Source organism: Triticum urartu, chromosome 5A, assembly GCF_056163025.1.
Source record: "Triticum urartu cultivar PI428250 chromosome 5A, HENAU_Tu73, whole genome shotgun sequence".
Classification (NCBI taxonomy): domain Eukaryota; kingdom Viridiplantae; phylum Streptophyta; class Magnoliopsida; order Poales; family Poaceae; genus Triticum; species Triticum urartu.
This window is the reverse complement of record NC_141877.1, coordinates 445252373-445324461: the sequence shown is the minus strand read 5'-3', so window position 1 is coordinate 445324461 and position 72089 is coordinate 445252373. Positions and strand designations below refer to the sequence as shown.

At 42.3% G+C, this 72089-nt stretch overlaps 1 pseudogene; it reads right to left on the bottom strand.

Moving 5' to 3' along the window:
* Positions 1-38670: 38670 nt before the first annotated feature.
* LOC125556171 (2-hydroxyisoflavanone dehydratase pseudogene) lies at positions 38671-40224 on the bottom strand (annotated as a pseudogene).
* Positions 40225-72089: the final 31865 nt, after the last annotated feature.

The window sequence follows — 72089 nt, the reverse complement described above, 5'->3', positions numbered from 1 at the left end:
CTTCTTCATCAGGCAGTTGGCTGCGTCTGGCTTCGACGTCTTTGGGTTGAAATTCTATGCTCCATGGGTCATGCGTCTGATCAAGCGTCACTCAGCCTTCAACTATCAACCGTCTGCGCGCAATCATCTTATATTCTTGCCCGAGGTTGATCTGTCAGTTGAAGCCATTTACCCAAAGCCTGCTAAGGATCCCATTTACCTTCACAATGTTGACCACCAAAGCTTCACCCAGCCCATTGAAGGAGTTCCAGCAGTCTCTCGTGTTTATCCCCTTGCTGGAAACACACGTGCCCCTCGTGCTCAAACTGATGCCACTGGTAGCACCATTGCGCAAAGGCCTCGACGACGATCTCGTGTCCTAAATGACCGAGAGCTTCTCGTCGCGCTGCATCAGAAACAGGACAAACATCACGACTGGCTTAAGCGTCAGATGCAAAGCCTCTTGGTGGATGTCAACCGCATTCGCAATCTTGCCACCAAGAATGCCTTTGTCACTTATGAAACCTGTCGAAGGTCGTGGAAGAGTTTGACCCTACTTAGTGTTGAAGCTGATCTGCACGACGGTGGCTCCACCGAACGCTTCAAGTTTGACTCAACTCCTCCCAGAAATGCTCACTTGCGTCAGACTCCCTCACTTGAAGACTCTGAATACTCGTCCTCAGCTGCGACCGTAAATGCCAGAGTCATCGATGACCAAGATGATGCAACTTCACCTCCTCCAACTTCAGCGCGTGTCGACACTGCACCAAGTTCCTCTGCACCACCGGATCTCAACGACGACCCTGCTGCCTCGCCTGCACCTCATGGGAATGAGTAGGCGCTCTATGTCTTCAAACCTTTTTGGTCCTCATTGACAAAAGGGGGAGAAGCATATGAGTTGATAGTCTTCAAGCGGGTCCATATGGGTGGTTGCTTTACTTTTTGCTACTTTTGCCAAGTGCTTACAACTCTCGTTTTCGATACATTTGGTTCTTTGAGTTGTAACACTTAAACTCGATGGTCGTCTGCTACTTATTTGCTATTCTGTGATGCGATGATAAATTCCGCATGTGCGACGATAAATTCCGCACTTAGATCATTTTGCAGACGTCCATTTTTCATTATGCATGTCATTATCTTCGTTACATCATATCTTGCATAATGACTTGTCATCATAGGTTGAAGAGGATCTCCACAAGTACAACCTGTCATGTGCATTTGCATTCCAAAAGCAAATTACTTATATGCACATCTTCAGGGGGAGCCCTTGCAACTTATGAAGACAATACCCTATCCTTTACAATTTCACATATTTTATTCCCCATTGAAAACTTCAACCAGTTTGTCATCAATCACCAAAAAGGGGGAGATTGTAAGTGCATCTAGTGCCACCCCTAGTTGGTTTTGGAGTATTGACGACAAACCTGGTTGAGGGACTAATGTGTTTGTGAGAATTGCAGGATAACACAGGTAGAAGTCCCTCATTGATTCGGTTTTCCTACCAAAGATGACCCCTAAAAATGTATGAAGACATTGAAGTCAAATGTGGTATGTGAAGACATTCACATTGAAGACTATGACAAGAGAAGACATCGCGTGAAGACTATGGAGCACGAAGACTTAGCAGTTTCGTCGTTCTTTGTTTTTTCTTTGATGAGTCATAGGAACCACCATACTGTTAAGTGGGGTCCAAGAGAACCAGTCAGAATGACTGAAGTGATGCTTAACCAAAATCCTATGTCTTCGAGTGAAGACTATGAGAGGAAATCTTATTCAGAGTTGGATAAGTCAGCTTTGCTTGTAGCCCAAGTAAAGTTACCGTGTGTGTTTGAAATCTGACCGTTGGAACACGTGTCAGTTCCTTAGTGACCCAGGGTCATTTCGGACAAATCAGGTCGGGTTGCCTAGTGGCTATAAATAGCCCACCCCCTACAACCATAAACGGTTGGCTGCTCAGAGTTAGTGCACGGCTTTTGTTGTTTGAGAGCAACCCACCTCGAAGCCTTTGGGAGAGAATTCCTTACGAGGATAAAGCCCTAAACACCCATAGCCAAAGAGTGTTAGGCATCACTTAAGTCTTCCTGTCTGTGTGATCTGAAGACTTATTACACTTGAGGACTGTGAATCCTCCAGCCGGTTAGGCGTCGCGTTCTGAGCATCCAAGAGTCATTGTGGATCGCCGGTGAACGAAGTCTGTGAAGGTTTGGAAGTCTACCTTGAAGACTTACCAGAGTGATTGGGCGAGGACTGGGTGTCCTTAGCTCAAGGGGAATAAGGTGAAGACGCGGTCTTCTGAGTTGAATCTCAGCCTCCCTAACCAGACGTACAGTTGTCACAACAACTGGAACTGATCCAACAAATCATTGTCTTCAACGAGTCACTGGTTTCATCCTTCCCTTTCCTTTACTTACTGTTGGCCTGGTGAAGTCATTGTATGATTGCATTATCTTTTGTCTTCACTGAGTGACTGCTTGTTCTGATTGGCTTCACACTATCTTCCTACCTGATCTATACTGCCTAGCTGCTATTAGTCATTGTGCTTTCACTTCATTGAATACTTGACTATGGCTTGCTTAGTGTAGTCTACCTTCCGCTGCATGGCAATGGGTTTATTTCTATCGTTTGTCTTCGAAACTTCCATGTTTTGAAGACTTTCATAAAAATTGCCTATTCACCCCCCCTCTAGTCGATCACTAGCACTTTCAACAACAATCTTCGAGAGCCTTCCCTTCATACGCAATGGGCAGCTTCGATGGCCCACTGGTGAACCGACATGGAGTCCTCAACTCAGCCCATCAAGCCGGGAGACGACGTTTTGAGAGACCCTCCAGCCAAGACACCGTCAGTAACCCCTCCACCAGTCTTCAAGTCTAGACACACCTCGGTCCATCCTAACTGTTCTCCTTCTTGGGTCATCGGACTTAAACAGGTGCACCTAGCTCCATTCTAACTGTTCTCCTCCTTGGGTCATCGGACTTAAACAGGTTCAACGAACCTTTCGTTCGAAGACCCCCTCGAAGACATTCCCTAGCCGAGAAACATACCGAGGAAAGCAACCAATGCAATATGAAATCTGATGACTACTATATGGTGAAATCAGCAAAAGGCCAAGGCCGATCCAATTCTAGGGTCTGGGACACACTGAGGAATGGGGAAACATATTTTTGGATCGAAGACACCACCAAAACATCGCATGCGAACCAAATCGTCTACAGAAAGATATGTCACCGATAAAAAAGAACGCGTGAGCTTCCCGAGATCTGAACTGGGAGTTGTTTTGATTTGATTGCCATAGAAAACAGAAAGGATCTTTCGGGGTGTTTAGAGTCGATGCAAACTGAATGCAGTGCAAAAGAATTCTCAGGATGGAATCCAATGAAATGCAATCCTGACATAAAATTATTCAACGGGCCATTTCTCAATCGAAAATCTTTTGAATCGGAGGGCCCAAAGATGGCCAGGACAGAGGAAGGAGAGGAGATCTTCAGTGGCGGAGACAGGGGGACGAGCAGCGGGCAATTCCTATTTAGCGTTGCATGCGTCGGTTTGTACTATTTTTGCTAACCGGCGCCTGCAGCTGCTACTCGCGGGCCAGCCCATATTTAATCTTTCTTCTGTTTCTTGAACTCTACAAGAAAACTGCAAAAAATACGCTCAAGATAGGATTCAAACTCCGCATCGTGGGTTACAAGCGATCGACATCTACCTCACTAGATGCGATGACTTACACGTTTCTCATCCATTTCTTCATTTCTCTTTTCCCTTTTTCCTTTTTCATTTTATACATTCCTTTTCTTTTTTCTTTTTCCAAATTCATAATTGTTTTCTTCAAATAGATGAACTTCTTTTCAAAATACATGAACTTATTTTTTGAAACTTGTGAACGTTTTTTTAAATTGATGAACCTTTTTCAAAATCGATTAACTTATTTTTCAAAATTTATGAACTTTTTCTCAAAATCGTAAACTTGATGAACTTTTTTCAAAATCGATTGACTTTTTTTCAAAATTGATGAACTATTTCCAAATCTGATGAACTCTTTTTCAGATTTGATGAACTTTTTTCAGATCGATGAACTTTTTTTGAAATGGATGAACTTTTTTCAGAATATTCGGTGAACCTTTTTCAAATTCGGTGAACTTTTTCAAATTTGGTGAACGTTTTTCAAATTCACTGAACTTTTTCATTTTTTGCGAACATTTTCAATTGGTACAAACCTTTTCAAAATTTGTATTTCTATCAATTCGTGGTTTTGGTGAATGCCTTTTCAAATTTATATTTTCTTTATTCAATAATTTATAGCGGATATATAATAGTACTATATGTTTAATGTTTATGGTGACAGAGGTCAAATGGAGCTATCTTCTTTTGAAGTCAACAAACCGTGCTTGGTCGAGTCGTTTGGCGCGTGTGTCATTGAATCATGCGTCAGGAGTTCGACTGGTCCCATACGGAAAGAAGGCCCATGTGAAAAGCCCACCAGCAGCGCTGACTGGGGATATCGGCTAGTCCACCGTAATTAGCGTGGGATTAGTCGCAGGAATTTATTGTTAATCAAAAAAAGAAGTCGCAGAAATTTGGTCGCCACGACGCCGCAACCTGCTGCACTCGTCAATTCTTCCGGCTCCAACCAACGAACCAGGCAACCAGGGATGGTTAAACACATCAGGCTATCTACTAATCTCTCTCAAATTCTCATTTTATGGCAGTGTTGAATTGATACATCGGATTTTTGTTGTTTTGGTTGTCACACTATTATTCTATGAAAAGTTCCTATTCTGTTCAGTACGTGCCCTAGAAATTATCATGATCGTGATGCAAATGTACTAGTTCCTATCTTTGATGCAATTTTTCTGATGTCGAAATTATACGGTCTATCCTTGCTGCACTTCTCAATCCTTCGAGACGGCCAATGAAATAAAAAGGTTTTCCATAGCACTATTGATTACATTATTATCTCTTTTAGTTCCCGTCTTGTAAAATTATAGATCAGATTTTAGCTCTTTTGGTTGTGTGATATGTGATGTGACATATTATTGATCATATAGTTGAATCTAAATTACTACAAATATAACCATATTTTTATAGTGTCTAAGTGACATATTATTATAGTATTACGATAGTTAGCAAAAATCCGACTTGGCTTAGCCTCCATGTCGAAATCCTACATTCGCCATTGGACATGCCCCCCCTCCCCTATGCTCAAATCCTGGATCCGCCCTTGGAGACCTTACCGCCATTGCTGATCTAAGAAGATGCGCCCCTTCTGCCCCCCCCCTCTCTCTGCGGTAAAGAGGAAGAGAAGGAAGTGAGCCCGAGTAAGAGCGGAGGTGTGGGCGGAGCCGTAGAGGGGAGCGCGACGGTGACGACAACAGCGGAAGAGCGGGAAAGCACACTATGACAAGTGGAGGTGCTACCTCTTGAGCACTGCGTTGGTTTTCCCTTGAAGAGGAAAAGGTGATGCAGCAAATTAGCGTAAGTATTTCTCTCAGTTTTTGAGAACTAAGGTATCAATTCAGTAGGAGGCTACGCGCGAGTCCCTCGCACCTACACAAAACAAATAAATTCTTGCAACCAACGCGATAAGGGGTTGTCAATCCCTATACGGTCACTTACAAGAGTGATATCTGATAGATATGATAAGATAATATTTTTGGTGTTTTTATGATAAAGATGCAAATTAAATAAAAGCAAAGTAAAAGGCAAAGGAAATAACTAAGTGTTGGAAGATTAATATGATGAAGATAGATCCGGGGGACATAGGTTTCACTAGTGGCTTCTCTCAAGAGCATACATATTTTACGGTGGGTGAATAAATTACTGTTGAGCAATTGATAGAATTGAGCATAGTTATGAGAATATCTAGGTATGATCATGTATATAGGCATCATGTCCGAGACAAGTAGACCGACTCCTGCCTGCATCTACTACTATTACCCCACACATCGACCGTTATCCAGCATGCATCTAGAGTATTAAGTTCATAAGAACAGAGTAACGCTTTAAGCAAGATGACATGATGTAGAGGGATAAATTCATACAATATGATAAAAACCCCATCTTGTTATCCTCGATGGCAACAATACAATATGTGTCTTGCTGCCCCTACTGTCACTGGGAAAGGACACCGCAAGATTGAATCCAAATCTAAGCACTTCTCCCATTGCAAGAAATATCAATCTAGTAGGCCAAACCAAACTGATAATTCGAAGAGACTTGCAAAGATAACCAATCATACATAAAAGAATTCAGAGAAGATTCAAATATTGTTCATAGATAAACTTGATCATAAACCCACAATTCATCGGTCTCAACAAACACACCGCAAAAGAAGATTACATCGAATAGATCTCCACGAGAGAGGGGGGAGAACTTTGTATTGAGATCCAAAAAGAGAGAAGAAGCCATCTAGCTAATAACTATGGACCCGAAGGTCTGAGGTAAACTACTCACACATCATCGGAGAGGCTATGGTGTTGATGTAGAAGCCCTCCGTGATCGATGCCCCCTCCGGCGGAGCTCCGGAATAGGCCCCAAGATGGGATCTCGTGGATACAGAAAGTTATGGCGGTGGAATTAGGGTTTTGGCTCCGTATTTGATTGTTTGGGGGTATGTAGGTATATATAGGAGGAAGGAGTACGTCAGTGGACCAACAGGGGGCCCACGAGGGTGGAGGGCGCGCCTGGGGGGGGGGGGGTAGGCGCTACCTCGTGGCCTCCCTGTTGGTTGCTTGACATAGGGTCCAAGTCTCCTGGATCTTGTTCGTTCCAAAAATCACGTTCTCGAAGGTTTCATTCCGTTTGGACTCCGTTTGATATTCTTTTTCCGCGAAACTCTAAAATAGGCAAAAAACAGCAATTCTGGGTTGGGCCTCCGGTTAATAGGTTAGTCCCAAAAATAATATAAAAGTGAATAATAAAGCCCAATAATGTCCAAAACAGAAGATAATATAGCATGGAGCAATCACAAATTATAGATACGTTGGAGACGTATCAAGCATCCCCAAGCTTAATTCCTGCTCGTCCTCGAATAGGTAAATGATAAACACAGAATTTTTGATGTGGAATGCTACTAGGCATAATTTCAATGTAATTCTTCTTAATTGTGGTATGAATATTCAGATCCGAAAGATTCTAGACAAAAGTTTAATATTGACATAAAAATAATAATACTTCAAGCATACTAACTAAGCAATTATGTCTTCTCAAAATAACATGGCCAAAGAAAGTTATCCCTACAAAATCATATAGTCTGGCTATGCTCTATCTTCACCACACAAAGTATTTAAATCATGCACAACCCCGATGACAAGCCAAGTAGTTGTTTCATACTTTTGACATTCTCAAACTTTTTCAATCTTCACGCAATACATGAGCGTGAGCCATGGACATAGCACTATAGGTGGAATAGAATGGTGGTTATGGAGAAGACAAAAGGGAGAAGATAGTCTCACATCAACTAGGCGTATCAACGGGCTATGAAGATGCCCATCAATAGATATCAATGTGAGTGAGTAGGGATTGCCATGCAACGGATGCACTAGAGCTATAAGTATATGAAAGCTCAAAAAGAAACTAAGTGGGTGTGCATCCAACTCGCTTGCTCACGAAGACCTAGGGCATTTTGAGGAAGCCCATCATTGGAATATGCAAGCCAAGTTCTATAATGAAAAATTCCCACTAGTATATGAAAGTGATATCATAGGAGACTCTCTATCATGAAGATCATGGTGCTACTTTGAAGCACAAGTGTGCTAAAAGGATAGTAGCACTGTCCCTTCTCTCTTTTTCTCTCATTTTTCATTTTTTTATTTGGGTCTTTTCTCTTTTTTTATGGCCTCTTTTTTTTGTCTGGAGTCTCATCCCAACTTGTGGAGGAATCATAGTCTTCATCATCACTTCCTCACTGGGACAATGCTCTAATAATGATGATCATCACACTTTTATTTTCTTACAACTCAAGAATTACAACTCAATACTTAGAACAAGATATGACTCTATATGAATGCCTCCAGAGGTGTACCAGGATATGCAATGACTCATGAGTGACATGTATGAATGAATTATGAACGGTGGCTTTGCCACAAATACAATGTCAACTACATGATCATGCAAAGTAATATGACAATGATGAAGTGTGTCATAATAAACGGAACAGTGGTAAGTTGCATGGCAATATATCTTGGAATGGCTATGGAAATGCCATGATAGGTAGGTATGGTGGCTGTTTTGAGGAAGGTATATGGTGGGTGTTTGATACCGGTGAAAGGTGTGCGGTATTAGAGAGGCTAGCAATGGTGGAAGGGTGAGAGTGCGTATGATCCATGGACTGAACATTAGTCATAAAGAACTCATATACTTATTGCAAAAATCTACAAGTTATCAAAGCAAAATATTACGCGCATGCTCCTAGTGGATAGATTGGTAGGAAAAGACCATCGCTCGTCCCCTACCGCCACTCATAAGGAAGACAATCAATAAATAAATTATGCTCCGACTTTATCACATAACGGTTCACCATACTTGCATGCTACGGGAATCACAAACTTTAACACAAGTATTTCTCAAATTCAGAACTACTCAACTAACATGACTCTAATATCACCATCTCCATATCTCAAAACAATTATCAAGTATCAAACTTCTCTTAGTATTCAACACACTCATTAGGAAGTTTTTACTAATTTTGTATACCTGGCATATTAGGATTTTTTAAGCAAATTACCATGCTATTTAAGACTCTCAAAATAATCTAAGTGAAGCATGAGAGATAAATATTTTCTATAAAACAAATCCACCACCGCTCTCTAAAAGATATAAATGAAGTACTAGAGCAAAACTATATAACTCAAAAGATATAAGTGAAGCACATGGAGTATTCTAATAATTTCCGAATCATGTGTGTCTCTCTCAAAAGGTGTGTACAGCAAAGATGATTGTGGTAAACTAAAAAGCAAAGACTCAAATCATACAAGACGCTCCAAGCAAAACACATATCATGTGGTGAATAAAAATATAGCTCCAAGTAAAGTTACCGATAGAAGTAGACGAAAGAGGGGATGCCTTCCGGGGCATCCCCAAGCTGTGGCTTTTAGGTATCCTTAGATTATCTTGGGGTGCCATGGGCATCCCCAAGCTTAGTCTCTTGCCACTCCTTGTTCCATAATCCATCAAATACTTACCTAAAACTTGAAAACTTCACAACACAAAACTTAAAGTAGAAAATCTCGTGAGCTCCGTTAGCGAAAGAAAACAAAAGACCACTTCAAGGTACTGTAATGAACTCATTCTTTATTTATATTTGTGTTAAACCTACTGTATTCCAACTTCTCTATGGTTTATAAACTATTTTACTAGCCATAGATTCATCAAAATAAGCAAACAACACACGGAAAACAGGATCTGTCAAAAATAGAACAGTCTGTAGTAATCTGTAGATAACGCAAGATCTGGAACCCCAGAAATTCTAAAATAAATTGCTGGACGTGAGGAATTTATCTATTAATCATCTGCAAAAATAATTAACTAAATAGCACTTTCCAAATAAAAATGGCAGCAGTTCTCATGAGCGCTAAAGTTTCTATTTTTTTTACAGCAAGATTAACAAGACTTTCCCCAAGTCTTCCCAACGGTTCTACCTGGCACAAACACTAATTAAACACAAAAAACACAACCAAAACAGAGGCTAGATAAATTATTTATTACTAAACAGGAGCAAAAAGCAAGGAATAAAAATAAAATTGGGTTGCCTCCTGTCACATCCCTAGTTATGGTATGACCTAGGCTAGCCCTTCATGTTTGCATCATGTTTAAATTCCATTTAAATTTGAAATGCGGATTTGTGAAACCCTCAGAATCATTTCTGAAAATAATCCAGATAAAAATTGCTCCAAAAAAGGTCCAAGAAAATGTTCATGTTACTCTCTGAAAATATTGTTGAGAGGTAAAAATCTAACCAATATTTTAGGAGCTCATAAATATTTATTTTGGCCATTTGGAATTAATCCAGTAATTATTTGCGTTGGATAAATATTTATATATATATATAATATTGTCCAATAATTCTGAATTTTGGTGAGGGGCTTTGGATTAATCCCTTAGGTCCCTACAAAATTTGACAGAATTAAATAAGTTGATTTAGTATTCTACTAAATCAGGAAACAAATGACAGAAAATAGAAAAAAGAAACAAAAGGGAAAAACCTCACCTGGCTTACCTGGCCCAGGAGAGAAGCCGGCCCAGCTGGCTGGCCAGCCCAGCAGCCTCCCCCTGTCGTCTTCCTCCTCTGCCAGGAGGACGAGGGCGTGTGCCCGGCGCCTGCGGCCACACGCCGTGGCCACCTCCTGCTTCCGCCGACGCGGGAGAGGCTCCTGGAGCCGCCACGCACCACCCCGACCTCCTTCACTCTTTCCCTGTGCCCTCCCCTTTTCTCTGTCTCTCTTCCTCGCTCTCCCCCTCACGCGCCTGATCACGCCGCCGTGAGCCGCTGCGCCCACCGCCGTCGCCTTGCCTCCCCGAGCTGTCCAGAGCCTCCGCCACCTCTCGCTTCACCTCTGCACCGAAGGAAGGAAGCACATAGGCCCCGAGAAGCCGCCATCATCATCGTCTTCAATCTTCGGCTCCGGCGCCTTCTTCATTGATCCGGCCACTCCGGCGCGTCCCCGAGCCCGCTTACCATCCCTGCAGCTCCGCGGTGAGCCGTTGACCCGGTTCCCCCTTGCCCCGTCGTCCCTCGCGTCCTCTAGCGCTAGCGCCGCCGTGACCGAAGCTCGCCCCCGCACAGAAATGTCGCCGTCGTCGTCTCGGCCCGCCTCCGCCCAAACCGAGCACCCCATCGTGCTCCTAGTGCCACGAGGGTGCCGCGGAACCCCTTGGGTGGCCTCCCCGTGCCCCGCAGCCCGCTTTCGCCTAGAGCCGAACTCCGGCCGCCGCCTCGAGCTTGATTCCGGTGAGCTCCGGCCGTCCCTGCCTCTCCCACTTGCCCCAGAAGACGCGGACGAGCTCTGGCTCCTCGCTCGTGGCCTCCGCCGCCCAAATGGTCACCGGAGGACCAAATCCGAGGCCTCCGCCGCGTCCTGCCTCGCCGGCGGCTAAACGCCGGCGGGCTGACCGTGTTTGACCCCTTTGTCCTTGCGGGCCCGTCAGGTGGGCCCCATGGGTCAGGTGATTAGCTTAAGGCTAATCACCATTTAACTAAACCTGACACTGATAGTGGGCTCAACGCCACTAATTTTAATTAGATTAGTATAATAACCCCCTGTTAACTAACCGGTCACTGACGTGTGGACCCCACACGTTAGGTTTGACCTGGTCAGCTCCGTTGACTTGCTGACGCAGGCATGATGCTGTGCTGACGCAATATATCATTTTCTGGTATTAAAGTAAATCAGGAAATTCCAGAAAATGTTCTAAACTTCAAAAATTCATAGAAATTCAACCGTAGCTCAGATTGAAATAATTTATATATGAAAAATGATCAGAAAAATTCAATCTATCCATCTGTACCATTTTCATGCATGAAAAACCAACCTATACATGCTGTACATATGAAAACACGTGAATGGCATTTTTAAGAGCTTAATTTGGAGTTGTATTTGAACCCTTGTCTCAAATGGACTTCAACCAAATAATTGCTAGATGCTTTAACTCAAACAATATCACATATTCATGCCATGATCATGCATCATATTGTTGCATATACTTGTGTTTGATTTTCGACACCGTTCCTTCTCGATAGGTTCTACTCCGGAGATCGATCCAGAGTACCTGTTAGAGGAGCAGTGCCCCCCTGTTGATCTACCAGGCAAGCAACCCCCCTTGTTCATTCCGATACAATCCCACTCTCTCGTTCTTGCTCTCCTGTACTGCATTAGGACAACAACGATTCAACTGCTACTTTATGTTGCGGTAGTTGAACCCATCCCTCTGCATGACCTGTCATTGCCACAGTAAATAGTTGAAACCCACTAGCATGTGTAGGAGTTGCTTGAGCCATGTGGTGTTCCTACCATGCCATGCCTGCTATTGCTTAGAGTTGTGTCAGGTCTGATTCATCGGGAATGAATTGGAGTGTTATGATATGTTCTGGTGCTGAGAGTTAAGCGTGTGAACACGATTTGGTAAAGGTAGTGGTGAGAGGCCATGTAGGAGTACATGGTGGGTTGTCTCACTGGAACCGTCCCTAAGAACTGAGTTCTGTGTATGTTGTCCAAGGACTAGCTACTACCACATGTTGGGTTCCGGTAACTCGACCCCTCTCGACTTATTAGCCAACTTGATCTCTGTCCAGGAGTTGCAAATAGTTTCTGCTGTTGTAGGTAGTGCTATTTTTCTACCGAGTGGCACCCGACAGGGTGGGCTCGGGATAGACTAGGCACAGGTGGCACGGTGTACCAAATGGCACCCGGATGGTGGGCTTGGGAACCCTGCTCACATCGTTTGGGGCCGTGAGCGACACCCCGGCCGGATCTCCTTGCGGATGGAACCCAAATAGGCGATAAACCTGGATTAGAGTCTTGCGTGGTTAGTCAGGTCGTGGCCGACACCCTCGCCAGGCCTCCGCTTGAAGGTTGCCGAGATACATGAAGTGTATATGGTGATAAGTGGTGAGAGCGTGTGTGAAGAAGTACACCCCTGCAGGGTTATCATGATCTATTCAAATAGCCGTGTCCTCGGTTATGGACTTCTTGGATGCTTACGTGGTACATAGACAACTTGAATTGGATACTCTAAAATGCTCAAAACAAGTGTGAGTGCTATGGATGGCCTTCTCGTAAGGAGACGAGGATGGATCCATAATAGTGTATTGATGTGGTGATTAGTGGACTCGTGTGCGCTGCCTCATCTCAAAGAAGTTTCTCGTTGTCGTAGAACAGGATAGCCACTGAGTCAAAGCTGGCTTACTGCAACTAAACCCCACATTACCTTCTTGATACAAATGCATGTATGATAGGATCTGATGTAAGTCTTGCTGAGTACCTTTGTACTCACGTTTGCTTTATTTATGTTTTGCAGGTGAGACATCTGTCTCACTAGTAGTACCGCTTGGACTTCGACGAGTAGCTTGTTACCTCAGCTACGATCTTGTACCTTGGAGGGACTTGTAGATAGTCAGGTTTCTTAGCCTTTTCCGTTTGTAGTTGTCTATACTCAGACATGTAATGCTTCCGTTGCTTGTATGCTCTGAATGATGGGTCATGTGACCCCTGTTTGTATTAATGCTATGTGGCTCTTCTGAGCCTTTATCGATATGAGTTTGCGTTATGTTGTGATGCCATGTTGTACAACACATACTTGCATGTTATGCGTACGTGTGACGTGCATTGCTATGTGTGGGATCCGACAATCTAGTTGTTTATCCTTGGCAGCCTCTCTTATGGGGAAATGTAGTCTAGTGCTTCCTTGAGCCATAGTAGTCCGCTACAGCCCGGTTCACCGGAGTCCTGATAGCCCAGCACTACTGCTCAGGACACTTGACTGGCCGGCATGTGTTTCGCTTCGTTCCTGTGTCTGTCCCCTCGGTGAAATGTCACGCGGTGACATCCGGAGTCCTGCCTAGCCTGCTACAGCCCGGGTTCCCCGGAGTCCTGTTAGCCCAGTGCTACAGCCCGGATTCACATGCTGATGACCGACATGCTCGATGTGAATCATGTATGCCTGTCCCCATAGGTTAGTGCCGCTTTGGGTTCACGACTAGCCATGTCGGGCCAGGTTCTCTGTCATATGGATGCTAGCGACACAATCATATACGTGAGCCAAAAGGCGCAAACGGTCCCGGGCCAAGGTAAGGCGACACCCGTGGGGATACCGTGCGTGAGGCCGCAAAGTGATATGAGGTGTTACCGGCTAGATCGATGTGACTTGGAATCAGGGTCCCGACACCTCCCAACAAGCGCTATCGTTTAACGCCCCTAGCTAGGCATAAAAGCAAGGATAGATCTAGGTATTGCCATCTTTGGTAGGTACTTCTTCAATGAGGCATCTACCGTCCTTAGGAATTTCTTTCTTTTTATTGATTATCAAATTTTTAGGCACAAGATCAAAAAATTCATTTGTAACAAATGGTTCCTTAATGATAGCAAAAAGATTGGGATGAATACTTATAGATTTGAGATCCGCAGTTTCCTTACTAGAGAATTCACCCTTATTTTTAGGAACATACATAAGCTTGGCAATTTTAGTGGGAGGACTTGGAGTATTCTTTCTGGAAGAAAAAGTGGTTCCCAAGTTGGTAATAATATCCTCAAGTTTATCGATTCTAGTGGAATCCTGATTTATTTTCTCATTAACTATAGCTTCCTTTTCTTTAATATTTTTCAAAGTGACTCCTACTTTAGATCCATATTGAGTGATTCGGTTGTGGATCTTTTTATCCAAGTTTTCAATTAACTCTACAGTAGCAACCTTATTCTCAATAATTTCAAGTCTTTGCATTACATGCTCCAAAGTTAACATAGTTCCATCAACCAAAAGAGGTGGTGAGCCAAACAAATCTATCATACCATTATAAGAATCAAAAGTATGGTTGCCCAAGAAGTTCCTGAAGGAAATATGCCCTAGAGGCAATAATAAAGTTATTATTTATTTCCTTATATCATGATAAATGTTTATTATTCATGCTAGAATTGTGTTAACCGGAAACCTAATACTTGTGTGAATACATAGACAAACAAAGTGTCACTAGTATGCCTCTACTTGACTAGCTCGTTCATCGAAGATGGTTATGTTCCCTAACCATAGACATGAGTTGTCATTTGATTAACGGGATCACATCATTAGGAGAATGATGTGATTGACATGACCCATTCCATTAGCTTAGAACCCGGTCATTTAGTATGTTGCTATTGCTTTCTTCATGACTTATACATGTTCCTATGACTATGAGATTATGCAACTCCCGTTTACCGGAGGAACACTTTGTGTGCTACCAAACGTCACAACGTAACTGGGTGATTATAAAGGTGATCTACAGGTGTCTCCAAAGGTACATGTTGGGTTGGCGTATTTCGAGATTAGGATTTGTCGCCCCGATTGTCGGAGAGGTATCTCTGGGCCCTCTTGGTAATGCACATCACTTAAGCCTTGCAAGCAATGCAACTAATAAGTTAGTTACAAGATGATGTATTATGGAACGAGTAAAGAGACTTGTCGGTAACGAGATTGAACTAGGTATTGAGATACTGACGATCGAATCTCGGGCAAGTAACATACCGATGACAAAGGGAACAACGTATGTTGTTATGCGGTCTGACCGATAAAGATCTTCGTAGAATATGTAGGAGCCAATATGAGCATCCAGGTTCCGCTATTGGTTATTGACCGGAGATGTGTCTTGGTCATGTCTACATTGTTCTCGAACCCGTAGGGTCCGCATGCTTAACGTTACGATGACAGTTTCATTATGAGTTTATATATTTTGATATACCGAAGGTTGTTCGGAGTCCCGGATGTGATCACGGACTTGACGAGGAGTCTCGAAATGGTCGAGACATAAAGATCGATATATTGGATGACTATATTTGGACACCGGAAAGGTTCCGGGTGAGATTGGGACAATACCGGATCACCGGGAGGTTATCGGAACCCCCCGGGAGGTATATGGGCCTTATTGGGCCTTAGTGGAAAGGAGGGGAAAGGATCAAGGGAGGGGGCGCCCCCCCAAGCCCAATCTGAATTGGGAGGGGGGCCGGCCCCCCCTTTCCTCCCTCCCTCCTTCCTCTTCCTTCCCTCTCCTACTCCTAATAGGAAAAAGGGGAGTCCTACTCCCGGTGGGAGTTGGACTCCCCCCTTGGGCGCGCCACCCTCCTTGGCCGCCCCCCTCCTCCACTCCTTTATATACGGGGGCAGGGGGCACCCCATAGACACAACAATTGATCATTGATCTCTTAGCCGTGTGTGGTGCCCCCCTCCACCATAATCCTCGATAATATTGTAGCGGTGCTTAGGCGAAGCCCTGTGACGGTAGAACATCAAGATCATCACCACGCCGTCGTGCTGACGGAACTCATCCCCGACACTTTGCTAGATCGGAGTCCGGGGATCGTCATCGAGCTGAACGTGTGCTAGAACTTGGAGGTGCCGTAGTTTCGGTGCTTGATCAGTCGGGCCGTGAAGACGTACGACTACATCAACCGCGTTGTGCTAACGCTTCCGCTTCCGGTCTATGAGGGTACGTAGACAACACTCTCCCCTCTCGTTGCTATGCATCACCATGATCTTGCGTGTGCGTAGGAAATTTTTTAAAATTACTACGTTCCCCAACAGTGGTATCAGAGCCTAGGTTTTATGCGTTGATGTTATATGCACGAGTAGAACACAAGTGAGTTGTGGGCGATATAAGTCATACTGCTTGCCAGCATGTCATACTTTGGTTCGGCGGTATTGTTGGATGAAGCGGCCCGGACCGACATTACGTGTACGCTTACGCGAGACTGGTTCTACCGACGTGCTTTGCACACAGGTGGCTGGCGGGTGTCAGTTTCTCCAACTTTAGTTGAACCGAGTGTGGCTACGCCCGGTCCTTGCGAAGGTTAAAACAGCACCAACTTGACAAACTATCGTTGTGATTTTGATGCGTAGGTAAGATCGGTTCTTGCTAAGCCCGTAGCAGCCACGTAAAACTTGCAACAACAAAGTAGAGGACATCTAACTTGTTTTTGCAGGGCATGTTGTGATGTGATATGGTCAAGACATGATGCTAATTTTTATTGTATGATATGATCATGTTTTGTAACCGAGTTATCGGCAATTGGCAGGAGCCATATGGTTGTCGCCTTATTGTATGCAATGCAATTGCGCTGTAATGCTTTACTTTATCACTAAGCGGTAGCGATAGTCGTGGAAGCATAAGATTGGCGAGACGACAACGATGCTACGATGGAGATCAAGGTGTCGCACCGGTGACGATGGTGATCATGACGATGCTTCGGAGATGGAGATCACAAGCACAAGATGATTAAGGCCATATCATATCACTTATATTGATTGCATGTGATCTTTATCTTTTATGCATCTTATCTTACTTTGATTGACGGTAGCATTATAAGATGATCTCTCACTAAATTTCAAGATAAAAGTGTTCTCCCTGAGTATGCACCGTTGCCAAAGTTCGTCGTGCCCAGACACCACGTGATGATCGGGTGTGATAAGCTCTACGTCCATCTACAACGGGTGCAAGCCAGTTTTGCACACGCAGAATACTCAGGTTAAACTTGACGAGCCTAGCATATGCAGATATGGCCTCGGAACACTGAGAGCGAAAGGTCGAGCGTGAATCATATAGTAGATATGATCAACATAGTGATGTTCACCATTGAAAACTACTCCATTTCACGTGATGATCGGTTATGGTTTAGTTGATTTGGATCACGTGATCACTTAGAAGATTAGAGGGATGTTTTTCTAAGTGGGAGTTCTTAAGTAATATGATTAATTGAACTTTAATTTATCATGAACTTAGTCCTGGTAGTATTAACATATCTATGTTGTAGATCAATTGCTCGCGATATTGCTCCCCGTTTAATTTTTTTATATATTCCTAGAGAAAACTATGTTGAAAAATATTAGTAGCAATGATGCGGATTGGATCCGTGATATGAGGTTTATCCTCATTGCTGCACAGAAGAATTATGTCCTTGATGCACCGCTAGGTGACAGACCTATTGCAGGAGCAGATGCAGACGTTATGAACATTTGGCTAGCTCAATATGATGACTACTTGATAGTTTAGTGCACCATGCTTAACGGCTTAGAATCGGGACTTCAAAGACGTTTTGAACGCCATGGATCATATGAGATGTTCTAGGAGTTGAAGTTAAATATTTCAAGCAAATATCCGAGTTGAGAGATATGAAGTCTTCAACAAGTTCTATAGCTAAAATATGGAGGAGAATAGCTCAAGCAGTGAGCATGTGCTTAGATTGTCTGGGTACTACAATCGCTTGAATCAAGTGGGAGTTAATCTTCCAGATAAGATAGTGATTGACAAAATTCTCTAGTCACCATCACCAAGTTAGTAGAACTTCGTGATGAACTATGATATGCAAGGGATAACGGAAACGATTCCCAAGCTCTTCGTAATGCTGAAATCAACGAAGGTAGAAATCAAGAAAAAAATCAAGTGTTGATGGTAGACAAGACCACTAGTTTCAAGAAAAGGGCAAAGGGAAGAAGGGGAACTTCAAGAAGAACGGCAAGCAAGTTGCTGCTCAAGTGAAGAAGCCCAAGTCTGGTCCTAAGCCTAAGACTAAGTGCTTCTACTGCAAAGGGACTGGTCACTTGAAGCGGAACTGCCCAAGTATTTGGCAGATAAGAAGGATGGCAAAGTGAACAAAGGTACATTTGATATACAGATTATTGATGTGTATTTTACTAGTGTTCGTAGCAACCCCTCGGTATTTGATACTGGTTCAGTTGCTAAGAGTAGTAGCTCGAAACGGGAGTTGCAGAATGAACATAGACTAGTTAAGGGTGAAGTGACGATGTGTGTTGGAAGTGGTTCCAAGAATGATATGATCATCATCACACACTCCCTATACTTTCGGGATTAGTGATGAACCTAAATAAGTGTTATTTGGTGTTTGCATTGAGCATGAATATGATTTGATCATGTTTATTGCAATACGATTATTCATTTAAGTAAGAGAATAAATTGTTGTTCTGTTTACATATATGGTTACACACCCAATGAAAATGGTTCGTTGGATCTCGATCGTAGTGATACACATATTCATAATATTGAAACCAAAAGATGCAAACTTAATAATGATAGTGCAACTTATTTGTGGCACTGCCGTTTAGGTCATATTGGTATAAAGCGCATGAAGAAACTCCATGCTGATGGACTTTTGGAATCACTTGATTATGAATCAGTTGATGCTTGCAAACCATGCCTCATGGGCAAGATGGCTAATACTCCGTTCTCCGGAACAATGCAACAAGCAACAGATTTGTTGGAAATCATGCATACTGATGTATGTGGTCCGATGAATATTCAAGCTCGCGACAGGTATCATTATTTTCTGATCTTCACAGATGATTTGAGCAGATATGAGTATATGTACTTGATGAAACACAAGTCTGAAACATTTGAAAAGTTAAAGAATTTCAGAGTGAAGTGGAGAATCATCGTAACAAAATAAAGGTTTCTACGATATGATCGCAGAAGTAAAATATTTGAGTTACGAGTTTGGCCTTCAGTTAAAACAATGTGAAATAGTTTCACTACTCACGCCACCTGGAACACCACAGTGTAATGGTGTGTCCGAACATCATAACCGTACTTCATTAGATATGGTGTGATCTATGATGTCTCTTACCGATCTACCACTATCGTTTTGGGGTTATGCATTAGAGACAGCTACATTCACGTTAAATAGGGCACCATCTAAATTCGTTGAGATGACACCGTATGAAATATGGTTTGGCAAGAAACCTAAGCTGTTGTTTCTTAAAGTTTGAGGTTGCAATGCTTATGTGAAAAAGTTTCAACCTGATAAGCTCAAACCCAAATCGGAGAAGTGCGTCTTCATAGGATACCCAAAAGAAAATATTGGGTACACCTTCTATCACAGATCCGAAGGCAAGATATTCATTGCTGAGAATGGATCCTTTCTAGAGAAGGAGTTTCTCTCGAAAGAAGTGAGTGGGAGGAGAGTAGAACTTGATGAGGTAACTATACCTGCTCCCTTATTGGAAAGTAGTTCATCACAGAAATCTGTTCCTGTGACTACTACACCAATTAGTGAGGAAGCTAATGATGATGATCATGTAACTTCAGATCAAGTTACTACCGAACCTTGTAGGTAAACCAGAGTGATATTCGCACCAGAGTGGTACGGTAATCCTGTTCTAGAGGTCATGTTACTTGAACATGACGAGCCTACGAACTATGAGGAAGCGATGATGAGCCCAGATTCCACGAAATGGCTTGAGGCCATGAAATCTGAGATGAGATCCATGTATGAGAACAAAGTATGGACTTTGATTGACTTGCCCATTGATCGGTGAGCCATTGATATTAAATGGATCTTCAAGAGGAAGACAGACGCTGATAGTAGTGTTACTATCTACAAAGCTAGAATTGTCGCAAAAAGGTTTTCGATAAGTTCAAAGGGTTGACTACGATGAGAGTTCCTCACTCGTATCTATGCTTAAGTCTGTCCGAATGATGTTAGCAATTGCTGCATTTTATGAAATCTGGCAAGTGGATAAACAAAACTGCATTCCTTAATAGATTTGTTAAAGAAGAGTTGTATATGATGCAACAAGAAAGTTTTGTCAATCCTAAAGGTGCTAACAAAATATGCAAGCTCCAGCGATCCATCTATGGACTGGTGCAAGCATCTCGGAGTTGGAATATACGCTTTGATAAGTTGATCAAAGCATATAGTTTTATACAGACTTGTAGTGAAGCCTGTATTTACAAGAAAGTGAGTGGGAGCACTACAACATTTCTGATAAGTATATGTGAATGACATATTGTTGATCGGAGATAATGTAGAATTATTCTGCAAAGCATAAAGGAATGTTTGAAAGGAGTTTTTCAAAGAAAGACCTCGGTGAAGCTGCTTACATGTTGAGCATCAAGATCTATAGAGATAGATCAAGACGCTTGATAAGTTTTTCAATGAGTACATACCTTGACAAGATTTTGAAGTAGTTCAAAATGGAACAGTCAAAGAAGGAGTTCTTGCCTGTGTTACAAGGTGTGAAGTTGAGTAAGACTCTAAACCTGACCACGGTAGAAGATAGAGAGAGAATGAAAGTCATTCCCTATGCCTCAGCCATAGGTTCTATAAAGTATGCCATGATGTGTACCAAACCTATTGTATACCCTGCCCTGAGTTTGGCAAGGGAGTACAATAGTGATCTAGGAGTAGATAACTAGACAGCGGTCAAAATTATCCTTAGTGGAATAAGGATATGTTTCTCGATTATGGAGGTGACAAAAAGGTTCGTCGTAAAGGGTTACGTCGATGCAAATTTTGACACTGATCCAGATGACTCTAAATCTCAATCTGGATACATATTGAAAGTGGGAGCAATTAGCTAGAGTAGCTCCGTGCAGAGCATTGTTGACATAGAAATTTGCAAATACTTACAGATCTGAATGTGGCAGACCCGTTGACTAAACTTCTCTCACAAGCAAAACATGATCACACTTAGTACTCTTTGGGTGTTAATCACATAGGGATGTGAACTAGATTATTAACTCTAGTAAACCCTTTGGGTGTTGGCCACATGTTGATGTGAACTATGGGTGTTAATCACATGGTGATATGAACTATTGGTATTAAATCACATGGCAATGTGAATAGATTATTGACTCTAGTGCAAGTGGGAGACTGAAGGAAATATGCCCTAGAGGCAATAATAAAGTTATTATTTATTTCCTTATATCATGATAAATGTTTTATTATTCATGCTAGAATTGTATTAACCGGAAACGTAATACTTGTATGAATACATAGACAAACAAAATGTCACTAGTATGCCTCTACTTGAGTAGCTCGTTCATCGAAGATGGTTATGTTTCCTAACCATAGACATGAGTTGTCATTTGATTAACGGTATCACATCATTAGGAGAATGATGTGATTGACATGACCCATTCCATTAGCTTAGCACCCGATCGTTTAGTATGTTGCTATTGCTTTCTTCATGACTTATACATGTTCCTATGACTATGAGATTATGCAACTCCCATTTACCGGAGGAACACTTTGTGTGCTACCAAACGTCACAACGTAACTGGGTGATTATAAAGGTGCTCTACATGTGTCTCCAAAGGTACATGTTGGGTTGGTGTATTTCGAGATTAGGATTTGTCGCTCCGATTGTCGGAGAGGTATCTCTGGGCCCTCTCGGTAATGCACATCACTTAAGCCTTGCAAGCAATGCAACTAATAAGTTAGTTACAAGATGATGTATTACGGAACGAGTAAAGAGACTTGCTGGTAACGAGATTGAACTAGGTATTGAGATACCGACGATCGAATCTCGGGCAAGTAACATACCGATGACAAAGGGAACAACGTATGTTGTTATGCAGTCTGACCGATAAAGATCTTCGTAGAATATGTAGGAGCCAATATGAGCATCCAGGTTCTGCTATTGGTTATTGACCGGAGACGTGTCTCGGTCATGTCTACATTGTTCTCGAACCCGTAGGGTCCGCACGCTTAACGTTACGATGACAATTTCATTATGAGTTTATATATTTTGATGTACCGAAGGTTGTTCGGAGTCCCGGATGTGATCACGGACTTGACGAGGAGTCTCGAAATGGTCGAGACATAAAGATCGATATATTGGACGACTATATTTGGACACCGGAAAGGTTCCGGGTGAGATTGGGACAATACCGGATCACCGGGAGGTTATCGGAACCCCCCGGGAGGTATATGGGCCTTAGTGGAAAGGAGGGGAAAGGAGCAAAGGAGGGGGCGCCCCCCAAGCCCAATCCGAATTGGGAGGGGGGCGGCCCCCCTTTCCTTCCTCCCTCCTTCCTCTTCCTTCCCTCTCCTACTCCTAATAGGAAAAAGGGGAGTCCTACTCCCGGTGGGAGTTGTACTCCCCCCTTGGGTGCCCCACCCTCCTTGGCCGGCCCCCTCCTCTACTCCTTTATATATGGGGGTAGGGGGCACCCCATAGACACAACAATTTATCATTGATCTCTTAGTCGTGTGCGGTGCCCCCCTCCACCATAATTCTCGATAATATTGTAGCGGTGCTTAGGCGAAGCCCTGCGGCGGTAGAACATCAAGATCGTCACCACACCATCGTGCTGACAGAACTCATCCCCGACACTTTGTTGGATCGGAGTCCGGGGATCGTCATCGAGCTGAACGTGTGCTAGAACTCGGAGGTGCCGTAGTTTCGGTGCTTGATCGGCCGGGCCGTGAAGACGTACGACTACATCAACCGCGTTGTGCTAACGCTTCCGCTTCCGGTCTACGAGGGTACGTTGACAACACTCTCCCCTCTCGTTGCTATGCATCACCATGATCTTGCGTCTGTGTAGGAATTTTTTTGAAATTACTACGTTTCCCAACAGTTCCCTCCGGCAATGGTATCAAGGATATATCTGTACCAAGGAGTAGCACCTACATAAAAATTGCGAAGAAGAACGGAAGTAGATTGCTTCCTGGTATATCTATTTTGAGCATTGTAAATTCTATACCAAGCGTCTTTTAGATTTTGTCCCTCCCTTTGCTTAAAATTTAGAACTTCATTCTCGAGAGACAATGGAGAAGATAGAGGACTCGCCATAACGACAAGCAAGCGGAAAAAGAGACAAAGAGAGGGAGGATAGAGAGAGAGGGCGAATAAAACTGCAAGGGTGAAGTGGGGGAGAGGAAAACGAGAGGTAAATGGCAAATAAAATAATGCGGGAGATAAGGGTTTGTGATGGGTACTTGGTATGTTGACTTTTGCATAGACCTCTCCGGCAACGGCACCAGAAATCCTTCTTGCTACCTCTTGAGCACTGCGTTGGTTTTTCCTTGAAGAGGAAAGGGTGATGTAGCAAAGTAGCATAAGTATTTCCCTCAGTTTTTGAGAACCAAGGTATCAATCCAGTAGGAGGCTACGCGCGAGTCCCTCGCACCTACACAAAACAAATAAATCCTCGCAACCAACGTGATAAGGGATTGTCAATCCCTACACGGTCACTTATAAAAGTGAGATCTGATAGATATGATAAGATAATATTTTTGGTATTTTTATGATCAATATGCAAAGTAAAATAAAAGCAAAGTAAAAAAGCAAAGGAAATAACTAAGTGTAGGAAGATTAATACGATGAAGATAGACCCGGGGGCCATAGGTTTCACTAGTGGCTTCTCTCAAGAGCATAAGTATTTTACGGTGGGTGAACAAATTACTGTTGAGCAATTGACAGAATTGAGCATAGTTATGAGAATACTAGGTATGATCATGTATATAGGCATCACGTCCGAGACAAGTAGACCGACTCCTGCCTACATCTACTACTATTACTCCACTCATCGACCCCTATCCAGCATGCATCTAGAGTATTAAGTTCATAAGAACAGAGTAACACTTTAAGCAAGATGACATGATGTAGAGGGATAAATTCATGCAATATGATAAAAACCCCATCTTGTTATCCTCGATGGCAACAATACAATATGTGCCTTGCTGCCCCTACTATCACTGGGAAAGGACACCGCAAGATTGAACCCAAAGCTAAGCACTTCTCCCCTTGCAAGAAATATCAATCTAGTAGGCCAAACCAAATTGATAATTCGAAGAGACTTACAAAGATAACCAATCATACATAAAAGAATTCAGAGAAGATTCAAATATTGTTCATAGATAAACTTGACCATAAACCCACAATTCATCGGTCTCAACAAACACACCACAAAAGAAGATTACATCGAATAGATCTCCACGAGAGAGGGGGAGAACTTTGTATTGAGATCCAAAAAGAGAGAAGAAGCCATCTAGCTAATAACTATGGACCCGAAGGTCTAAGGTAAACTACTCACACATCATCGGAGAGGCTATGGTGTTGATGTAGAAGCCCTCCGTGATCGATGCCCCCTCCGGTGGAGCTCCGGAACAGGCCCCAAGACGGGATCTCGTGGATACAGAAAGTTACGGCGGTGGAATTAGGGTTTTGGCTCCGTATTTGATCGTTTGGGGGTACGTAGTTATATATAGGAGGAAGGAGTACGTCGGTGGAGCAACAGGGGCCCACGAGGGGGGGGCTTGGGAGGGGGGGTAGGCACGTTCCCCTACCTCGTGGCCTCCCTGTTGGTTGCTTGACGTAGGCTTCAAGTCTCCTGGATCTTGTTCGTTTCAAAAATCACGTTCCCGAAGGTTTCATTCCGTTTGGACTCCGTTTGATATTCTTTTTCTGCGAAACTCTATAATAGGCAAAAAACAACAATTCTGGGCTGGGCCTCCGGTTAATAGGTTAGTCCAAAAAATAATATAAAAGTGAATAATAAAGCCCAATAATGTCCAAAACAGAAGATAATATAGCATGGAGCAATCAAAAATTATAGATACATTGGAGACGTATCAGGAGGCACGGGAGTAGAGCGCAACAGTGGAGGAGGAGGCGAGCACTGGGGAGAGCAGAGGAGGAGGAGAGGGTAATGGTGTTGGGAAACGTAGTAATTTCAAAAAAATTCCTACGCACACGCAAGATCATGGTGATGCATAGCAACGAGAGGGGAGAGTGTGATCTACGTACCCTTGTAGACCGACAGCGGAAGCATTGTGACAACGCGGTTGATGTAGTCGTACGTCTTCATGATCCGACCGATCCAAGCACCGTTACTCCGGCACCTCCGAGTTCTTGGCACACGTTCAGCTCGATGACGATCCCCGGGCTCCGATCCAGCAAAGCGTCGGGGAGGAGTTCCGTTAGCACGACAGCGTGGTGACGATTTTGATGTTCTACCGTCGCAGGGCTTCGCCTAAGCACCGCTACAATATGACCGAGGTGGAATATGGTGGAGGGGGGCACCGCACATGGCTAAGAAACGATCACGAAGATCAACTTGTGTGTCTAGAGGTGCCCCCCTGCCCCCGTATATAAAGGAGCAAGGGGAAGGGGGCGGCCGGCCTAGAAGGGGGCGTGCCAAGGGGAGTCCTACTCCCACTGGGAGTAGGACTCCTTCCTTCCTTGTTGGAGTAGGAGAAGGGGAAAGAGGGGGAGAGGAAAAAGGAAAAGGGGGCTGCGCCCCTTGTCCAATTCGGACCAGAGGGGGGGCGCAGGCCTCCTTCCTTTTGGCCTCTCTCCTCTATTCCCGTATGGCCCAATAAGGCCCATATACTCCCCGGCGAATTCCCGTAACTCTCCGGTACTCCGAAAAATACCCGAATCACTCGGAACCTTTCCGATGTCCGAATGTAGTCGTCCAATATATCGATCTTTACGTCTCGACCATTTCGAGACTCCTCGTCATGTCCCCGATATCATCCGGGACTCCGAAATCCTTCGGTACATAAAAACTCATAAACTCATAAACTCATAATATAACTATTATCGAAACCTTAAGCGTGCGGACCCTACGGTTCAAGAACAATGTAGACATGACCGAGACATGTCTCCGGTCAATAACCAATAGCGGAACCTGGATGCTCATATTGGCTCCTACATATTCTACGAAGATCTTTATCGGTCAGACCGCATAACAACATACGTTGTTCCCTTTGTCATCGGTATGTTACTTGCCCGAGATTCGATCGTCGGTATCTCAATACCTAGTTCAATCTCGTTACCGGCAAGTCTTTTTACTCGTTCCGTAATACATCATCTCACAACTAACTCATTAGTTGCAATGCTTGCAAGGCTTTATGTGATGTGCATTACCGAGAGGGCCCAGAGATACCTCTCCGACAATCAGAGTGACAAATCCTAATCTCGAAATACGTCAACCCAACATGTACCTTTGGAGACACCTGTAGAGCACCTTTATAATCACCCAGTTACATTGTGACGTTTGGTAGCACACAAAGTGTTCCTCCGGCAAACAGGAGTTGCATAATCTCATAGTCATAGGAACATGTATAAGTCATGAAGAAAGCAATAGCAACATACTAAACGATCGGGTGCTAAGCTAATGGAATGGGTCATGTCACTCAGATCATTCACCTAATTATGTGATCCCGTTAATCAAATAACAACTCTTTGTCCATGGTTAGGAAACATAACCATCTTTGATTAACGAGCTAGTCAAGTAGAGGCATACTAGTGACACTCTGTTTGTCTATGTATTCACACATGTATTATGTTTCCGATTAATACAATTCTAGCATGAATAATAAACATTTATCATGATATAATGAAATAAATAATAACTTTATTATTGCATCTAGGGCATATTTCCTTCAGTCTCCCACTTGCACTAGAGTCAATAATCTAGTTCACATCACCATGTGATTTAACACTAATAGTTCACATCTTTATGTGATTAGTTCACATCTTCATGTGACCAACACCCAAAGGGTTTACTAGATTCAGTAATCTAGTTCACATCGCTATGCGATTAACACCCAAAGAGTACTAAGGTGTGATCATGTGTTGCTTGTGAGAGAAGTTTAGTCAACGGGTCTGCCACATTCAGATCCGTATGTATTTTGCAAATTTCTATGTCAACAATGCTCTGCAGAGAGCTACTCTAGCTAATTGCTCCCACTTTCAATATGTATCCAGATTGAGACTTAGAGTCATCTGGATTAGTGTCAAAACTTGCATCGACGTAACCCTTTATGACGAACCTTTTTGTCACCTCCATAATCGAGAAACATATCATTATTCCACTAAGGATAATTTTGACCGCTGTCCAGTGATCTACTCCTAGATCACTATTGTACTATCTTGCCAAAATCAGTGTAGGGTATACAATAGATCTGGTACATAGCATGGCATACTTTATAGAACCTATGGCTGAGGCATAGGGAATGACTTTCATTCTCTTTCTATCTTCTGTCGTGGTCGGGTTTTGAGTCTTACTCAATTTCACACCTTGTAACACAGACAAGAACTCTTTCTTTGACTGTTATATTTTGAACTACAAAATCTTGTCAAGGTATGTACTCATTGAAAAAAACTTATCAAGCGTCTTGATCTATCTCTATAGATCTTGATGTTCAATATGTCAGCAGCTTCACCGAGGTCTTTCTTTGAAAAATTCCTTTCAAACACTCCTTTATGCTTTGCAGAATAATTCTACATTATTTCTGATCAACAATATGTGATTCACATATACTTATCAGAAATGTTGTAGTGCTCCCACTCACTTTCTTGTAAATACAGGCTTCATCGCAAGTCTGTGTAAAACTATATGCTTTGATCAACTTATCAAAGCGTATATTCCAACTCCGAGATGCTTGCACCAGTCCATAGATGGATCGCTGGAGCTTGCATATTTTGTTAGCACCTTTAGGATTGACAAAACCTTCTGGTTGTATCATATACAACTCTTCTTTAATAAATCTATTAAGGAATGCAATTTTGTTTATCCATTTGCCAGATTTCATAAAATGCAGCAATTGCTAACATGATTCGGACAGACTTAAGCATAGATACGAGTGAGAAACTCTCATCGTAGTCAACACCTTGAACTTGTCGAAAACCTTTTGCGACAATTCTAGCTTTGTAGATAGTAAAACTACTATCAGCGTCCGTCTTCCTCTTGAAGATCCATTTATTCTCAGTTGCTTGCCGATCATCGGGCAAGTCAACCAAAGTCCATACTTTGTTCTCATACATGGATCCCATCTCAGATTTCATGGCCTCAAGCCATTTTGCGGAATCTGGGCTCACCATCGCTTCTTCATAGTTCGTAGGTTCGTCATGGTCAGGTAGCATGACCTCCAGAACAGGATTACCGTACCACTCTGGCGCGGATCTCACTCTGGTTGATCTACGAGGTTCAGTAGTATCTTGTTCTGAAGTTTCATGATCATCATCATTAGCTTCCTCACTAACTGGTGTAGGTGTCACAGAAATAGGTTTTTGTGATGTACTACTTTCCAATAAGGGAGTAGGTACAGTTACCTCGTCAAGTTCTACCTTCCTCCCACTCACTTCTTTCGAGAGAAACTCCTTCTCCAGAAAGTTTCCGAATTTAGCAATAAAAGTCTTGCCTTCGGATCTGTGATAGAAGGTGTATCCAATAGTTTCCTTTGGATATCCTATGAAGACACATTTCTCCGATTTGGGTTCGAGCTTATCAGGTTGAAGCTTTTTCACATAAGCATCGCAGCCCCAAACTTTCAGAAACGACAACTTTGGTTTCTTGCCAAACCATAGTTCATAAGGCGTCGTCTCAACGGATTTTGATGGTGCCCTATTTAACGTGAATGCGGCCGTCTCTAGAGCGTATCCCCAAAACGATAGCGGTAAATCAGTAAGAGACATCATAGATCGCACCATATCTAGTAAAGTACGATTACGACGTTCGGACACACCATTACGCTGTGGTGTTCCGGGTGGCGTGAGTTGCGAAACTATTCCGCATTGTTTCAAATGTACACCAAACTCGTAACTCAAATATTCTCCTCCATGATCAGATTGTAGGAATTTTATTTTCTTGTTACAATGATTTTCAAATTCACTTTGAAATTCTTTGAACTTTTCAAATGTTTCAGACTTGTGTTTCATTAAGTAGATATACCCATATCTGCTTAAGTCATCTATGAAGGTGAGAAAATAACGATATCCGCCACGAGCCTCAATATTCATCGGACCACATACATCTGTATGTATGATTTCCAACAAATCTGTTGCTCTCTCCATAGTACCGGAGAACGGTGTTTTAGTCATCTTGCCCATGAGGCATGGTTCGCAAGTACCAAGTGATTCATAATCAAGTGGTTCCAAAAGTTCATCAGTATGGAGTTTCTTCATGCGCTTTACACCGATATGACCTAAACGGCAGTGCCACAAATAAGTTGCACTATCATTATCAACTCTGCATCTTTTGGCTTCAACACTATGAATATGTGTGTCACTACTATCGAGATTCAATAAAAATAGACCACTCTTTAAGGGTGCATGACCATAAAAGATATTACTCATATAAATAAAACAACCATTATTCTCAGATTTAAATGAATAACCGTCTCGCATCAAACAAGATCCAGATATAATGTTCATGCTTAATGCTGGCACCAAATAACAATTATTTAGGTCTAATATTAATCCCGAAGGTAGATGTAGAGGTAGCGTGCCGACTGCGATCACATCGACTTTGGAACCGTTTCCCACGCGCATCGTCACCTCGTCCTTAGCCAATCTTCGCTTAATCCGTAGCCCCTGTTTTGAGTTGCAAATATTAGCAACAGAACCAGTATCAAATACCCAGGTGCTACTGCGAGCATTAGTAAGGTACACATCAATAACATGTATATCACATATACCTTTGTTCACCTTGCCATCCTTCTTATCCGCCAAATACTTGGGGCAGTTCCGCTTCCAGTGACCAGTCTGCTTGCAGTAGAAGCACTCAGTTTCAGGCTTAGGTCCAGGTTTGGGCTTCTTCACTTGAGCAGCAACTTGCTTGCTGTTCTTCTTGAAGTTCCCCTTCTTCCCTCTGCCCTTTTCTTGAAACTAGTGGTCTTGTCTACCATCAACACTTGATGTTTTTCTCGATTTCTACCTTCGTTAATTTCCGCATTACGAAGAGCATGGGAATCGTTTCCGTTATCCCTTGCATATCATAGTTCATCACGAAGTTCTACTAACTTGGTGATGGTGACTAGAGAATTCTGTCAATCACTATCTTATCTGGAAGATTGACTCTCACTTGATTCAAGCGATTGTAGTACTCAGACAATCTGAGCACATGCTCACTAGTTGAGCGATTCTCCTCCATCTTTTAGCTATAGAACTTGTTGGAGACTTCATATCTCTCAACTCGGGTATTTTCTTGAAATATTAACTTCAACTCCTGGAACATCTCATATGCTCCATGACGTTCAAAACGTCGTTGAAGTCCCGATTCTAAGCCGTAAAGCATGGCACACCGAACTATCGAGTAGTCATCAGCTTTGCTCTGCCAGACGTTCATAACATCTGGTGTTGCTCCAGCAGCAGGCCTGGCACCCAGCGGTGCTTCCAGGACGTAATTCTTCTGTGTAGCAATGAGGATAATCCTCAAGTTACGGACCCAGTCCGTGTAATTGCTACCATCATCTTTCAACTTTGCTTTCTCAAGGAACGCATTAAAATTCAACGGAACAACAGCACGAGCCATCTATCTACAATCAAGCATAAACAAGCAAGATACTATCAGGTACTAAGTTTCATGATAAATTTAGGTTCAATTAATTTACTTAAAGAACTCCCACTTAGATAGACATTCCTCTAATCCTCTAAGTGATTACGTGATCCAAATCAACTAAACCATGTCCGATCATCACGTGAGATGGAGTAGTTTCATTGGTGAACATCGCTATGTTGATCATATCTGCTATATGATTCACGCTCGACCTTTCGGTCTCTGTGTTCCAAGGCCATATCTGTATATGCTTGGCTCGTCAAGTATAACCTGAGTATTCTGCGTGTGCAACTGTTTTGCACCCGTTGTATTTGAACGTAGAGCCTATCACACCCGATCATCACGTGGTGTCTCAACACGAAGAACTTTCGCAATGGTGCATACTCAGGGAGAACACTTCTTGATAATTAGTGAGAGATCATCTTATAATGCTACCGTCAATCAAAGCAAGATAAGATGCATAAAAGATAAACATCACATGCAATCAATATAAGTGATATGATATGGCCACCATCATCTTGTGCTTGTGATCTCCATCTTCGAAGCACCATCATGGTCACCATCGTCACCGGCGTGACACCTTGATCCCCATCGTAGCATCGTTGTCGTCTCACCAATCTTATGCTTCCACGACTATCGCTACCGCTTAGTGATAAAGTAAAGCATTACAGCGCGATTGCATTGAATACAATAAAGCGACAACCATATGGCTCCTGCCAGTTGCCGATAACTCGGTTACAAAACATGATCATCTCATACAATAAAATTTAGCATCATGTCTTGACCATATCACATCACAACATGCCCTGCAAAAACAAGTTAGACGTCCTCTACTTTGTTGTTGCAAGTTTTACGTGGCTGCTACGGGCTTAAGCAAGAACCAATCTTACCTACGCATCAAAACCACAACGATAGTTTGTCAAGTTGGTGCTGTTTTAACCTTCGCAAGGACCGGGAGTAGCCACGCTCGGTTCAACTAAAGTTGGAGAAACTGTCACCCGCAAGCCACCTATGTGCAAAGCACGTCGGGAGAACCGGTCTCGCGTAAGCGTACGCGTAATGTCGGTCTGGGCCGCTTCGTCCAACAATACCGCCGAACCAAAGTATGACATGCTGGTAAGCAGTATGACTTATATCGCCCACAACTCACTTGTGTTCTACTCGTGCATATAACATCAACATATAAAACCTAGGCTCGGATGCCACTGTTGGGAAACGTAGTAATTTCAAAAAATTTCCTACGCACACGCAAGATCATGGTGATGCATAGCAACGAGAGGGGAGAGTGTGATCTACGTACCCTTGTAGACCGACAGCGAAAGCGTTGTGACAACGCGGTTGATGTAGTCGTACGTCTTCACGATCCGACCGATCCAAGCACCGTTACTCCGGCACCTCCGAGTTCTTGGCACACGTTCAGCTCGATGACGATCCCCGGGCTCCGATCCAGCAAAGCATCGGGGAGGAGTTCCGTCAGCACGACGGGGTGGTGATGATTTTGATGTTCTACCGTCACAGGGCTTCGCCTAAGCACCACTACAATATGACCGAGGTGGAATATGGTGGAGGGGGGCACCGCACATGGCTAAGGAACGATCACGAAGATCAACTTGTGTGTCTAGAGGTGCCCCCCTGCCCCCGTATATAAAGGAGCAAGGGGGAGGGGGCGGCCGGCCTAGAAGGGGGCGTGCCAAGGGGAGTCCTACTCCGACTGGGAGTAGAACTCCTTCCTTCCTTGTTGGAGTAGGAGAAGGGGAAAGAGAGGGAGAGGAAAAAGGAAAAGGGGGCTGCGCCCCTTGTCCAATTCGGACCAGAGGGGGGGCGCATGCCTCCTTCCTTTTGGCCTCTCTCCTCTATTCCCGTATGGCCCAATAAGGCCCATATACTCCCCGGCGAATTCCCGTAACTCTCCGGTACTCCGAAAAATACCCGAATCACTCGGAACCTTTCCGATGTCCGAATATAGTCGTCCAATATATCGATCTTTACATCTCGACCATTTCGAGACTCCTCGTCATGTCCCCGATCTCATCCGGAACTCCAAACTCCTTCGGTACATCAAAACTCATAAACTCATAATATAACTGTCATCGAAACCTTAAGCGTGCGGACCCTACGGTTCGAGAACAATGTAGACATGACCGAGACATGTCTCCGGTCAATAACCAATAGCGGAACCTGGATGCTCATATTGGCTCCTACATATTCTACGAAGATCTTTATCAGTCAGACCGCATAACAACATACGTTGTTCCGTTTGTCATCGGTATGTTACTTGCCCGAGATTCGATTGTCGGTATCTCAATATCTAGTTCAATCTCGTTACCGGCAAGTCTCTTTACTCGTTCCGTAATACATCATCTCACAACTAACTCATTAGTTGCAATGCTTGCAAGGCTTTATGTGATGTGCATTACCGAGAGGGCCCAGAGATACCTCTCCGACAATCGGAGTGACAAATCCTAATCTCAAAATACGTCAACCCAACATGTACCTTTGGAGACACCTGTAGAGCACCTTTATAATCACCCAGTTACGTTGTGACGTTTGATAGCACACAAAGTGTTCCTCCGGCAAACGGGAGTTGCATAATCTCATAGTCATAGGAACATGTATAAGTCATGAAGAAAGCAATAGCAGCATACTAAACGATCGGGTGCTAAGCTAATGGAATGGGTCATGTCAATCAGATCATTCACCTAATGATGTGATCCCGTTAATCAAATAACAACTCTTTGTCCATGGTTAGGAAACATAACCATCTTTGATTAACGAGCTAGTCAAGTAGAGGCATACTAGTGACACTCTGTTTGTCCATGTATTCACACATGTATTATGTTTCCGGTTAATACAATTCTAGCATGAATAATAAACATTTATCATGATATAAGGAAATAAATAATAACTTTATTATTGCCTCTAGGGCATATTTCCTTCAAATGGTGAAGGCGACGGAGAGTCGGAGACGATAGAGGCGCGGTCTCCTTTGCCCCTCTCTGCTTTTAAGCGAGGAGCAGGCGAGACAAGGCTGTGCTGCACAAATGTGTCACGGCTGGTGTGGCATGCTTTGCACGCGAATGTTTCATCGGTTTTCTTGGTGAGACTATGGAGGATAGGCGCTCGCCGTGGTTCTCTTTTGACGTGTCGCTGCACACACAGGGCTAGTTACAAAATTTATGTGTGCAACGCACATCTCAATGAGTAAAATGGAGAGAGAGAAAAAGGCATCTCGCATTGATTGTGATAATAATGGAGTAGAGGAAACCCAACAGGTCACCACCCACCTTATCAACCTTTGACTAGTTGGTGGAAGGCCTCCTGCTTCGTTTTTTAGTGTTTTTTTGTTTAGTTAGCATTGTGTTATGGTTAAAAAGGTGAGGCGATGGCGGTTGCCTAAAGATAATAAAATTCTCTCTGCCTAGCGCCTGTCTCGACGGTGCGTCTCGTGTCGTCGGAGGGCAAGTGAAGGTGTGTCTTTGATGGATCTCACGGAACTCGGTCGGTGTTTGTTCTCGATGGATCCTCGTAGATCCGGTTTACGTTTGTCTGTATTTGTGTGTCTACAGTTTGGATTTTTTCCGACTTACGCTTCTCTTCATAAGCAAGGGTTGTTCTTATGATGTGCTGGTTCTCGGGGCCTTATCACATTGACTTCCCAGTTGTTTACTAAAAAATATTTGTCCGGATCTTATGAGGTAGGGGCAATGGCAACACGCATTCGACTCGCTTCAGTGTTTGTAGTCGTAGACGGTCTACGAACATGAATGTATTTTTTTTATTTGTGATATTCTTATACCGGGCAATGATATTTGATGAATAGATCAAAAGTTTTTTCCCGAATTTTTCTTTTCTACAAAAGCTAATTAGTTAAGCGTGGCTATGTATCATATGTTATATGTAACTAAAATAGATGATCTTGCTATTATTGTTATATTAAACGGATGTAGAGGATACATGTGGACTTTTAAATTGTCAATTGACTAACCAAATATGTATTATATGTCATCATAAGCGTATTTGGATTCATATATGGATGGAGTGTCTAAACCTATATTTTCATCATATACAATACATATTTGATTAGTCAATTCGCTGGACTAAAAAATGTATATGCATCCGTTCGGAAGGGGTATTTTATTTCTCTCATCATGCCTTGGGATGCAATATGTATAAAAAAATCAACTCAACATTCAACCATGCATGCACTTTAATTTTCAATATGCTATTTGTATTAAATAATTATTTTGCAGATGCGTAATTATCAGATATAATAAATTATATGTTTTTTGAGAGAGTCGGCCAAAGTGAAACCAAATTTGCTACTTGTTTGAATGAGAGTTTGAAACCAAACAAACTTTCGCTTCAGCTCTCATATTATCAATTCAGATATATTCATGTTCAATACAAGCAAAACTCATTGAAATATATTGCAACCAATCAATCAAGTTAATCATTGGTTTTAGCTCGGTAATACATCATAACACACATTCTGAACTTAAGTGATAGCATTTTATGGCAGAATATTCCATCTAATCGACGCAATCCCTCCCATAGAAGGCATCAACTAGTGTGCCTCCTCCTCTCGTCACTACATCCCTTCATGGTTGTATTCCCACACCATAGGTCGCAACACCTCAAAGTCAAAATAAAGGGGGGAAGAAGAACTGCAGCAGAGCGGCTAGGATTCCGACCGCCTCTGACCTTTGGCATTCATGTTGTTCACCTCAGGTTATCATACAGTCAGCAGAAAACCAACCACCATCTCACATCCCCTTGCCTCTCCATTTACAACACTCACTTGTGGGTGCAGTATAATGGACGGGCACATACGCAAACCTAGAGCTCTTGGACGCATGGGAGTCGAAGAACAAGGTGTTGAGCAAGCATTTACTTAGTTCCAAACTCTAGCACCTAGTTTTGTGGTCAATGTTGTTAAAGAATTTGGATTTCTGTTAGACGTTTATGGTAATGCCTACAAAATGAACATTCACGGGTGCTTAGGAGCTCAACGATCATCAATCAAGCAGAGTCGATCAGGGTTTTTAGCTCGTTAAACCCTCAATGAGCCAAGTTGTCTGTTAATCCACCCCTACTGTGTGCCTACAAAATGTGAGTTATAAATTGTTTTAGTTGTCAACTTAAATATCTAGAAAAGTGTTCAATAGCTCGCAAATGATGAAATATTGCATGTTTTTCTTTGATATTAAAGGAAATAAAACATACTTAATGTAAAAAAAGCATGGTATTGTACCGTTTAATACTTTAAGTTTTGATTTTGATGAGTTTCAGTTGATTTAGGTTTTCTCAAAACTCGGGTCAGTATAAAAAGGTGTAACTTGCTCTTTTATAAGAAAATACAACTGGGTGCAAATTTGCAACATACAGTTTTCACTAAACTGAAGTTGCACTTATTTAAATCAATTGAGACTTAATAAAATATCATATGATGGATACATGGATGGACCATTTAAGTTTAAGCCGTTGTTTGGTTGGGGACCAAATGGAATGGAATGATTCTAATTTTTGTGTTATCCCAATGATTGATTGGAGAATGCCCCAAAATGGAGTCGAGTGAGCTGGATAACTAGGGAAAATAGCCAGTATGAGGGACTAACTGATAACCCTTCAGCTACTGGAAATGGTCGAACCAATTGACTCCTCTCTCTCGTTTCATTGGTTCCGTACCACCGAGTAAGCAATAGTTAGAACACACTTTTAACTAGAACAATTATGCCTTCCATATGAAATATCAAGTTGTAACCATCCATTCCACGGCGACAAAACTATGCTCCTTTGGTTAAAAAAATTATCACAGGAACTTTAAGGAATATAATTCTTAGACAATTTTCCTATGTGGATTGTCTAATTTTGTAGGGTTGAGTCTCATCAAAATGTCTGCTAGTGTTCATTTGGATTATGTTTCATTAAATAAATCCATCTACTCAAGCCTCCCGTGGAGAACCATTTGTTTTTTACGTTGTGTAGTAAAAAATATCATAGATAACCAAATTCCTTAGGATTTGAGTAGCCATGGCATTACAGTCCAATGTGTTTTCCGTTCTTGCTTTTTTCTAATCGCGTGCATTGAATAGGTCCTAAACGGGTTTTTTAAAAGCATGTATGGTCATTTCTCATTAACTCTTGGTGGTGCGTAGTGTTATACAATCTAGATTTGTTGTGTTGTCTTCATTATTAAATATGTTGTTTGCAATAGCTAGGTCTCTTTTTTTAAAACCCACAAGAAATCTACGCACCCTTATATTAAGACAGGTAGGAAGCAATAGTTACAACAGAAAAGTACAGAAAAAGATAACTTGCTTTACCGCATCATCCACCCCGGACTGGGTATATGTGACACAATGTCACCCGGCTTTGAGTGAATGACAGATGGGACCGAGGTAGCTAGGTAACTTGATTGAATTTGCATACATCCATCACATCTTCACAAGCCCCACTAATGATTCTATCTAGACTAGGACCACCAACTAGCATCCATTTGCGACATTGATCGCTGATCTTGAGTACTACGTGGGCAGACGGAAGAGGCTTGTTCTTTAAAATGTGTTGGGTTTTCTCGACCCATATCGAGCTCAAGGTGCAAAATTGCACGAGATCAAGCGCGAGAGCCCGTAGGAAGTCGCTCATTCGCCGAGCGTCACCCGTGTAGAAGCCTCTAGTCACTCACTGTCCAAAGCTGGGCTTGCCCTATTGCCGCACATGAAACCACACATCACACGAGTATGCACAATCTGTCATGGTGAGCTTACTCCCCTGGGTCTAGGAAAGGACATGATAGCTCAATTTACTGGCATTTTAGGCTGCAGTGAAGGTGTTTTGCTTATCAAATACTCATGTGTTCACCTACAATATGACAAACTGAAAAGCGAAGATATCCAACCTATAGTTGATAAAATCCTCAAAGTCATGGCAAGTTGCTTTCCTACTCCACTAGGTTAACTCTCATTCTGCACCTCTAGCAACTCAATATATCTCCTCCCCCCTTTTTTCCAATTCCCCAAATGGGCTTTGGATATGACTAATACTCCCTCCGTTTCTTTTTTGTTTGTGCATAAGACTTGACCCGGATACCAAGGAGCCCCAAGCTGGATCTCTTTTAGACTATTTTACCACTCTGCTGCGTAGAGAGAGCCCATACCGTTTCAGTCGCTGCATGCATCAGATTGGCCGCTCGCTTCGGTCTTTATTTCTCTCTCCCATGCGCGCGCAGGATGGGCCCTCTGCATGGCGTGTTGGATTGGTTGGTGTTTGCATGCGTACAGTAAATACGGCTGCAGAAGCGCCACTTACTGGGTAGAAGCGGAGGGCATGGTTGGGAATTGAGGGAAGAAAGGAGCATCGCGCAGACTAATGCGGAAAAAATGAGAAAAAGTTATACGCAAACAAAATAGGAACGGAGGGAGTACCAAGCTAGATCACTACCTTTTGGAGTGGGTTTGAAGGGAATAGGAAACTCCAGCTGGCCAACTGGCATTTAGACTCCATGAAGAAACAACATGGGAGCCTTTTTTTTATCTTAGATATGTCAACCTTTGCTTGCTTGGCAACTGGATAAAAGGATATATTAGAGATAATGGCATTTTTTCCTATCTTTCGAGATCCACCCTACAATATGGGTAAAAAGGCAAAAAGAAGAAGAAGGTGATTTTAACTCTTATAAGAAGAAAAAAAGATTTAATCCTCTTGAAAAAGATGGGTGGCCTCGGGAACACAAACATATGTGGTGTCCAGTTCCCTGATGATGCATGGAATCTTCATACAATCTTGAACAAATTGTTCAAAGTGTAGCTCTCACCGAGAGGTAGATGCTTCTTTTGGCAGCATGACTCCAAGGAGGAATACACAACTGGTCGTTGAATTTGCATCATCAATTTTCCCAGGGGTGCAACTACTACAAATTCCTTCATTATGGTTTATTCTTGTTCCTCCGATCGAGTGTGGTTTTTCTTTCGCTTTTGTCTCATATAACAAACTTATGGCTAGAGACAACTCGAAGAAATTGAGAGAAACCTTTGGATCATGTGTTTTGCTCTAAAAAGGACACCATTCCATATTTGTTCTTTAAATGTGTGGTGGCTACTGGCCAAACAGATTTAGGCTCAAATATCTTCCTTCTTTGGTACTACTACTGTAACTAAATAGAGATGACGTTTTTGCAGTGAACTCCAGGTTGCGATTTTTTGTCAAGAATCACACCCAAGCGAAATAAGCAATCCGACTGTCATCTCCCACCTGGATGTGCATGCATGCTACTATATACACGTACGTAGGCAGATCATGCGGTGCAGCTCAGCCCTCGGCGATGAACGCCGCGACGCGATCCAGGAGCTGCTTGGCGCTCTCGCAGTTTGTCTTCCCGAGGAAGAAGTCGTGGTCCTCGCCTTCCGACTCGAACCACGCGGCGGCGCCCGGCGCCCGGCACGCGCCCGCGGCCACGCCCTCGTAGTACGCGCGGATCCTCCTCGCCAGCACGTCCTTCTCCGCCGCGCACACCAGCATCCTCTCGCACGCCAGCAGCTCCAGCGACGACGCGCCGGGCGCGAGCGGGTTGATCCTCGGGTCGTCGGCCCCGCCCACCGCCCCCGGGCACGTGTACGACCAGATCATCCCGTTGAACATGGGCACCGCCGGAGGCTCCCCCTCGATCGCCTCGCTCCCGCTGAACCACGGGTGCAGCAGCACCGCGCCCTCCATCCTCGGGTGGGAGTTCACCGCCGCCCTCACGAGCATCTCGTGCACGATGTTGGCGCCGGCGCTGTCGCCCGCCAGGAAGAGGCGGGCCGTGTTGCCGTGCCCGGAGACCCACTCGTCCTGCGTCGACGGCGCCACCGCCCACTGGAGCGCGGCCCAGCAGTCGTCGTAGGCCGCGGGCAGCGGGTGCTCCGGGGCGAGGCGGTAGTCGGCGGACACCACGAGGACGCCGGCCGCGGCCGCGAGGGAGTTGACGTAGCTGTGGTACGTGGCGTCGTCGGCCGACCCGATGAGGAAGGCGCCGCCGTGGAAGTAGACGAGGACCGGGAGCTTCTCGGAGGGCTCTCGGAGCTTGGGGAGGTAGAGGCGCACGGAGACGCCGGTGTCGGCGTCGAGGACGACGTCCCTGGAGGTGACGCCGGTGGCCTCGTCCAGGCCGGCAGGCGAGACGGTGGGTTCGTTGAGGCGGTCCATCTTGCCGCACTTGTAGATGCGGAAGTGCCCCGGGGACTCCAGCAGCACCTCGCCCTCGGTTTCGGCTTCCGTGGCAGCCGCCGGCAGAGCCCCGTTCTTGCGGGATATAGACGTGCAGACGCCCGGGCATGGCGGAAAGGTGGTAGATAAGTAGCATGGTGGTCGGGGTAAGTTTCTCCGACGTACGGTGAGTGGTCGGCAAGGCTGGGGCGCTGCCCAGCCAGCCGAGATGGCGGATCCGCTCCTGGTGGCCATGGAGGAGAAGTGAACGACAGGATAAGCCTGTGTGTGGTGAAATGGTGACGAGGTCGTGCCTTGCCGTATCATCAACCAGCCATATATGCATGACCTAGAGCTTGACTTCTCAACGTCGTACGGGCATGAGTTCTCAACGGCTTGGCTACTCAACAGGCATGACTTTTCAAACCAAAAATGGTAGTCCTACTAGGAGTCCTCTCAATAATGAGGGATGTCACATTTGAGCGTGTAGATGCTACGGACCAGCAGAGGGTGGCCTCCTGCCAAAAATACTAGACGTACAGGTTTTTACAGGGGTTCTACAGGCTCCTTTCAAACATTCTAAACATGTGCCCCCCTGATTTTAATGAAGGTGGGCCGGTGGATCTACTAATGACCAATTAGAAACTGCCATGACACCCTGTAATTCCCTCATCCTCCCTTCATGCTATAGTGCAGCATCCGATAATCCTAGACGCACGAAGGAATACGGGCATCTAAACACTAGTCAATCTTCTCCCCCCTGATTTTCATGGGGTGGCCCCGCCTCTCTTTTAATATCCAATAAAAAACTGCCACCTATTCACAGTCTGTTGAACCCGTGAAAACAAGCCCGTGCGTGTAGCATTACTCTGCAACATCGGCGCGTTCCCACGTCAGCCAGGGGCGTGCGACCTGTGCGGCCGCACAGGGTCTCCAGGTGGCAGGGGCGCACATCAGTAACTAGGCCGACATCTTTTAATGTTAAACGCATCGAATAGGCCGAAAGGCCCCGATGGCAGTAATTGGTTTGCTAATCGATGGCCCTGGGACTGGGAGAATACCGACCCTTCGCACATAAAAAAAGGCATGAGCGCAGGAGCAATAATCTCGATCTATAATACTAACCCTAACGGTGCATCCGATGGCCGGCAGTTGCAGGCCGAGGACGCAGCAAAGGACCGGCGGCCTCCGGCATCGCCAGAGCCCTTAGAGGTACGATTGTGTTTTGGCGAAGCGCTAAATCGAGTTAATCAAATCATTTTTAAATCAACTACTCAAGAGCACTTCATCATTTAGGACATGTGCTAGCTCACTCGTTGTCATTTTCTTTTTACCATTCTCATAACACTAATCAAGGCAAGGGTGTGCCGTCTTCGTCCGCGTGATCGCGTGATCGATCTTGTTCTGATGGCGTCTCGCCTCTCCATCATTCCCTCACGCTTTCTGCAGAAACATTCAGACAAGGCCTGAGTTTAACGTCTGTGAGTTCCGCAGTCTCAGTTCTACAAATAACTTCTTGCTAACTGTTTGATGTGCATCCCTTTAGTTTTATTATTTTCATCATTATACTTATATATTAATTGGTCCAAACGTTGTATTTCAAGATCAAAGTTATATCCTCCAGAGAATATGAATATAGTTACGAGACATGAGAAGAATATTAATATTAGAGGATTTAATTCAATATCATAAAAGGAGTTGTAGATAAGTTTATTATAGTTTGATTTTTGTAAGAAAATAGGCATCATTTTAGAGTTTGGCACAAGGCCCCGAATTTTGCTCGGCCGGCCCTGTCAGTACCTATGCTTGCAACTAGCGATCAACCAACTTAAGCGCGCTGACTGGCAGCCTATGCTCGACAAGGCCAAGAGCTGCATTCCAGCTTGGCAAAGGGGTATGATCCAGAACCGGGCCGCCTTATTCTAGTCAAGTCTGTCAACGCGGCTAGGACCATTCATAATTTCGTGATACCGGAGGCTCAGGCCTGGGTCTTTGAAGAGCTGGATCAATGGATGATGGCATTTTCTTTGGGCGGGCAATGATAAAACAAACAGCGGCCAACGCCTTGTGGCCTGGAACACGGTTTGCAGGCCAACTTGTCTTGGAGGGCTAGGTGTCTTGGACAGCCGTGGCAAGGACTTGTAACACTCCGAGAATCATGCTACAGTAATCTCATGCCTAATGATGCCATGCCATCATAATTAAGTTGCTAATTCTCAATGTGTTTCAAACTAAGCTCAATTTCAAATTTTAAAATGAAGTCAAATAAATTATTTCTCCAAACAGTAAAACAAAAATGTTCACTAGGTTGAAAATTTTCATTAACTAATTGTCATGAATGATTAAACATCACTTTACATTTTTATTATCGCCAGGAAATTAAAACAGTTCCAAATCAGCATTTTTAAATGCTTTCCTATTTTTGAAAAAAATCCAAGTCAATTCAAACTCCTCCCAAACTTTTTGTGGCAGTGCCAAATATCATAATGTATTTATGTGGCCAAGTTCCGCATTTTACAAAGACGAATTGGCAACTCAAAGTATTGCAAACAGATTCTATAAAAGAAAAATAGAAAATAATTTAACAAAACGAGAAAGCCTAACTACCACTTAGCACTTGTAGCCCATTGCTACATTGCATAGCCCAGCCCAACAACCCCTTTTCCCCTTCCTCCTACTACATCACTAGTAGAAAAAGGGCCATTTGTCCCGGTTCGTAAGGGCCATTTGTCCCGGTTTGGGAACCGGGACTAAAAGGTCGTTACTAATGCCTTTGGCCTTTAGTCCCGATTCTTACATGAACCGGAACAGATGGGCCTCCACGTGGCCGGTGCGGCGAGCCCAGGCAGGATGCCCTTTGGTCCCGGTTGGTGGCACCAACCGGGACCAATAGGCATCCACGCATCAGCTGTTCAGGGGCTAGGTTTTTGTTTTTTTTTCTGAAGGGGGGGGGGATTTGGGGGTTTGTATGGTTAATTAAGGTGTTTCATATATTGTGTTAGGTAGCTAATTAATTAATAGAGAGAAGTGTCCTCTCTTATCTCCGTGCTTGGTCGACGCTACGTACTATACGTATAGAGAGCACTCGACACGCTAGCTAGTAAGCAAAAATGAAGGAAACAGAAGATCGTCATGAACATATGCATACAGAGAGAAGTGATATCGACCTCTCCTTCTCCGAGAGATTGGTCAAATAACAAGTTTTCGTATATCTATCCGACGCTACTGGCTACATATATACAATATAAGATCTCTTATAATATAATCCCCTAATTATATATGAACACAGGGTCCACATAGTATTCTCCGTATTTATCGATCACGTGGTCAAGAAAGAATGCCGCCAATTCCTCTTGAATTCCTCGCATGTGATCTGGTGCTAGGAGTTCATCCCGCATCCGAAACATCTAATTTGAAGAAGGGGTCAATACATATATATGAATGAATGAAACTCAACACAAAAGATGGTAAATAAAGTTAAATTCTGAATATTATTGCTTACGCACTTCATATTGTTTTTTAGTGTAGCCCCGCTCACAGGTCGTGTGGCGGATGGACTCGCAAATGTAGTATCCACAGTAATTATTCCCGGCTTCCTACCACAACCACTTTACAAGAAATAGAGGTCAATCAAACTGATAAGCAAGCATGCTAAAATGGTATTGATGAAACTAGCACTTGAATCACTAGGAGATGCGCGGAACATGCTAGTAGTACTTACCTTCGGGTGTTTAAATTCCAGCTTCTTCGACAGTCCATGAGCTTCTGAGGTGAATTTTTTCCAAACCCTGCCAGACAAAGAAACAATTACTTGATATCAGGAAGTGAACAATGTTGCCGATATGGTGAGATAATGATCGATTTAACTTACTTCTCGAGAATTTCAATCATGTCCGCATACTCCTTGGGATCTTTTCGTCTCGAGTCTAAGACGATTACTAGTCCTTGCTCGAGCTTAATCTCTAGGAGAATATAGTGGAACCTGCGCACACATGCATAACTCATCAATTACATTACTATAACCTCGACTAATAAGGGAAACCGAATATGCACAAGAAAGTAACACTCACTTGAAGTTGTAAGGAAAGAGTATTATAGCTTTGTTTTGATTTAATACCAACGATCGTAGCAAGTTGGCCTTGGTATCTTTTTTCTGAAATTCAACCGAATATGCATCTATGATATTTGGGTTAATGAACCCAATATCACCGATTTATCTTTTCTTCAATTCGGCGATCTTCAATCTGCATAATATAGTGAGGATAATTATAAATAGATGCAATGAAAGAGCTGACCTATATATAGAGACTTAATGACAGAAGTAGTACTTACAGACAGTACCAAGTGACCGTTAATTTATCGAGGGCCCTCTGATTGAAAAACTGGAAGAACTCCTCAAATGGAACATTCAATAGATCAGTTCCAATGAGGTCATGCTCCTCTTTAACTCTCAGCATCAAAGTATTCCTCCCCCAAACTCTTTGCAGGTTTTCATGTACCAATCATAGAATCTTTGCATCATCGTTGTTAGAGACATTTCATCTTTGACGAGAGGCTTCCCGTACTCGTATATGTGTTCTTCCACCTCCAAGAATTCATAATGTACATCGTCGGGCAGGTAATCATCAAGATTGTTATAACCGGGCACCATCCTCAAATCGTTAGCGACGATATCGCTAGACACCTTGAGCGGGGGGAACGATTGGTTTGCTTGTTCGCCTAGCTGGGCAATTTTTTCCCAGCTCATCGTTCCGCTAACCTTTGATCATTGATAGTACTTCCCGACCGCTCCGCTTCGATAAATGACCTTTCAATAATGCGCTCGTAGTTGCCTTTCGGCAGAGACTTTGGTGGTTTCTTCAGGGCTTCCAGAGTGCTCTTCACTTTCACCGGATCTACCTTCTCCTCCGGAGGTGGATGTTTCTTTGCTTTCACCCCTTCAAAGAAGTTCCTCACTTCGTCTCGCACGATCTTCTCGTTTTCCTCCGGGGTCATCTCGTATGGTAACTTCTCTGGAGTCTTCAGAGAACGACCGAATCTGTATTGCCTCCCGCCTGTGGAAGTACTGCTAGACGCTGGAGCAGACGGAGCGGCTGCGGCTGTCTTATTTCCTTGCTTACGAGGAGGAGGACTATGACGCACTGGAGCAGCCGGAGTGGCGGCGGGTCTCTTCCGCCCTTGCTGACGAGGCGGAGAAGGAGTAGGCTGGCTGCTCGGGCGCGCCGGTGCATGCGGAGAAGGAGGCGGAGTGCCGCCACGCGCTGGAGAAGGAGGCCGAGTGCCCTGATCACTCGCCGAAGGAGGAGGCGGAGTACCCTGACTCGCTGGAGGGGGAGGAGGCGTCCAGTTCGGAAGGTTGATGAGCTCCTTCCGCCATAGGCTTGGAGTCTTCAGAGCAGAACCCAACCAAGTCTCCCCTTCACCGGTAAGGTGGTCAAGCTCGAGCTCCTCAAATCCCTCCGTTATTTCGTCCACCATCACCCTAGCATATCCTTCTGGAATCGGCCGGCAGTGAAAAGTTGCGCCAGGTTCAGGACGTGCAACAGAGCCAACAACCACCTTGACTTTCATTTTCATCCACTGCGTCATAAGGTGGCAATTGTGAGACTCCGTGATTAAGTCCACGGGGTAGCTAGTAGGAGCCGTGAGACAGGCTCCTGAAGCAGCTCCGTGGAAGCCACGCTGCTTCTCCGCTGAGATGGCGGGGTAGCTTCGGGTGTAGCTTCGGCAGGTCGCGTGCTGCGAACTGCGTCTCATTCCTCTAGTGCTTGTACCCTTGTGTGTAGCGCCTGTAGTTGGGTCAACTCCTTTTTCTTCTTCCTCTCCCGGCGTTTGTAACCGCCTGCGTCGGGAAATCCAGCCTTCCACGAAAGGGAGCCTGGCGTGCCTCGTGTCCGTCTGGGGTGCTCAGGATTCCCGAGGGCCTCTGTGAGCTCGTCGTTCTCTCTATCCGGAACAAACATCCCTTGCTGCGCCTTTTTGATATACTCCTGAAGCTTCTCGATGGGTGTGTTTAGCTGCTCGTTGGTCCAAACGCACTTCCCTGTTACAGGGTCCAATTTCCCCCAACCCTGAAGAACCAAGTCCTGCAACGGTCTGGCCAGCGTCGCGTCTCTGGTTCGATCCCTTTATCAATGAGGTCATTCTAAGCCTTGTCCCACAACGGCCGGGCTTTCAGGTACCCACCTGACCCCGTGCGATGATGATGCTTCTTCTTTGCAGAATTTTTCTTGTTTGTTGCTGACATCTTCGCTGCTCTATCAGATTTCTTATTGGTGACAAATGTGGGCCACTAATCTTTGATCTTCTCAAATCGGCCGATGAATTCTGGAGTCTTGTCTTGGTTGACAAACGATGATTTCAGCTCATTCTTCCACCTCCTGAATAGCTCAGCCATCTTATTAAGAGCATAAGCCTTGATCATTGGCTTTTTAACTGGATTCTCCGGATCCTCCTCTGGCGGGAAGGTGAAATTTTCCTGCAGCGCGGTCCAAAGATCAGCTTTCTACCTATTGCTGACATAAGACACCTGAGAGTCTTTGTCCTTAGGCTTCAACCATTGCTCGACGCTAATCGGGATCATGTCCCTAACTAGAACCCCGCACTGAGCATTAATTTTTTGCTTGGTCCGGAGGGGTTCAATCGGTTGGCCAGCGCGTTCAATTTCGATGATCGTGTACCTTTCATCCGCGCGCAACTTTCTCTTCGGGCCTCGTCTCGTTACCGAAGTGTTGCTCGATCCAGAGGGCTAGAAAATAAGAAAAAGAAGAGAGTTAATATGTGTACATACCAAAAACAATTAATGCATCAATTAGCTATAGTCAGCATGTGCTTAATTAATTAATATATATACCTGGCCGGACTCCGTTCGGTCACCGGAGCCGTCATCACGGTGTCCTTCCTCCTCCATTCGGTCACCGGAGCCGTCATCACGGTGTCCTTCCTCCTCCATTGTTTGATCATCGTCGTAGCCTGCTTCTTCATCCTGTCTTTCCAGACCATCGGTGCATGTGTCGTTGAGAAACGACAAGATGACATCACTTCCATGTGCGATTATCTCCCCCAACACTGCTTCTGTTGCTTCGTCTCAGGGGTGCGGATCCATAGTTTCTGCAAATATTTACAACATGACAATTATTATTCAAACATGACAGACGGATATATTAGTGGCAAACATAGAACTAGCTAGCTAAGCACAATAAGGAATCATATTAGTGGCCTGGCCTCGACGCTTCTCTAGGGTTTGGGGTGGCCTCGGCAACGCTTCAAGGGTTTGGGGTGGCCTCAACAAAGCTTCAAGGGTTCGGGGTGGCCTCGACGACAACGCTCTTTTAACTTGGTAAATTTGGGTGGCCTCAAGAGAGTTTGTCGATCGGGTAGGGGCGCTGCGGGAGGGGGTAGGAGACCGACACCGTTTTTTCTAGGGTTTGGGTGTCCTCGAGAGTTTTGGTCGAGCGAGAGGGACGGGGGGGGGGGGTGCTCCCGACGCCCCCCCTCACTTTAACAAAGAACTACCTTAAAAAAGACTTGCTTCGCCACGGGTGTGATGACCCACAAGTATAGGGGATCTATCATAGTCCTTTCAATAAGTAAGAGTGTCGAACCCAACGAGGAGCAGAAGGAAATGATAAGCGGTTTCCAGCAAGGTATTCTCTGCACGTACTGAAATAAGTGGTAACAGATAGTTTTGTGATAAGATAATTTGTAACGAGCAACAAGTAACAAAAGTAAATAAGGTGCGGCAAGGTGGCCCAATCCTTTTTGTAGCAAAGGATAAGCCTGGACAAACTCTTATATGATGTAAAGCGCTCCCGAGGACACATGGGAATATCGTCAAGCTAGTTTTCATCACGTTCATATGATTCGCGTTCGGTACTTTGATAATTTGGTATGTGGGTGGACCGGTGCTTGGGTACTGCCCTTACTTGGACAAGCATCCCACTTATGATTAACCTCTACTACAAGCATCTGCAACTACAACAAAAGTATTAAGGTAAACCTAACCCTAGCATGAAACATATGGATCCAAATCAGCCCCTTACGAAGCAACGCATAAACTAGGGTTTAAGCTTCTGTCACTCTAGCAACCCATCATCTACTTATTACTTCCCAATGCCTTATGCTATGTCTTGAGCTTGCGTTGGTTTTCCCCGAAGAGGAAGGGATGATGCAGTAGAGTAGCATAAGTATTTCCCTCAGTTTTTGAGAACCAAGGTATCAATCCAGTAGGAGGCCACGCTCAAGTCCCTCGTACCTACACAAAGCGATAGCTACTCGCAAACAACGCGATTAGGGGTTGTCAATATCTTCACGGTCACTTACGAGAGTGAGATCTGATAGATATAATATTTTTGGTATTTTTGGTATAAAGATGCAAAGTAAAAAAGTAAAAGCAGAGTAAAAAAGCAAAGCAAGATTAAAGTGATGGAGATTGATATGATGAGAATAGACCCGGGGGCCATAGGTTTCACTAGTGGCTTCTCTCAAGAGCATAAGTATTCTACGGTGGGTGAACAAATTACTGTTGAGCAATTGACAGAATTGAGCATAGTTATGAGAATATCTAGGCATGATCATGTATATAGGCATCACGTCCGTGACAAGTAGACCGAAACGATTCTGCATCTACTACTATTACTCCACTCATCGACCGCTATCCAGCATGCATCTAGAGTATTAAGTTAAAAACAGAGTAATGCCTTAAGCAAGATGACATGATGTAGAGAGATAAATTCATGCAATATGAAATAAACCCCATCTTGTTATCCTCGATGGCAACGATGCAATACGTGCCTTGCTGCCCCTTCTGTCACTGGGAAAGGACACCGCAAGATCGAACCCAAAGCTAAGCACTTCTCCCATGGCAAGAACTACCAATCTAGTTGGCCAAACCAAACGGATAATTCGAAGAGACTTGCAAAGATAACCAATCATACATAAAAGAATTCAGAGAAGATTCAAATATTATTCATAGATAGACTTGATCATAAACCCACAATTCATCGGTCTCAACAAACACACCGCAAAAAAAAGATTACATCGAATAGATCTCCACAAGAGAGGGGGAGAACTTTGTATTGAGATTCAAAGAGAGAGAAGAAGCCATCTAGCTACTAACTATGGACCCGAAGGTCTGAGGTAAACTACTCACACTTCATCGGAGAGGCTAGGATGATGTAGAAGCCCTCCGTGATGACGGCCCTCTTCCGGAGGAGCTCCGGAACAGGCCCCAAGATGGGATCTCGTGGATACAGAAAGTTGCGGTGGTGGAATTAGGTTTTTGGCTCCTGTTCTGATCGTTTGGGGGTACGTATGTATATATAGGAGGAAGGAGTATGCCGGAGGAGCATTGAGGGGCCCACGAGGCAGGGGGGCGCCCTAGGGGGGCGCCCCCACCCTCGTGACTGCCTTTTTTGTTACTTGGAGCAGGGTCCAAGTCTCCTGGATCATGTTTGGTGAGAAAATCACGTTCCCGAAGGTTTTATTCTGTTTGGATTCCGTTTGATATTCCGTTTCTTCGAAACACTAAAATAGGCAAAAAACAACAATCTGGGCTGGGCCTCCGGTTAATAGGTTAGTCCCAAAAATAATATAAAAGTAGAAAATAAAGCCCAATATAGTCCAAAACAGTAGATAATATAGCATGGAGCAATCAAAAATTAAAGATACGCTGGAGACGTATCAGGCATCCCCAAGCTTAATTCCTGCTCGTCCTCGAGTAGGTAAATGATAAAAAGAGAATTTTTGATGCGGAGTGCTACTTGGCATAATTTCAATGTAAATCTTCTTAATTGTGGTATGAATATTCAGATTCGAAAGATTCAAGACAAAAGTTCATATTGACATAAAAATAATAATACTTCAAGCATAGTAATAAAGCAATTATGTCTTCTCAAAATAACATGGCCAAAGAAAGTTATCCCTACAAAATCATATAGTCTGGCTATTCTCTATCTTCACCACACAAAGTATTTAAATCATGCACAACCCCGATGACAAGCCAAGCAATTGTTTCATACTCTAACTTTTTCAAAACTTTTTCAATCTTCACGCAATACATGAGCGAGAGCCATGGATATAGCACTATAGGTGGAATAGAATGGTGGTTGTGGAGAATACAAAAAGGAGAAGATAGTCTCACATCAACTAGGCGTATCAACGGGCTATGGAGATGCCCATCAATAGATATCAATGTGAGTGAGTAGGGATTGCCATGCAACGGATGCACTAGAGCTATAAGTATATGAAAGCTCAAAAAGAAACTAAGTGGGTGTGCATCCAACTTGCTTGCTCATGAAGACCTAGGGCAATTTGAGGAAGCCCATCATTGGAATATACAAGCCAAGTTCTATAATGAAAAATTCCCACTAGTATATGAAAGTGATAACATGAGAGACTCTCTACTATGAAGATCATGGTGCTACTTTGAAGCACAAGTGTGGTAAAAGGATAGTAACATTGTCCCTTCTCTCTTTTTCTCTCATTTTTTATTTTTTTATTTGGGCCTTTTCTCTTTTTTTATTTTATGGCCTCTTTTTATTTGGGCTTCTTTGGCCTCTTTTATTTATTTTTCGTCCGGAGTCTCATCCCGACTTATGGGGGAATCATAGTCTCCATCATTCTTTCCTCACTTGGGACAATGCTCTAATAATGATGATCATCACACTTTTATTTTTCTTACAACTCAACAATTACAACTCGATACTTAGAACGAAATATGACTCTATGTGAATGCATCCGGCGGTGTACCGGGATATGCAATATGACAATGATGAATGTGTCATGATGAACTAGATGGTGGAAAGTTGCATGGCAACATATCTTGGAATGACTATGGAAATGCCATGATAGGTAGGTATGGTGGCTGTTTTGAGGAAGGTATATGGTAGGTGTATGATACCGGCGAAAGGTGCGCGGTATTAGAGAGGCTAGCAAAGGTGGAAGGGTGAGGGTGTGTATGATCCATGGACTCAACATTAGTCATAAAGAACTCACATACTTATTGCAAAAATCTATTAGTTATCGAAACAAAGTACTACGCACATGCTCCTAGGGGGGTAGATTGGTAGGAAAAGACCATCGCTCGTCCCCGACCGCCACTCATAAGGAAGACAATCAATAAATAAATCATGCTCCGACTTCATCACATAACGGTTCACCATACGTGCATGCTACGGGAATCACAAACTTTAACACAAGTATTCTTTAAATTCACAACTACTCAACTAGCATGACTTTAATATTATCACCTCCATATCTCAAAACAATTATCATGCTTCAATCTTTTCTTAGTATTCAACACACTCAAAAGAAAGTTTCACAAATCTTGAATACCAAGCATATTATTATTAAGCAAATTACCATGCTATTAAGAGACTCTCAAAATAATTTAAGTGAAGCATGAGAGATCAATAGTTTCTTTAAAACAAATCCACCACCATGCTCTAAAAGATCTAAGTGAAGCACATAGAGCAAAATTATAACACTCAAAAGATATAAGTGAAGCACATAGAGCAAAACTACTTAGCTCAAAATATATAAGTGAAGCACATAGAGCAAAACTACTTAGCTCAAAAGATATAAGTGAAGCACATAGAGTATTCTATCAAATTTTAATTCATGTATGGCTCTCTCAAAAGGTGTGTAAATCAAGGATGATTGTGGCATACTAAGACACAAAGACACAAATAATAGAAGACGCTCCAAGCAAAACACATATCATGTTGGTGAATAAAAATATAGCTCCAAGTAAATTACCGATGGAAGTGGACGAAAGAGGGGATGCCTTCCGGGGCATCCCCAAGCTTTGACTTTTTGGTGTCCTTGGATTATCTTGCGGGTGCCATGGGCATCCCCAAGCTTAGGCTCTTGCCACTCCTTGTTCCATGATCCATCAAAAGAATTCACCCAAAACTTGAAAACTTCACAACACAAAACTCAAAATAGAAAACTCGTGAGCTCCGTTAGCGAAAGAAAACAAAAGACCACTTCAAGGTACTGTAATGAACTCATTATTTATTTATATTGGTGTTAAACCTACTGTATTCCAACTTCTCTATGGATTATAAGCTATTTTACTAACCATAGATTCATCAAAATAAGCAAACAACACACGAAAAACAGAATCTGTCAAAAACAGAACAGTCTGTAGTAATCTGTAGCTAGCGCAAGATCTGGAACCCAAAAAATTCTAAAATAAATTTCTGGACGTGAGGAATTTATCTATTAATCATCTTCAAAAATAATTAACTAAATAGCACTCTTCAAATAAAAATGACAGCAGTTCTCGTGAGCGCTAAAGTTTCTGTTTTTTACAGCAAGTTCAACAAGACTTTCCCCAAGTCTTCCCAACGGTTATTCTTGGCACAAACACTAATTAAACACAAAAAAACACAACCAAAACAGAGGCTAAATAATTTATTTATTACTAAGCAGGAGCAAAAAGCAAGGAATAAAAATAAAATTGGGTTGCCTCCCAACAAGCGCTATCGTTTAACGCCCCTAGCTAGGCATAAAAGCGAGGATAGATCTAGGTATTGCCATCTTTGGTTGGCAATCCATAAGTAGCTCTCATGATAGTTTCATATGGTAATTTTATTTTCTTTCTTGGAAAGTGTTCCATGCCGTTTTTTAATGGAAATTGAAATCTAATATTCCCTTCCTTCATATCAATAATCGCACCAACCGTTCTAAGGAAAGGTCTACCAAGAATAATAGGGCAAGAAGGATTGCAATCTATATCAAGAACAATGAAATCTACGGGCACATAATTCCTATTTGCAACAATAAGAACATCATTAATCCTTCCTGTAGGTTTCTTAATAGTGGAATTCGCAAGATGCAAGTTTAGAGAGCAATCATCAAAATTACGGAAATCTAGTAAATCACACAAAGTCTTGGGAATAGTAGAGACACTAGCACCCAAATCACACAAAGCATAAAACTCATGATCTTTAATTTTAATTTTAATAGTTGGTTCCCACTCATCATAGAGTTTTCTAGGGATAGAAACTTTCAACTCAAGTTTTTCTTCATAAGATTGCATCAAGGCATCAACAATATGTTTGGTAAAGGCTTTATTTTGACTATAAGCATGTGGAGAATTTAGCACGGATTGCAACAAGGAAATACAATCAATTAAAGAGAAACTTTCATAATTAAATTCCTTGAAATCCAATATAGTGGGTTTAGCAACATCTAGATTTTTATTTCTTTCAATCCCACTTTCATCAATTTCATCATTAAGATCTAAATACTTCGAATTTTTAGAACGCCTTCTAGGTAAAGGAATATCATATTAAGTTTCATAAATATTAATATTGAAAAATAAAGATTTAATAGGGGACACATCAATAACTTTTAGATCTTCATCTTGATTTTCATAGGAATTGGAAGAACACGCTTTAATAAATGCATCTTTGGAAGCACGCATCCTAGCGGTTCTTTCCTTGCACTCATCAATGGAAATTCTCATGGCTTTAAGAGACTCATTGATATCATGCTTAGGAGGAATAGATCTATTCTTTAAAGAATCAATCTCAAGAGAAATTCTATCAATGTTTCTAGCCAAATCATCAACTTTAAGCAATTTCTCTTCAAGCAAAGCATTAAAATTCCTTTGTGAATTCATAAACTCTTTAACACTATTCTCAAATTCAGAGGGCATCTTATTATAATTTCCATAAGAGTTGTTGTAGGAATTCCCATAATTATTAGAAGGATTACTAGGATATGGTCTAGGATTAAAATTCCCTCTATAAGCGTTGTTACCAAAATTATTCCTACCAACAAAATTCACATCCATAGATTCATTGTTATTCTCAATCAAAGTAGACAAAGGCATATCATTAGGATCAGAAGAAACACTCTTAGTAGCAAATAATTTCATAAGTTCATCCATCTTTCCACTCAAAACATTGATTTCTTCTATCGCATGCACTTTTTTATTAGAAGATCTTTCAGTATGCCATTGAGAATAATTAACCATAATATTATCTAGGAGTTTAGTAGCATCTCCTAAAGTGATTTCCATAAAAGTGCCTCCCGCGGCCGAATCTAAAAGATTTCTAGAAGCAAAATTCAATCCGGCATAAAATTTTTGTATGATCATCCACAAATTCAAACCATGAGTAGGGCAATTACGTATCATTAATTTCATTCTCTCCCAAGCTTGTGCAACATGTTCATGATCAAGTTGTTTAAAGTTCATAATATCGTTTCTAAGAGAGGTGATCTTAGCGGGAGGAAAATACTTAGAGATAAAAGCATCTTTGCACTTGTTCCATGAATCAATACTATTTTTAGGCAAAGACGAAAACCAAGCTTTAGCACGATCTCTAAGCGAAAAAGGAAATAGCTTCAATTTAATGACATCATTATCAACATCTTTTTTCTTTTACATATCACATAAATCAACGAAGCTATTCAGATGAGTAGCGGCATCTTCACTAGGAAGGCCGGCGAATTGATCTTTCATAACAAGATTCAACAAAGCAGTACTAATTTCACAAGATTCAGCATCGGTAAGAGGAGCAATCGGAGTGCTAAGGAAATCATTATTATTGGTATTGGTGAAGTCACACAATTTAGTATTATCTTGAGCCATCGCGACAAACAAGCAATCTAACACACGAGCAAACAAAAAGGCAAGCGGGCAAAAAGAGGCAAATAGAGAGGGAGGATAGAGAGAGAGAGAGGGCGAATAAAACAACAAGGGTGAAGTGGGGGAGAGGAAAACGAGAGGCAAATGGCAAATAATGTAATGCGAGAGATAGGGATTGTGATGGGTACTTGGTATGTTGACTTTTTGCGTAGACTCCCCGGCAACGGCGCCAGAAATCCTTCTTGCTACATCTTGAGCTTGCGTTGGTTTTCCCCGAAGAGGAAGGGATGATGCAGCAGAGTAGCGTAAGTATTTCCCTCAGTTTTGAGAACCAAGGTATCAATCCAGTAGGAGGCCACGCTCAAGTCCCTCGTACATGCACAAAACGATAGCTACTCGCAACCAACATGATTAGGGATTGTCAATCCCTTCACGGTCACTTACGAGAGTGAGATCTCATAGATATAATATTTTTGGTATTTTTGGTATAAAGATGCAAAGTAAAAAGTAAAAGCAAAGTAAAAAAGCAAAGGAAAATTAAAGTGATGGAGATTGATATGATGAGAATAGACCCGGGGGCCATAGGTTTCACTAGTGGCTTCTCTCAAGAGCATAAGTATTCTACGGTGGGTGAACAAATTACTGTTGAGCAATGGACATAATTGAGCATAGTTATGAGAATATCTAGGCATGATCATGTATATAGGCATCACGTCCATGACAAGTAGACCGAAACGATTCTGCATCTACTACTATTACTCCACTCATCGATCGTTATCCAACATGCATCTAGAGTATTAAGTTAAAAACAGAGTAACACCTTAAGCAAGATGACATGATGTAGAGAGATAAATTCATGCAATATGAAATAAACCCCATCTTGTTATCCTCGATGGCAACGATGCAATACGTGCCTTGCTGCCCCTTCTGTCACTGGGAAAGGACACCGCAAGATCGAACCCAAAGCTAAGCACTTCTCCCATGGCAAGAACTACCAATCTAGTTGGCCAAACCAAACGGATAATTCGAAGAGACTTGCAAAGATAACCAATCATACATAAAAGAATTCAGAGAAGATTCAAATATTATTCATAGATAGACTTGATCATAAACCCACAATTCATCGGTCTCAACAAACACACCGCAAAAAGAAGATTACATCAAATAGATCTCCACAAGAGAGGGGGAGAACTTTGTATTGAGATTCAAAGAGAGAGAAGAAGCCATCTAGCTACTAACTATGGAACCGAAGGTCTGAGGTAAACTACTTACACTTCATCGGAGAGGCTAGGATGATGTAGAAGCCCTGCGCGATGACGGCCCTCTTCCGGCGAAGCTCCGGAACAGGCCCCAAGATGGGATCTCATGGATACAGAAAGTTGCGGCGGTGGAATTAGGTTTTTGGCTCATGTTCTGATCGTTTGGGGGTACGTATGTATATATAGGAGGAAGGAGTATGCCGGAGGAGCACCGAGGGGCCCACGAGGCAGGGGGGCGCGCCCTAGGGGGGCCCCCACCCTCGTGACCGCCTCTTTTGTTCCTTGGAGCAGGGTCCAAGTCTCCTGGATCACGTTCGGTGAGAAAATCACGTTCCCGAAGGTTTTATTCCGTTTGGACTCCGTTTGATATTCCGTTTCTTCGAAACACCGAAATAGGCAAAAAACAGCAATTCTGGGCTGGGCCTCCGATTAATAGGTTAGTCCCAAAAATAATATAAAAGTGGAAAATAAAGCCCAATATAGTCCAAAACAGTAGATAATATAGCATGGAGCAATCAAAAATTATAGATACGTTGGAGACGTATCACCTTCCTCTAGGCCCAATTAATGGTGAAGTGTCATGTAGTCGACGTTCACATAACACCACTAGAGGAGAGACAACATACATCTCATCAAAATATCGAACGAATACCAAGTTCACATGACTACTAATAGCAAGACTTCTCCCATGTCCTCAAGAACAAAAGTAACTACTCACAAAGCATAAACATGTTCATAATCAGAGGGGTATTAATATGCATATAGTATCTGAACATATGATCTTCCACCAAATAAACCAACTAGCATCAACTACAAGCAGTAATTAACACTACTAGCAACCTACTAGCACCAATCCCGGACTTGGTGATAAGAATTGGATACAAGAGATGAACTAGGGTTTTGAGATGAGATGGTGCTGATGAAGATGTTGATGGAGATTGCCATCTCCCGATGAGAGGAGCGTTGGTGATGACGATGGCCGGCAGAACAACTCCGCCAGACCCCTAGATTGGTTCCGCCAAGATTCCGCCTTGTGGCCGCGGAGTTTCGTCCGAGAAGATCGCTTATGATTTTTTTCCCATCGAAAGACTCCATATAGCAGAAGATGGTCACCGGAGGGCCACCAGGGGGCCCACGAGGTAGGGGGGGCGCTCCCAGGGGGGTAGGGCGCGCCCCCACCCTCGTGGGAGGGTGTGGCCCCCCTGGTGAAGTTCTTGCTCTCAGTATTTTTTATATATTTGGAAAACATCTTCCGTCAAGTTTCAGGACTTTTGGAGCTGTGCAGAATAGGTCTCTAATATTTGCTCCTTTTCCAGCCCAGAATCCCAGCTGCCGGCATTCTCCCTCTTTATGTAAACCTTGTAAAATAAGAGAGAATAGGCATAAGTATTGTGACATAATGTGTAATAACATCCCATAATGCAATAAATATTGATATAAAAGCATGATGCAAAATGGACGTATCAACTCCCCCAAGCTTAGACCTCGATTGTCCTCAAGCGAAAAGCCGAAATCGAAAAATATGTCCACATGTTTAGAGATAGAGGTGTCGATAAAAATAAAATACGGACATGAGGGCATCATGATCATTCTTAGAACAACAACTTATATAATTCTTGTCATATAATCTCTAATTCTAGAGTAATAATTCAATCACAATATCAAGTATGAATCTTAAACTTCATTGAAAACTAACAAACTACAATTTTAGTCATTGAAGCAATTGCAACTTATCATAACATAGGAAAGAGTCAATGTATAAGAGCTTTTCAGCAAGTCCACATACTCAACTATCATATAATCTTTCACAATTGCTGACACTCACACAATACTTATGGGTATGGAGTTTTAATCGGACACAGAGAAAGATAGGGGCTTATAGTTTTGCCTCCCAACGTTTTACCTCAAGGGTAATGTCAACAGTAATAGTTCATGAAAACTCACATCCAATTAGCCATATATACCAGGATCTTTCCAACATATTGTGCTTGCCAAAGGATAAAATGTAAAAAGGAAGGGTGAAGATCACCATGACTCTTATGCAATGTAGGAGATAAAAGTAAAAGATAGGCCCTTCACAGAGGGAAGCAGAGGTTGTCATGCGCTTTTATGGTTGGATGCACAAAATCTTAATGCGAAAGAATGTCACTTTATATTGCCACTTGTGATATGGACCTTTATTATGCAGTTTGTCGCTTTTATTACTTCCATATCACACGATCGTATAAAGCTTATTTCCTCCACACCAATCAATCATACATATTTAGAGAGCAATTTTTATTGCTTGCACAGATGACAACTTACTTGATGGATCTTACTCAATCCATAGGTAGATATGGTGGACTCTTATGGCAAGACTGGTTTAAGGGTATTTGGAAGCACAAGTAGTATCTCTACTTGGTGCAATGTATTTGGCTAGCATGAGGGGGAAAGGCAAGCTCATCATGTTGGAAGATCCAAGACAATATAATTCATCTCAGATGTAAGAAAACATACCCATTACGTTGTCTTCCTTGTCCAATGTCAACTCTTTAGCATGTCATATTTTAATGAGTGCTCACAATTATAAAAGATGTCCAAGATAGTATATTTATATGTGAAGACCTCTCTTTCTTTATTACTTCCTATTAATTGCAACGATGACCAAAACTGTGTTTGTCAACTCTCAACAACTTTTATTCATCATACTCTTTCTATGTGAGCTCATTACTCTCCATAAGACTCACATGATCTCTTTGTTTCTTTTTATTTCTTTCTCTTTTCTTTTATTCACTTAGGATCATGGCAAAATAATCAAGCCCTTGACTCAACACTAATCTTTATTATATAGCTCACGGACTCGATTATATAGAAGGATAATAAAGCAAAACTCATGACTAGATCATACTAAGAACTTTTATTCTACTAGATCAAGATATTACCAAAAGTATCGAACTAAGAAAAATGTAAAGATAAAAGTGATGGTGATACGATACCGAGGCACTCCCCCAAGCTTGCCAGTTGCCAAGTGGAGTGCCCATACCAGATACTCAATTCTTCTTTGTTGGTGGAGACAGTGGTGATTTTGTTGATGGCGTAGGCTTCTTCCTTAATTTGCATTTGAGGACAGAATTTTGGTCCCTTAGGTCCTCGATCTCCTGTTCCAGGCTCAATATCTTTTTGCATAGTTCCTGCTTGTTTTCCTGCAAGAGGCGAAAAGGGATTAACTCGATCTTAGGTTTCTTTACTCTATCCGGGAGACTTAACTTTTTGAACTCCACATGCATGTCCCCAGGTTGAGGTAGTGGGACTTCATCTTCATCTGAGCTCATCTCCTCCTTTCCCTTGGGTTCATATTCTTCTTCTTCCTCTGTAGTCCAACCACAATGCTCCACATCCCCATAGACCTTAGGATCTGCAAGGTAATCAACCACATAGCTTTCTCCTTCTGAATCCTGGGAGGACATGTTGCTCTGTCTGCACCAGGACAGCTCAAATCAAAGGCAAGAGATTTTTGCGTGATACAGGAGTCAAAACCCCTGGGAGATTATATAATGAATTGTTACCGACCAAAATACGTGTCGTGTACGAAAACGGAGTCCGAAGAGCAGACGAGGTGCCCATGAGGTAGGGGGGCGCGCCAGTAGGGTAGGGCGCGCCCTCCACCCTCGTGGAGCCCTTGTGTCCTTCCCGGACTGCTGCTTATTTTTCTATTTTTCTAAATATTCCAAAACAGAGAAATATTGCCTTAAAAACTATTTTGGAGTCGGTTTACTTACCGTACCACATACCTATTCCTTTTGGGAGTCTAAAACGTTCCGGAAAGTGTCCCTTATGTATTCCTCCGGGGTTACGGTTTCAATAACATTGGTTTCAACATTTATGGGATTACCTGAGATATAGTGTTTGATTCTTTGGCCGTTCACCACCTTCGGATTTGTGCCTTCGAAGTTGTTGATTTTTATAGCACCGGAATGGTAGACCTCCTCGATAACGTAAGGACCTTCCCATATAGAGAGAAGTTTTCCTGCAAAAAATCTTAAACGAGAGTTGTATAGCAATACATAATCACCTACATTAAACTCACGCTTTTGTATCCTTTTGTCATGCCATCTTTTAACTTTTTCTTTAAACAACTTGGCATTTTCGTAGGCTTGGGTTCTCCATTCATCAAGTGAGCTAATATCAAATAACATCTTCTCACCGGCAAGTTTAAAATCATAATTAAGTTCTTTAATAGCCCAATAAGCCTTGTGTTCTAGTTCGAGAGGTAAGTGACATGCTTTTCCATAGACCATTTTATACGGAGACATACCCATAGGATTTTTATATGCAGTTCTATAGGCCCATAATGCATCATCAAGTTTCTTGGACCAATTCTTTCTAGACCTATTAATAGTATTTTGCAAAATTAATTTGAGTTCTCTATTACTCAATTCTACTTGACCGCTAGACTGAGGGTGATAAGGAGATGCAATTCTATGATTAACATCATATTTAGCAAGCATTTTATGGAAAACACCATGAATAAAATGTGAACCACAATCAGTCATTAAATATCTAGGGACTCCAAATCTTGGAAAAATAACTTCTTTAAGCATTTTAATAGAAGTGTTATGATCAACACTACTAGTTGGAATAGCTTCTACCCACTTAGTAACATAATCAACAACAACTAAAATATGTGTATAACTGATAACCCACAAGTATAGGGGATCGCAACAGCTTTCGAGGGTAGAGTATTCAACCCAAATTTATTGATTCAACACAAGGGGAGCCAAAGAATATTCTCAAGTATTAGCAGCTGAGTTGTCAATTCAAACACACCTGGTAACTTAGTATCTGCAGCAAAGTGTTTAGTAGCAAAGTAATATGATAGTGGTGGTAGCGGCAACAAAAGTAAAGACAGCAAAAGTAATGTTTTTGGTATTTTGTAGTGATTGTAACAGTAGCAGCGGAAAAGTAAATAAGTGTAAACCAGTATATGGAAAACTCGTAGGCACCGGATCAGTGATGGATAATTATGCTGGATGCGTTTCATCATGTAACAGTCATAACATAGGGTGACACAGAACTAGCTCCAATTCATCAATGTAATGTAGGCATGTATTCCGTATATAGTCATACGTGCTTATGGAAAAGAACTTGCATGACATCTTTTGTCCTACCCTTCCATGGCAGCGGGGTCCTATTGGAAACTAAGGGATATTAATGCCTCCTTTTAATAGAGAACCGAAACAAAGCATTAGCACATAGTGAATACATGAACTCCTCAAACTATGGTCATCACCGGGAGTGGTTCCGATTATTGTCACTTCGGGGTTGCTGGATCATAACACATAGTAGGTGACTATAGACTTGCAAGATAGGATCAAGAACTCACATATATTCATGAAAATATAATAGGTTCAGATCTGAAATCATGGCACTCGGGCCCTAGTGACAAGCATTAAGCATAGCAAAGTCATAGCAACATCAATCTCAAAACATAATGGATACTAGGGATCAAACCCTAACAAAACTAACTCGATTACATGATAAATCTCATCCAACCCATCACCATCCAACAAGCCTACGATGGAATTACTCACGCACGACGGTGAGCATCATGAAATTGGTGATGGAGGATGGTTGATGACGACGACGACGAATCCCCCTCTCCGGAGCCCTGAACGGTCCAGATCAGCCCTCCCGAGAGGTTTTAGGGCTTGGCGGCGGCTCCGTATCGTAAAATGTGATGATTTCATCTCTCTGATTTTTCTCTCTCCGAAAGCAAATATATAGAGTTGGAGTTGGCGTCGGAGGGCATCCAGGGGGCCCACGAGGTAGGGGGCGCGCCCTAGGGGGGGCGGGGCGCCCCCACCCTCGTGAGAAGGGTGTGGGCCCCCTGGTCTTCATCTTTTTGGCGAGGATTTTTTTATTTTTTCTAAGATGTTCCGTGGAGTTTCAGGTCATTCCGAGAATATTTATTTTCTGCACATAAAATAACACCATGGCAATTCTGCTGAAAACAGCGTCAGTCCGGGTTAGTTCCATTCAAATCATACAAGTTAGAGTCCAAAACAAGGGAAAAAGTGTTTGGAAAAATAGATACGACGGAGACGTATCAACTCCCCCAAGCTTAAACCCTTGCTTGTCCTCAAGCAATTCAGTTGACAAACTGAAAGAAAGAAAAACTTTTACAAACTCTGTTTGCTCTTGTTGTTGTAACTATGTCAAGCCAGCATTCAAGTTTTCAGCATAGATCATAACTAACCACATTTGCAATAATTCTCAGGTCTCATAATTACTCATATCAATAACATGATCAACTAGCAAGCCATAATAATAAATCTCAGATGACAACAATTTCTCAAAACAATCATAATATGATATAACAAGATGGTATCTCGCTAGCCCTTTCTGAGACCGCAAAACATAAATGCAGAGCACCTTTAAAGATCAAGGATTGACTAGACATTGTAATTCATGGTAAAAGGGATCCAATCATAGTCATACCCAATATAAATTAACAGTGATGAATGCAAATGACAGCTGTGCTCTCCAGCTAGTGCTTTTTAATAAGAGGGTGATGACTCAACATAAAAGTAAATGGATAGGCCCTTCGCAGAGGAAAGCAGGGATTTGTAGAGGTGCCAAAGCTCAGTTTTGAAATAGAGATAAATTGTATTTTGAGCGATATACTTTCATTGTCAACGTAACAACTAAGAGATGGCGATATCTTCCATGCTAAACACATTATAGGCGGTTCCCAAACAGAATGGTAAAGTTTATACTCCCCCTCCACCAACAAGCATCAATCCATGGCTTGCTCGAAACAATGAGTGCCTCCAACATACATAAGGTCCTAGGGGGAGTTTTTTTTGCAATTAATTTTGATTTAGTTTGCATAAAGCATGGGACTGGGCATCCCGGTGACCAGCCATTTTCTCGTGAGTGAGGAGCGGAGTCCACTCCTCTTGAGAATAACCCGCCTAACATGGAAGATAAGGACATCCTTGGCTGATACATGAGCTATTCAAGGATACAAAGCAGAATGTTTATTTGAAGGTTTAGAGTTTGGCACATACAAATTTACTTGGAACGGTAGGTAGATACCGCATATAGGAAGGTATAGTGGACTCATCTGGAATAACTTTGGGGTTTAAGGGATTGGATGCACAAGCAGTATTCCCGCTTAGTACAAGTGAAGGCTAGCAAAAGACTGGGAAGCGACCAACTAGAGAGCGACAACAACCATGTACATGCATTAAAATTAATAAACATTGGATGCAAGCATGAGTAGGACATAATCCACCATGAACATAAATATCGTGAAGGCTATGTTGATTTTGTTTCAACTACATGCATGAACATGTGCCAAGTCAAGTCACTTAAATCATTCAAAGGAGGATACCACCCCATCATACCACATCATAATCATCTCAATAGCATGTTGGCACACAAGGTAAATCATTATAACTCATAGCTAATCAAGCATGGCACAAGCAACTATGATCTCTAATTTTCATTGCAAACATGTTTATTCATAATAAGCTGAATCAAGAATGAGGGACTCATCATATTTGCAAAAACAAAAGAGGTCGAGTTCATACCAGCTTTTCTCATCTCAGTCGGTCCATCATATATCATCATAATTGCCTTTCACTTGCACGACCGAACGATGTGGATAATAAGAGTGTACGTGCATTGGACTAAGCTGGAATCTGCGAGCATTCAATAAACAGGAGAATACAAGGCAATATGGGCTCTGGGTTAAATCAACAATAATTCATATAAGAGCCACTTCAACAATTTAGTTATGGTCTTCTCCTACCGACCCCCAATGAAAAGAAATAAAACTATTTACATGGGAAAGCTCCCAACAAGCAAAAGAAGAACGGGAAATATTTTTGGGTTTTATTTTTAATTATTACTACTACAGCAGAAAAATAAACTACTACTATTTTTTTGGTTTTTCTTAAGGTTTAGCAAACACACAAGAAGAAAGCAGGAAAAAGGAAATAAACTAGCATGGATATTACAGTGAAAAAAGTATGAGCACCGACATCTAGCAATGAGTGTGTGTGAACATAAATGTAATGTCGATGAGAAATACGTACTCCCCCAAGCTTTGGCTTTTGGCCTAAGTTGGTCTATGGCCACGGCTGGCCTGGCGGATATCCATAATAATAGTTGTTGGGGTCGTACTGTGATGAGGAGGAATAATTGGGATCATACTGATGTGCAGCGGTTATCGCCTGCTGAGCTGCAACGTGAAGTCGAGCTGCCTCCGCTCCCCTCTCGTACTCTTCTGCCTCCTCTCTGGTAATAACATATCTTCTTTTTGTCTATGAATCAAAGAAGGTAGGAGCAGGGAGAGTAATACGGAAAACACGTCGTTTATCAAAAATTAAACGATATAAGAGAGGTGATTCAAGCCTCTCGACAAACTGGTCCGAAGCCATAGAGTCATAATCTAAATATGCAGGAGGCAACTCCATATCACCCTCACAAATGTCTATCTCAAGAAAATGAGCTAAGTGGGTTGCATAAATTCCTCCAAAGAAATCTCCATTATGTCTATTATGATGCAACCTACGAGCTACAATGGCTCCCATATGATAAGATTGGTCTCCTAACACAGCACTCCTAATAATGCTAATATCAGGGACACACATGTGACATGCTTCATCCTTAGCATTTATGCATCTACCGATGAAGAGAGCAAAATAATGTATAGCAGGAAAGTGAATGCTCCCTATGGTAGCCTGCGTTATATCTCTAGATTCCCCCACAGTTATACTAGCAAGAAAGTTTCTAAATTCAGATTTAGGGGGATCCCTAACACCACCCCATGATGGAAGTTTGCAAGCAGATGTGAAATCCTCTAAGTCCATGGTATAAGATTTGTCATAGAGATCAAACATGACTGAAGGAGAATTACGTGAAGATGAATACTCAAACCTCCTCACAAATGAACTTGTGAGATCATGATACTGGGGGCATTTGTTAGCCTCAAAATCCTCAAGACCGGCATTGTGCAATTATGATTTGAATTCTTCTTTAATTCCCGCACGGTCCATAAAATTTTCCGACGGCCATTCGCAAGGCCGTACTGGAGCGTCTCTAGGTGGATCCTCGTCAGCATCGCGCATAGCAATCCTGGGTCCTTGCTTCTTAGAGGAACCACCTTGGAACATCTTCCTAAGCATATTGTTTTTCTCTGAAAAATTCTGAAATTTTTAGTAACTTCAAAAAAAAGTGAACCAACTTCAATAAAACTGATAGCAACTACTCCTACAAGTGCCTAGAGCCTATATCAAGCATTAGAACTACTTGGAACCATATAAATTTCACATGCAAGCTCAAGAACATGGTCACCTATGCAGCACAAATTTGCAAAGAATAAAGCACTAGAACAAAAACTAATTGGACCAATGGAGGAGTCACATACCAAGGAACAATCTCCCCAAGCAGTTTTGCGAGAGGTGCTTTGAGCAAGGAGATCGAAAATCACAGCAAAAGTGGCTGGAACTCATGCTTGAGTTAGTTTTTCGGGTTTGTGTGAGATAGAGGAAGAAGATGGGTGCTGGAATAAGTGGAGGAGGGCCACCGTGGGCCCACGAGACAGGTGGGTGCGCCCTACGGGGGGGGCGCCCACCACCCTCGTGGCCAGGTGGCAGCTCCTCCCACGGTAATTTTTGCACAGTAAATCCTCAAATATTCCCGAAAAAATCATATTAAATTGGCATGGCATTCCAAGGACTTTTATTTTCGGGATATTTTTATATTGCACGGATAAGTCAAGAAACAGACAGAAAATACTATTTTTTACTTTATTTAATATAAATAACAGAAGGTAAAAGTGGGGTACAGAAGTTTGTGCTTCTAGTTTCATCCATCTCATGCTCATCAAAAAGAATCCACTAACAAGGTTGATCAAGTCTTGTTAACAAACTCATTCTGATAATCATTAAACCGGAGAAATTTCGAATAACACTAAGTTACCTCAATGGGGATATGCACATCCCCAATAATAAGAATATCATATTTCTTCTTGACAGTTGGTAGAGGAAATTCAAAACCTCCAAATATAATCAATGGAATTTTTCCAATAGAGTTGATACTATGAACTTGAGGTTGTTTCCTCGGAAAGTGTGCCATATGCTCATTACCATTAACATGAAAAGTGACATTGCCTTTGTTGCAATCAATAACAGCCCCTGCAGTATTAAGAAAAGGTCTTCCAAGAATTATAGACATACTATCATCCTCGGGAATATCAAGTATAACAAAGTCCGTTAAAATAGTAACGTTTGCAACCACAACAGGCACATCCTCACAGATACCGACAGGTATAACAGTTGATTTATCAGCCATTTGCAAAGATATTTCAGTAGGTGTTAGCTTATTCAAGTCAAGTCTACGATATAAAGAGAGAGGCATAACACTAACACCGGCTCCAAGATCACATAAAGCAGTTTTAATATAATTTCTTTTAATGGAGCAAGGTATAGTAGGTACTTTAGGGTCTCCAAGTTTCTTTGGTATTCCACCCTTAAAAGTATAATTAGCAAGCATGGTGGAAATCTCAGCTTCCGGTATCTTTCTTTTATTAGTAATGATATCCTTCATATATTTAGCATAAGGATTTGTTTTGAGCACATCAGTTAATCTCATACGCAAAAAGATAGGCCTAATCATTTCAGCAAAGCGCTCAAAATCCTCATCATCCTTTTTCTTGGATGGTTTCGGAGGAAAAGGCATGGGTTTCTGAACCCAAGGTTCCCTTTCTTTACCATGTTTCCTAGCAACAAAGTCTCTTTTATCATAACGTTGATTCTTTGATTGTGGGTTATCAAGATCAACAACAGGTTCAATTTCTACATCATTATCATTACTAGGTTGAGCATCATCATGAACATCATCATTAATATTTTTACTATGTTCATGTTCATTACCAGATTGTGTTTCAGCATCAGACATAGAAATATCATTTGGATTATCAGGTGGTTCAGCAATAGGTTCACTAGAAGTTTGCACAGTTCTATCATTTTTCTTCTTCTTCTTTTTAGAAGAACTAGGAACATCAATATTATTTCTTTGAGAATCTTGCTCGATTCTCTTAGGGTGGCCTTCAGGATACAAAGGTTTCTGAGTCATTCTACCAGTTCTAGTAGCCACTCTAACAGCATAATCATTTTTCTTACTATTCATTTCATCAAGCGCTTCTTTTTTAGCCTTAAGTACTTGTTCTACTTGAGTGGTAACCATAGAAGCATGTTTGCTAACAAGTTTAAGTTCACCTTTAATATCAGCCATATAATCACCCAAGCGTCTAATCATATAAGCCTTTTCTTTTAATTGTCTACCAAAATAAGCATTGAAGTCGTCTTGCTTAAACATAAAGTTATCAAACTCATCCAAGCACTGACTAGCAATTTTAGTAGGAGGGACTTCAGCTTTATCATATCTATAGAGAGAATTTACCTTTACTACCTGTGTCGAGATATTGGGATTAGGGGGTTCTTCAATAAATAAAGAATTAATATCATATGTTTCTTCAACAGGCGGTATATTAAGACCATGTATTTCTTCAATAGGAGGTAAATTCTTAACGTCTTCAGCTTTAATACCTTTTTCTTTCATAGATTTCTTTGCCTCTTGCATATCTTCGGGACTGAGAAATAGAACACCTCTCTTCTTCGGAGTTGGTTTAGGAATAGGCTCAGTAATTGGAGCAGGAGTTGGCTCAGGAGCTGGCTCAGGAGGTGCCCAATTATTTTCATTTGTCAACATATTATTCAATAGAATTTCAGCTTCATCAGGTGTTCTTTCCCTGAAAAGAGAACCAGCACAACTATCCAGGTAATCTCTGGAAGCATCGGTTAGTCCATTATAAAAGATATCAAGTATTTCGGGTTTCTTAAGAGGATGATCAGGCAAAGCATTAAGTAACTTGAGAAGCCTCCCCCAAGCTTGTGGGAGACTCTCTTCTTTAATTTGCACGAAGTTGTATATTTCCCTCAAAGCAGCTTGTTTCTTATGAGCCGGGAAATATTTAGCAGAGAAGTAATAAATCATATCCTGGGGACTACACACACAACCAGGATCAAGAGAATTAAACCATATCTTAGCATCACCCTTTAATGAGAACGGAAATATTTTGAGTATATAAAAGTAACGCGATCTCTCATCATTAGTGAACAGGGCAGCTATATCATTTAGCTTAGTAAGATGTGCCACAACAGTTTCAGATTCATAGCCATAAAACGGATCAGATTCAACCAAAGTAATTATATCAGGATCAACAGAGAATTCATAATCCTTATCAGGAACACATATAGGTGAAGTAGCAAAAGCAGGGTCAGGTTTCATTTTATATCTAAGTGATTCTTTGTTCCATTTAATTAATAACCTCTTAAGCTCATATCTATCTCTGCAAGCTAAAATAGCGGCAGAAGATTCCATATCAAAAAGATAGCCCTCAGGAATAACAGGCATATTTTCATCATCACAATCATCATTGTATTCAGATTTAATAATTTCTTTTTCTCTAGCCCTAGCAATTTTTTCATCAAGAAATTCACCAAGGGGCACAATAGTATCAGGCATAGAAGTAGTTTCATCATAAGTATCATGCATAGCAGAAGTGGCATCATCAATAACATGCGACATATCAGAACGAATAGCAGAAGCAGGTGTAGGTGTCGCAAACTTACTCACAACAGAAGGTGAATCAAGTGCAGAGCTAGATGGCAGTTCCTTACCTCCCCTCATAGTTGAGGGATAGATCTTGGTTTTTGGATCTCTCAAGTTCTTCATAGTGTCCAGCAGATATAAATCCCAAGTGACTCAAAGAATAGAGCTATGCTCCCCGGCAACGGTGCCAGAAATTAGTCTTGATAACCCACAAGTATAGGGGATCACAACAGCTTTCGAGGGTAGAGTATTCAACCCAAATTTATTGATTCGACACAAGGGGAGCCAAAGAATATTCTCAAGTATTAGCAGCTGAGTTGTCAATTCAACCACACCTGGAAACTTAGTATCTGCAGCAAAGTGTTTAGTAGCAAAGTAATATGATAGTGGTGGTAGCGGCAACAAAAGTAAAGATAGCAAAAGTAATGTTTTTGGTATTTTGTAGTGATTGTAACAGTAGCAGCGGAAAAGTAAATAAACGTAAACCAGTATGTGGAAAACTCGTAGGCACCGGATCAGTGATGGATAATTATGCCGGATGCGGTTCATCATGTAACAGTCATAACATAGGGTGACACAGAACTAGCTCCAATTCATCAATGTAATGTAGGCATGTATTCCGTATATAGTCATACGTGCTTTTGGAAAAGAACTTGCATGACATCTTTTGTCCTACCCTCCCGTGGCAACGGGGTCCTATTGGAAACTAAGGGATATTAAGGCCTCCTTTTAATAGAGAACCGGAACAAAGCATTAGCACATAGTGAATACATGAACTCCTCAAACTATGGTCATCATTGGGAGTGGTCCCGATTATTGTCACTTCGGGGTTGCCGGATCATAACACATAGTAGGTGACTATAGACTTGCAAGATAGGATCAAGAACTCACATATATTCATGAATACATAATAGGTTCAGATCTGAAATCATGGCACTCGGGCCCTAGTGACAAGCATTAAGCATAGCAAAGTCATAGCAACATCAATCTCAGAACATAATGGATACTAGGGATCAAACCCAGCAAAACTAACTTGATTACATGATAAATCTCATCCAACCCATCACCGTCCAGCAAGCCTACGATGGAATTACTCACACACGGCGGTGAGCATCATGAAATTGGTGATGGAGGATGGTTGATGATGACGACGGCGACAAATCCCCCTCTCCGGAGCCCCGAACGGACTCCAGATCAGCCCTCCCGAGAGGTTTTAGGGCTTGGCGGCGGCTCCGTATCGTAAAACGCGATGATTTCTTCTCTCTGATTTTTTTCTCTCCGAAAGCAAATATAGAGAGTTGGAGTTGGCGTCAGAGGGCATCCAGGGGGCCCACGAGGTAGGGGGGCGCGCCCCCACCCTCGTGAGAAGGGTGTGGGCCCCCTGGTCTTCATCCTTGGCGAGGATTTTTTTTATTTTTTCTAAGATGTTCCGTGGAGTTTCAGGTCATTCCGAGAATATTTATTTTCTGCACATAAAACAACACCATGGCAATTCTACTGAAAACAGCGTCAGTCCAGGTTAGTTCCATTCAAATCATACAAGTTAGAGTCCAAAACAAGGGCAAAAGTGTTTGGAAAAGTAGATACGACGGAGACGTATCAATAACCATTAGAGGAAGGAAAAGGTCCCATATAGTCAAAGCCCCAAACATCAAATGGTTCAATAACAAGTGAATAATTCATAGGCATTTCTTGACGTCTACTAATATTACCAATTCTTTGACATTCATCGCAAGATAAGACAAACTTACGGGCATCCTTAAAGAGAGTAGGCCAATAAAAACCAGATTGCAGTACCTTATGTGCAGTTCTATCTCCAGCATGGTGTCCTCCATAAGCTTCGGAGTGACACTTACGTAGGATCGGTTCCTGTTCATGCTCAGGTACACAGCGTCTAATAACACCATCTACTCCTTCTTTATAAAGATGTGGGTCATCCCAAAAGTAATGCCTCAAATCATAGAAGAACTTTTTCTTTTGCTGGTATGTGAAACTAGGTGGTATAAACTTAACAACAATGTAATTAGCATAATCAGCATACCATGGAGCAGAATGAGAAGCATTTATGACATTGAATTGCTCCTCAGGAAAGCTATCATCAATAGGTAGTGTGTCATCAAGCACATTTTCTAACCTAGAAAAGTTGTCTGCAACGAGGTTCTCAGCTCCGTTTCTATCAACAATATGCAAATCAAATTCTTGTAGCAAGAGAACCCATCTAATAAGTCTAGGTTTAGCATCTTTCTTTTCCATAATATATTTAATAGCAGCATGATCAGTGTGAATAGTTACTTTGGAATCAACAATATAAGGTCTAAACTTATCACAAGAAAATACAACTGCTAAGAATTCTTTTTCAGTAGTAGCATAATTTCTTTGAGCATTGTCTGGAGTTTTACTAGCATATTGAATAACATTTAGTTTCTTATCAACTCTTTATCCTAGAACAGCACCTACAGCATAATCACTAGCATCACACATAATTTCAAAGGGTAAATTCCAATCAGGTGGCTGAACAATAGGTGTAGAGATCAATGCTTTCTTAAGTATTTCAAATGCTTCTACACAATCATCATCAAATACAAATGGTATATCTTTTTGTAATAAATTAGTCAGAGGCTGAGAAATTTTTGAGAAGTCCTTAATGAACCTCCTATAAAAACTGGCATGACAAAGGAAACTTCTTATACCTTTGATATCCTTGGGACATGGCATCTTTTAAATAGCATCAACCTTGGCTTTATCAACTTCAATACCTCTTTCAGAAACTTTATGCCCCAAGACAATACCTTCATTAACCATAAAGTGGCACTTTTCCCAATTCAAGACAAGATTAGTTTCTTCACATCTCTGCAAAACTCGATCAAGGTTGCTCAAGCAATCATCAAAAGAAGATCCATAGACGGAAAAGTCGTCCATGAAAACCTCACAAATCTTTTCACAAAAGTCAGAAAATATAGCCATCATGCATCTTTGAAAGGTAGCAGGTGCATTACATAAACCAAAAGGCATACATCTATAAGCAAGAGTACCAAAAGGGCATTTAAAAGTAGTCTTTGATTGATCTTTGGCTAACACAAGTATTTGAGAGAAATCAGAATAACCATCTAGAAAGCAAAAATGTGTATGTTTGGACAATCTTTCTAGCATTTGATCGATAAAAGGTAAGGGGTAATGATCCTTTTTAGTAGCCTTATTTAATTTGCGGAAATCAATTACCATCCTATAACCTGTAATAATTCTTTAAGGAATCAATTCATCTTTATCATTAGGAACAACAGTAATACCTCCCTTCTTAGGGACACAATGGACAGGGCTTACCCATTGACTATCAGCAACGAGATAAATTATACCTGCCTCAAGGAGCTTTAGTATATCCTTTCTTACCACTTCTTTCATTTTAGGATTCAGCTGGCGTTGATGATCACGAACTGGTTTAGCATCTTCTTCCAAGTTAATTTTATGTTGACATAGAGTGGGACTAATGCCCTTAAGATCATCAAGATTATACCCAATAGCAGCGCGGTGCTTCTTCGGAGTTTTAAATAATCTCTCTTCCTCATGCTCTGAAAGGTTAGCACTAATAATAACAGGATATATCTTTTTCTCATCAAGATAAGCATATTTAAGAGTATCA